Source organism: Triticum dicoccoides, chromosome 4B, assembly GCF_002162155.2.
Source record: "Triticum dicoccoides isolate Atlit2015 ecotype Zavitan chromosome 4B, WEW_v2.0, whole genome shotgun sequence".
NCBI classification, from domain to species: domain Eukaryota; kingdom Viridiplantae; phylum Streptophyta; class Magnoliopsida; order Poales; family Poaceae; genus Triticum; species Triticum dicoccoides.
In genome coordinates, this window is record NC_041387.1 from 385,293,266 (window position 1) to 385,365,354 (window position 72,089).

Here is a 72,089-nt window from a genome sequence, read left to right on the forward strand (position 1 = left end):
CCGTTAATAGGCCGATATAAATAACAAGCATAATTCTATCAATTGGCATAATATGTCTTTAATGGGTCGTATTTGAAGATGCTATGAAAACGGCCCAGTGGATTAACGGGCCACAAACGGGCCAACTGTAACCATGGGTTGAGTTTGGCCCACAAGCAGAACATGCTAGTAACGAACTGTACGTAATCAAATGCTATGAGCCCAAGAATAAATGGGAAATATCACCTGACCACAAAACACCCCAACTCTAGCAGACTCTAGCCCTACTACACTGGTCATTTCTGATGCCCCAACTCAGCAGACCCCAACTATAGCAAACAGTATGATGATGCCAGTTGACTAGCACCAGCTCTACGACGCAAAACCCCCATTCCAGCAAAGAGTAAACCAAATCCAGTTGCCAAATCCCTTTTCGAACCAGAGAGAGCCCCAATTGTAGCAAATAGGACCCCTGTTCCATTTCTTCCCTATTTAGAAGACGAAGCTTATATTGTTGTCAGGAACTTTGTGTGCATCTTTCCTTCATGGAAAGATTATACCGCAGACACAGAACAATTTCCAATCTTCCTATGCAACTTATGCGTAAGTAATGTACTAATGTTATTCATGGTCATTATTGTATATGTTTCTGCTGACAAAAGACACAAGATTTCATTCTTTTAAATAGGCGAGGACCAAACTGGATTGTGAAGACAAGCAAGGGTTGGTTGCGCTTTTCAAGCACTCTTTGATGAAGTATCGTTCCTACCTGAGGCAAGCGCACTTCGATGGCAAGCCTCTAAACGAAATTTCTGTAAAGTCTCTGGTGCTACATTTATCGGACGGTGACTGGAATAATCTTGTTACACATTGGTCTCGTCTGCAGTGTAAGGTATTGTCTATGATATCACATCATAATTTGAACTACATTTCTGCATTTGACTTAATGTCTCACTTGTACGAAAACTGTTAGCAGAAGAACATTCATTCTCAAGGGACCACAGAATCTTGCAACTATACCGCACACTGCATTGCTCTTGTGAGTACCTCTTGCCCTGTATGACCATACTTACTTTCATAGCCATTTGATTATGTAGCATCATTGCACATAGCCTCATTATCGTCCATTTGGTGGACATTATAAGATCCGTATGGACTCTTACATAAATTTAGAATCAACCCAATGCTTTTGAAGAGGTTTAGCTCTGCAGTCCCCTTGTAAGGACTGAACGTTGTCTATCACTGTACTTACATTAACAGCTACTCTCTTCGTACCATAATACAAGAACGTTTTGTACAGTACACCAGTGTTCAAAACACTCTTGTATTATGGGAAGAGGGATTGGTTTGTTGTGTAGCATTCTGCATCTTATCTCCCTCGCCCACCATTTACTAAAAAAGATCATATCTATATTTAATCTTACCAAAAAGTAGAATACACAGACAATGCCAGTGCAGAAGTGTAGCCCATTGCTCTTGTCAGTACATTTTGTCCTGTAACGCTTGTACTTCCAGGGATTGGTAGTTGATTATGTAGCATCAATCTGCATCTTATCTTCATTATCCTCTATCCCTTCCAGTATTATCATATCTATAATTACTCTCTACAAAATGTAGAGTACTTGCAATGCTTATGAAGAAGATTCTATGTTGAAATTCTTGAGTTATCCTTCCCTTTACATGGAGAAGTGCATTATAAAGCCGGTGTTAACTGTTAATGTAAGTCAGTCCTTCTAAAGCCTTTATCCTCAACTGTTATTTAATTTTCTCATACTCCCTATCGTTTACTGCTGTTCAGTTTGTTGTTTCTATCAAAATGCATGTTCGCAAGAACCGTAAGTTCTAAGTTTTACTTGTAAAACCAAATTCCTTATTCATACGATGCACATTACTCAATACTCCCTATATGTATGCTTGTTTTTGTGGATGTATAATCCAATGTGTGGTGAAGTAGCCCACGTTTGCACCTTGTCATCTCCTATTTTATCTTACCAATGTGGCTGATGATATGAACAACATGCCATGCACATTAACCAAAATAGATACAATGATTGTATTTGCCCTTCATCTATGCTTGTTATGTTGACATGGTAATCTAGTAGTGTGGTGAAGCTCCCCGCATTATGAACAATGCCAAATTATGCTATTGATATTTTGAACTTACTCTTTATTTTCTAATTTGAAATTGGATGGAATTGACAGCACAATTATCATCTTTGTTTATACGCGTGCAAAACATGTCATCTCTCTGCTTGTTTCAGGGTGATATGCCTCATGGCGTGCACAAGTCTGCTGAAGGCTATGAGATAAACCCAACATATATTGCAGCAAAGAAGGCAAAACATCTTGAAGATAGAGAGACAACCCCAAGTCTTGTCTTGATGCAGTGTTCAAGTTACTTGAGACTAGCAGTCAAACAAGCTCATAGAATTCGTTGTCTGAATTAGTTTGACTTCTTCAGTCCCAAGTTCTAGCAGAAAGGCATTCTGCAACTCAACTTCGACTTGAAGTCCTATCTCTAAGAAAGGTTGCGGAGAACACCAATGAGAACCTCATTGCTAAACAGCTACACCTGGAAGCTATGACGGACATGCTAGGCCAGTCTCACAGCCTTGCTCGGCAGCTTGCGCAGCAGTTCCCGCGCAAGGCTAACTTTTCTTGAACTGTCTTGGAAGTGGTCTCGGTTCAGTATTATTTTGTTGCGCTGCAATGGTGCTCAGTTTTTGTAATCCGCTTCTTCGTTGCGCTTTATGATCACCGGTGGCGAACTTCGATGCCTAGTGGATGTAATATACCATAAATCCTTTATTGTATAGTGTAGGTTTATTCTTAGTTACTATGCCGTAATTTCTATATCGTATAGAGTAGGTTTGTTCATAATTCCTACTAGTTACTTCCATCATTCGCTATCTGAAAAAAAATCTGATGTAGTCGACCGGGCCGAAACATTCGCCTCTAACGGGCCTGATTTTTAGCGGGCCACAATTGGGTCGGCCTGCATCTTTCTTGGGCCCGAATGATTGGGGCCTTCACACTTTGCGCCAGGCCCACAACTTACTTCGGCCTATATTTTAGTTGGGCCTTTTGTGGACCCAGTGCTTAGTTTGGCCCAGGTAGCGTTAGGCCATTAACACACTGAATATTCTACTGGCATGTTATGGCCTAGATGAAACCATGGGCCTTTAGCAGGCCGAAATGCATGTTGGGCCTCAATTTTCACTAGTCATCGACGAGCCTTCAGCGGGCTAAAATGTAGATCGGGCCTTTTTGGGCCTATGACGGGCCGTTAATAGGCCAAAACATATCTCGGCCCTTGGTTGGCCCATTGATATCATGGGCCTTTAAGAGGCCGAAAGCTTAGTACAGGCATCAACGGGCCGAATTATACGACAGGCCTTTAACATGCCCAAAGTCACGTTGGGCTGAACTGTTGCCACCTTTATCACGGGACGTTAGTGGGAGCGATGTCCCGTCGGACCATATATGGCCCATGGGCAGCACGGGCCATTCCTAGGCCGAAAGTCACAACGGGCTGAAATGGGCCCATGTCTACATCGGGCCGCTAACAGGCCAAAAGTCACTGGGCTGTAATTGGGCCCAAATATTCAACGAACAATTAACATGCCAGATCTGGCTTCGGGCCGTAAATGGGCCTTTATTAAACAGGCCGTTATTGGGCTGGCCCACTAGTACTTGAGTAAGTACTATGGCCCTTTGACTGGGCCAGCCTTTTTAACCTATATGGGCCTCTGTTGGGCCCCGCCACGTGTCGATATATCATAGGCATGTCTCCTCCAATGGACGGGCGACATCTGGCCCACTAACGAGCTGACACGTGTTTCCTTTGGCCAATCAGAATTTTACACATGGAAATTTCCCATTGGTCCAGGCTGTTAACGGGTTATCAGACCCAAAACCAGACCCAATAGCTTAACATCATTCCGTTACGGTGGATGCCACGTGTCGGTCACCCTTGACGAAAGCACTTCTGTGACGCGCGATTTATCATCATGGAAGTGGACACTTCCGTGATGATAATTATGGTAATGTCATGGAACACTTCTACGACAGCACAGGTATGACTATCTTGATTCTGTCATAAAATCGTCATGGATGTACATGCATGACAGAAAACGCGACCTACCGTGACAAACACGCATCATCACAGAAGTGTATTTTTTTCAGTGTCTGTCGATGGAACCGGTCTCATGAACGTGGTCATGTAAGGTTGGTCCGGGCCGCTTCATCCAACAATACCGCCAAATCAAAATAAGACGTTGGTGGTAAGCAGTATGACTATCACTGCCCACAACTCTTTGTGTTCTACTTGTGCATATCATCTACGCATAGACATGGCCTTGATACCACTGTTGGGAAACGTAGCATGCAATTTCAAAAAAAAATCCTACGCTCACGCAAGATCTATATAGGAGATGCAAATCAATGAGAGGGGAAGAGTGTGTCCACGTACCCTTGTAGACCAAAAGCAGAAGCATTTGCTCAACGCGGTTGATGTAGTCGAACATCTTCTCGTTCCGACCGATCGAGTACCGAACATACGGCACCTCCAAGTTCTGCACACGTTTAGCGCGATGACGTCCCTCGAGCTCTTGATCCAGTAGAGGGTCGAAGGAGTAGATGAATTCCGTCAGCACGTCAGCGTGGTGACGGTGATGGTGATGTGATCCGTGCAGGGCTTTGCCTAAGCACCGCGAGAATATGACCGGAGGCGTAAACTGTGGAGGGGGCGCCGCACACGACTTGGAACAATTGGTGTGTCTCATAGGGGCACCCTCCCGGTATATAAAGGAGGGAGGGAGAGGAGGCCGGCCTTGGCGCGCCCCAAGTGGGGGGAGTCCCACTGGGACTCCTAGTGGGATTCGCCCCCCCCCCCTTCCTTTTTCCGGAGGGGGGAAGGGGGAAGGAGTAGGAGAAGGAGAAGGAAAGGGTGGCGCCGCCCCCACCCCTTGTCCAATTCAGTTTGCCCCTGGTGGGGGGCATGCCAGCCCCTTGCGGGCTGGTGTGCCTCCCTCCTATGGCCCATATGTCTCATATCTTTCCCTCGGGGGGGGGGGGGTTCCGGTAACCCCTCCAGTACTCCGGTATGTACCCGATGCACTCCGGAACCCTTCCAGTGTCCGAATACTACCTTCCAATATATCAATCTTTACCTCTCGTCCATTTAGAGACTCCTTGTCATGTCCGTGATCTCATCCGGGACTCCGAACAACCTTCGGTCACCAAAACACATAACTCATATAATACATATTGTCATCAAACGTTGAGTGTGCGGACCCTACGAGTTCGAGAAATATGTAGACATGACCGAGACACCTCTCCGGTCAATAACCAATAGCGGAACCTGGATGCTCATATTGGTTCCTACATATTCTACGAAGATCTTTATCGGTCGAACCGTTATGGCAATATACGTTATTCCCTTTGTCATCGGTATGTTACTTGCCTGAGATTCGATCGTCGGTATCTTCATACCTAGTTCAATATCGTTACCGGCAAGTCTCTTTACTCGTTCCGTAATGCATCATCACACAATTAACTCATTAGTCACATTGCTTGCAAGGCTTCTTATGATGTGCATTACCGAGAGGACCCAGAGATACCTCTTCAATATTCGGAGTGACAAATCCTAATCTCGATCTATGCCAACCTAACAAACACCTTCAGAGATATCTATAGAGCATCTCTACAATCACCCAGTTATGTTGTGACGTTTGATATCATACAAGGCATTCCTCCGATATCCGGGAGTTGCATAATCTCATAGTCGAAGGAATATGTATTTGACATGAAGAAAGCAATAGCAATAAAACTGAACGATCAATATGCTAAGCTAACGGATGGGTCTTGTCCATCACATCATTCTCCTAATGATGTGATCCCGTTTATCAAATGACAACTCTTGTATATGGTTAGGAAACTTAACCATCTTTGATTAACGAGCTAGTCTAGTAGAGGCTTACTAGGGACACGCTGTTTTGTCTATGTATCCACACACATGTATCAAGTTTTCGGGTAATACAATTCTAGCATGAATAATAAACATTTATCTTGATATAAGGAAATATAAAATAACTATTTTATTATTGCCTCTAGGGCATATTTCCTTCAATATAAACATTAACTATGAACGTGGAAATAAAAAAAATAGTATTGCTAGGACATATTTTCAACAGCGCAGTGATCTGTGATTCACATGCTAATTTTGTTGCAACATGTACTTTCTTTCCCGATGCTTCTAATGCATCGTTGATGGGAGCATACGCTACGAGGGAGGGCCTTTCGTTGGTAGCGTCGAGGGGATATCATCATATTATTGTGGAGTATGATTCTACTAGAGTAGTAGGAGCGTGTATGGGATCGTCTACATGGTGGTGTGAAGATGCGACAACGTGTGTTGATTGTGTGGACTTGGTTTCGAGATAGGAGATGTCCAATTCGTGCACAGTTTTTTTTGAGCCGGAATACTCTCTATTCCATTAACCAAAACAACCAGCCAAATCGCTGGCAATCATCGCATGAACAAAGTCTGGCGCCCCATCAGGCCACAAGGCTGAGGATGCATGGGTCATACGCACACCATGAGCAGCTAAAGTGTCAGCTACTTTATTACAACCCCTTAGGGAAAAAACAATCTTAAAACGAGAAAAATTTAACCAAGGAAAGATTTTCACGTAATTGGCAGACAATTCTCTCTCTTTTATTTTCGAGCTTCTCATGAATGACGTTTGGTGTTAATCAATAAAAAGGTGTGGCTAGGTCTTAGCCGATTGAGACTTAATCAAGTCTCAGTCAAGTGACATGATATAAGTAAGAAAAAGAAAAAAAAGAAAAAAAATTGCATGGATCTCCACGCAAAGATCAAACGAATAGAGATCGACTGAGACATAACTAAGTCTCAGTCGACAGAGACTTAGCAAAACTGTCAATAAAATAAGCCATGATGGCATTCCTTAAAAAAAAGAGATAAAACGTGATGTAAGCAATTCAAAGTTTGAAACTATTCAAAAAGAGATAAGACGTGTGGTTCAGAGAAGAAACCGATCCATAAAAACAAGATTCTTTACACAACCTCTCTAACACGCTCCCTTTGGCTTGGCCCGCAAAAGAAAAAAAAAACTTTGGCTTGGCCTACACAGCACACGGCAGAGCTCTATCTCTCTATCCCTTTCGCAGGGGGGAAACCAAACCAAAAACTAGAAGCAACCTTGGCGCCAAACCAAGATAACCCCTCGCGTTTTGCGCGAGGAGAGAGCGGATTGACAACCACCAGAACTGCCCGCGTGCCTCTTCCTTTCCCCCCGTGACCATGACAGCGGGCCCCAGGTGGTCCAACTGGCGGCCCATCTCGGCGGCGCAGCATATTCGCCACAAGCCAACTCGCATCGCGAGCCCGCCTCGATCCCGTTAACGGAGTCCACCAATGCGAGCCCGCCACGCGTCCCCTTACGGTTACCGGAGCCCCGCACACCACGCCCCTATTCTATAATAGGAGCCCCCTCGCCGCCCCGCCGCAGGGGATCGCCGTGCACTCGCCGCCGCTTCCAGCCGTCCCCCTCACCCTCCGCAAAGGTTCGTAGCCGTGGTCTCTCCGGCCCTCCTCTCCTCCGTTTCCTTCTATTTTCTCCTCGCCGGGACGTTCGTCCGGCTCGAGCACGCCTCTTTTACGCGTCTTTTTCCGATTATTTCGGGTGCAGTTAAGGTTTTGCGATTGCTCGTCTGACCGGTTAGCGCTGCGGGTTTCGCGGCGCCCAATTGCGTTGGTGCCTGGGCGCAGATTCGTGGGTCTGTTAGATCTGCACAGGATTCCGTTCTTTGGATCTGTGGCGCTCATAGTGGGCAGGGGCTAGTCGTCGATTTGGGATTTAGCTGATGCCTTGACCTTCCATGGTAATTGTGTCCTTCTGAGTGTAATTCGGTGCGTGTATATTATGTTAAAAAAAGTACTCCTATGGTTTTGTACGGTTAATTTGGGTGTTAGCTGCGAGAGGTGTGGATACGCAGTAAATTTGTGAGCTCTCCAATAAGTTTCCTTCCCGTTCTTTTTTGTCTGGGTTTATTGACACGCGTCCCCATTCTTGGCAGATGGGAATGCCAATTTTAGTTGGGCTTCGTGTTTGGATAGGCACTAGATCGGGCATAGGATGGACGTTTCATCAATCGGGGTTATTTCGAGGTAGAGACGTATCCTGGTTGGGTGGGTCTCATGACTTTTGGGGCTAAATTTGGAATGCTGTTGTTCCTCTGATTGGAAAACCCTTTTTTCTAACTTCAGTAGCAAATTACTTTTAGAACACGCTTTAACTGTCTTTACGTTTAGTCTCTGCTTAAGATAACATGGTGCCCTACCGATTCAATTTGCAGATGAGCACATGGTTTTATACTTTGAATAATCCCAATGTTTTTCTTAGTACAAGCTTCCTTATTTGTGAAATTGTTGAATTAACTATAATATCCTTCTGCGTGCAGCCCATAGACAAGTTGATCTCATGTATTCAGGAAGAACAGTGGCATCCAGAGTTTCCTGTTCATCGGGAAACAACGGAAGCTTCCCGCCCTGCCTTCGCCCGGGATTCCTGGGATTTCCTGTTGTCTCCGTGAACTTCCACTTGTTCAAGGCCATTGTTCGCAGCCCTGCATCTTCCGTTGTCTTGGGTATTTGTGGAAGGAGCCTCCCTTAGACAGAGCTGCCTCATAAGGTGTTCATTCTATATTTCTGTGAATTGGTAGCGGGAAGCCGTGCAGCTACCGCTAGCTTTCATCAAGACTCTCAAAGTGTTGAATCCTGGTTCCTGAAGATGGTTTCCTCTGAGATACCTTCAGTTACAACAACCCATACACAGCGCCCCAAGCTCTTTACAGGGATGATACTTCTGCCAAAAGGGCCTCCAGATGTTGTCCTTCCTGAAAATGTTGAGTTTGATTTTAACGATGTTTTTGGTGCTACGGCGGTCCAGACCCCCACAGAAGTAAGCATTCTCACTCCAGGCAGCCCTGCACCTTTGGCCGAGTCGAATGAGGAGGTTTACAATGACCCTGTAGTCATTACCAAGCGATCTCATTCTCTTGTTGGCCCAACTTCACTTGTTAGCCAATCCTTGCCACTTAGTAAGCTTACTCTACATGAGTCTGAGAGCTCATTAGATCTGCTAGAGTGTCTTTCTAAAGAAAAGAAAAGTGGCCAGGGGAGTCTTAGTGATGAAGAGCTCAATGATACAACAAAGGAGAATGAGGCTGTTGGACTCGACGACTTTGAACTCTTGAAGCTTGTTGGCCAAGGGGCATTTGGCAAAGTCTATCAGGTGAGAAGGAAATGTACTTCAGATATATATGCAATGAAAGTCATGAGGAAAGACAAGATTTTGGAGAAGAACCATGCTGAGTACATGAAAGCAGAGAGAGATATACTGACAAAAGTTGATCATCCTTTTGTGGTGCAGCTGAGGTACTCCTTTCAGGTAGGCCGTTTACCATTTCTGTGTGTGCACTGTTTTTTTCAAGCATGAATACATTATCTGTAGTGTTTTGCATCTGCCAGTGCTAAAACCAAAACTTACTTTGCAGACTAAGTACCGACTTTATCTGGTCTTGGACTTTGTAAATGGGGGGCATCTCTTCTTTCAGCTTTACCAACAAGGCTTGTTTAGGTAATTTAATTCTGTAATCTCATCTGTACACCTATCCAGATGTGACAACCTTTTTATTAAGCTTCTACTTATGTGGTAGGGAGGAGCTTGCGCGCATCTATACTGCTGAAATTGTATCTGCTGTAGCCCACCTTCATGCCAATGGGATTATGCATAGAGATCTGAAGCCTGAGAACATCTTATTGGACGCTCATGGCCATGTAAGGCTCCTTTAATGTGTCTTCTTATGTTACTTTTTCACTCTTCGTGTTATGATCGCCAGAGGGGAAATTTCTTGACGTGCATCTTCCATTGTAGGCCATGCTAACTGATTTTGGCCTGGCAAAGGAGTTTGATGAGAACACTAGATCAAATTCAATGTGCGGCACTGTGGAGTATATGGCCCCGGAAATTGTTCAGGGCAGAGGTCATGATAAGGCTGCAGACTGGTGGAGTGTGGGGATCCTTCTTTTCGAAATGCTTACGGGCAAGGTGAGTTGTTTGAGGGGAAATCTTCTGATTAGGAATATCTGCATTTCAGATGAATTATCTGCCTGATATATTTTTCTTTGCACACTTTTTTTTTCTATATGTTGCAGCCCCCATTTTTTGGTGGAAACAGGGACAAGATTCAGCAGAAGATAGTGAAGGAGAAGATGAAGCTTCCAACGTATTTGTCTAGTGAGGTTCACTCTCTGCTGAAAGGGGTAAGTTTGCTACGTTCACCTTGACCTTGTGCACACGTGCATTGTGCAATCGACCCTTTGCTTGGTTTCAATGTCAACCCAGTTTGAGTTTGTGATCAAACTAAAAATATGGTTAAGATAAGTTGCCTCGGTCCTAGATAAATAAAATCAGACACCTTAATGCTTGTAGTGAAGCCTGATCCCTGGATGTCTCTTGTGGGAGACATGACTGATGCCTTGTTGGTTGGAAGTTAAATCTAGATGACTTGGTGCTAATTTGCCCTTACTATCTCAACACCTTTTTTTTTTCAGTTACTGCACAAAGAAGCTGGCAGGCGACTTGGAAGTGGACCGGGCGGCAGTGATGAAATAAAGAACCACAAGTGGTTCAAGGCAGTGAACTGGAAGAAACTAGAGGCTCGACAGATCAAGCCAAGCTTCTGCCCAAATGTTGCTGGGCAGACCTGCATTGCAAACTTTGACGAGTGCTGGACGAGTATGCCCGTGCTGGATTCCCCCGTGGCCAGCCCTGTCGCTGCAGATAGCAACTTCGTGGGGTTCAGTTACGTGCGGCCAGAGCCATTCCTTCAAAAGCCGAGTCCTCTAGGCTGAAGACTACTTTATAATTGTGGTATCTAAGAAATCTGGTATCTTACCTTTGCTCAAGACAGTAAGATGAACCTGCTGTTGTGCTTGTTTTAGACTTCACTAGTTGATTGCCCGTGCGTTGGCATGGAACACAAGAACACACGTAAAGCAAATTGATTGCTTTGTGAGCTCATTCGTCAAGCGCAACACATGTGCAATTCACATCCATATCATGGAAAGCATTGATGTCGATGTTGTCCTCCCTTGCCCTCCCCATTCTATATAATCACTTTGCACACTTTAGATGTCCTTGTAATGTTGCATATGGCCTACGGTTCTGTTGAGACAAACGTCACCTTGTGCTTCCTTCCTCCAGGCAATGATCACTGCACCCCCCTCATGCCTCTTTTCTTCCGGTCATGTAAACATAATGCATGAGAAAATTCATGTGTGCACAAAATATAGTCCGATTCTATTCCAAAACAATAAAAGAAATGACATTGCACAAAAGAGTAGGGGAAAACAAATACACCGCTATTTAACACCTCCTTCACCACCAACTTATCACCTCTCTCACCATTTAGGCGCTCACCACTATTACCCCCGAAATCCTACACACCTACAAGACGCCTCGCACCAAGGTGCCTTGCTCCACAAGCGGCGTTCTCCAGCTCAGTCCATCTCCATCCATGCCAGACACAATTTTCCGTACGAACCCTTAGCAACGGTCGCCGTCATCCTCCATCCCTACCTTGCGCATCTCGCACATGGTTCTTGGCCGCAATTAGAGAGTGTGAAATACTGGGAGACACGCATGGAGCTAGGCAACAATGGAGCTAAAAGCCGGAAGAGTAAAGCACTTCAGGTACTAAACATAACAAAATCTAGTCAGACACTTTCAATCAATCTCGCTCATTTGGTCTTCCCGGTCAAATGAGCAATCATGTCCCCTTATTCTAGTGGAGGAACAGACAAATCTCATAATATTTTGGGTGTCAGATTGTGATCCAAGCTTATGGAGCGTTGCAAGTACCCAGCTCAATTACCTTGTGTAACATGGGAAGAAGAGCAGCACGAACATTGTCGTATGAAAACACTCTGACAACGACATATTTTTCTGAGAGTAAAAATAATCAAACCACCAAAACTTTCATCAATCTTACACGTCATGTCCTCACCATGACAAAAGCGGCAACAAAATTTTTGTGATAGCAAGACGTAAATAAGGAAAAAATGAAGAATAAAAAATACGACAGCAAACAGAAAAAAGAGCACGAGAATATACACTCGGTTCATCAATAGGATGTGTTACATAAAAAACATAATTGCTTCTACAAATTCGCGTGCAACATGACAATCTGAATGTAATTGAAGGAATTTTACAGGTACCATTATTATATATTTGAACTCATCTGGACCGCAAGTACATCTCTAGTGCACAAGTTACTTTGTGATTTGCATATGCAGAGAAAGCTCGTTCTTAAAACATGAAATGCATGCTCGGAAATAAATTAACAACCACAAAAAACTCTTGCGACTATCATTCAACCGATGGATAAGTGTATGAATACACAACACTTCAGTATTTGATCTTGCGAATTGTCATCTGAAGATCAAAACCCACTGTATACACACAGTTCCAATATGCAAGGCATGTGGGTATATATCATAAGAATCAAACGTTGTATTACAATATGATTAAGATAGAGTGCAGAAAAAAGTCACAATGAGACATACTTTGCCATAAGTTGCAAAATCAATTCTCTTCCGGCAGGTTTATGACACAAAATAATCCTCATGCATTATGTTGGAACTTCAAAACAATTGTTTCTTCGTTGTTTTTTTTTAAATGTTCACCAGGGGAGAAAGGCTCCCCCCACCTGAATATAGTGGCCCCATTAGAATTTCGGTTTTATGTCTACGAGACCAAACAATCAAATCATCTAAGGTGGCTCTCAAGGAGTCAGAAGCAACAACATCGAGTCGTTGGAGAACTTTCTTGTTCCGTGCGTCCCAGATTTTCCGAAGAATCGTATGTTCGAGTCAATCAATTGTTGTGAGCTCCTGGATTAGAAACTGATGGTCGGATCTTCTTCTTACTAAAAAAAGTTCACTATCCATCTTCATCCTCATGCGAGCCCCCCTCCGCAGACCGCCTACTGCAGCACTCCATGGCCGGCGGCGCTACCGTGCACGCCTTTGCCGCCCCGCCCTCCCCTAGCCGTTGCCGACGGACTTGTTGCCGCCACCCCGGTTCTTCTCCGGCTCTGCCAGCACTCCTCCACGTACTCTAATAGTCAACTTCAGATTGTCCTTCACCTGGAACGTCGATGTTGCGTCGTCCGCGTCTCCAGCTTGCTCCCATCCAAGATTTTGCTGCTGTCCCCGGGGTTGCTGCGCTCGTCCGGACGTCGCCGTCTTCGCCCTCGGCGCTACACAAAAATTGACTGACACAAAAGCAATTTCAGGAGCGAGGATCAGCAAAACCGCTTAAGCTCGATTAAGAAATAATTGATGCAGTTCATCTACAAACGGCTTGTTACTGTTATTTAGAAATGTATCCACGAGACGAAAATGACACAAGTGTAACTCTAGAACAAAGTGTTACACTCGGGAGTTTGGTATATGCATGCGAAGCAAATCACAACAAAGTGTCACACGGGAGTTTGGGCTAATCATGGAATCAAAAGCTACTTCTTAGACCTGAGCTGCGGGGAAACCGCCCCGTGCTCTGCAATTAGACTGCGATGAGACGGTGCCATGTCATCCATCGAGCCCGCCACCATGCTGAGCACTAACCCAGCGGCGCGGCCGGACAAGTTGAGCCCGCCGCTGGTAACTCCTGCACCAGCTTCGGCGGCGTCTGCCCCTTCTCGAGGGGAGCCCGCAATGTGCAGCCATGAGAACCCACCATCGGCACGCCCCGCGTGGCCTACGTCTGCCCTCGCCTTCGTCTCCGTTTCGATGAGCGCACAGCCAATTCTCGACTTCTCGTGCAGTCGTACACATACCTGATTATCTGGGTAGTTACGGGAACCACCTGAGCTCCGTCCCTAAGGGCATCACCCGTGCGCCCGTGCAAGTCCTTCACGTCCGGATCCCGCCATCGCGCCTCGTCCTAGAGCAGCGCACCCAGCGCATCTGTGTCGGCCTCCCGCCATGGTGCCTAGTACTCCGCCGCTATCACCTCCTCCAGGATTCGGGCCGACTTGTGCCCATGCTTCCACTCGACGAGGTACTTTGTGGCCATGACGATGGGCCGTTCTCGGCCAACACGCCACCCTTACGCGGCTGGAGACGCGATGGGATTGACCTCCACGTCTTCTTTATCGCCTCTCTTACCTGCTGCCACATTGGGTTGATCGGAAGAGCGCGTCTATGGCGGGACATCGCTTGTACGCGCAAGGAAAATGAGGGATGGTGATGGAGGGAGATCTGAGACGGATGGGCATCGTGGAAGACGTGCGGGGCTTTTCCAACTTTTGCGGGAGGCAGAGGATTATAGCGCTAACCAAACGCGAGGTGGGAGGAGGAGGTTGCGAGAGGGATGGAGTGAAACTTTTTTTACTGCGTGCGATCGAGGGGTGGGAGAAAGGTTGAACCATCACGACTACCGATCCTCCTTTAATAGTAGAGATTTAATAGTAGAGATTTGTCTATCACCCAAGAGGGGGCTTGGGACTTGGCAATGACTTTGTGGCAATCCGTCTTGTTTCTTGTTACTCTTTAGTTGCATCTTCACCCTCCGTTCCAAAATAGATGACCCCATTTTGTATTAATTTTAGTATAAAGTTAGTACAAAGTGGGATCATCTATTTTGGAACGGAGGGAGTACTTCCCATCAATCTTGCTGAGAATGTGCATGAAAACTGTTTGTTGTTCAAGTTTTCTGCCTGGCAGAAGTTCATGGAAGAAGAGCCGTGGCTGTTGTGCAACCATGGCGCGATGTTGAAGCCTTTTTTTTTAAAGTAAAAAGTGGCGCGCAGCCGACCTTATATTTCAAAGAGGCAAAAGCCTGTAGAAATACAGTAACAAAACTTGTGAAGTGCACCCAAGTGCAGGGCCACAAGTAGCCCGATGTAGAAAGAAGGGGAAGTAGAGAGGAAAAAGAAAAGAAAGTAGAAGGAACAGGGCAGGGACACTAAACCCTAATTGCTGAGAATGGTGATCCACGACGCCAGATCATCCTTGTCTGACTGCTTGGTGGCCCTGTTGCTCCACAGACTAAGCAAATTAGCTGCATGAAACCTGATATACGTCTTCGGCCAGTAATTATATCATTGAAAACCCGATCGTTCCTGGCTTGCCATAGCGTGATAGCACATGCAGCAAAAGCAACATTCCACTTGGTCGTGAACTGAAGATGATCCTTGGCCTGACAAACAAACTGTTGAACGTTGGGTGACGCTCACGCCAGCGGTGCTAGCGATAGCCTGCTCCATAGTGCATCGGCGGGACGGCAGCGAAGGAGCAGATGGTCAGCTGTCTCCTCAGCCGGGCAAGCATCGCAGCTAGCAGTTGGAGCCACTGCCGACCAACCTTTGCGCAACATGTTAGCCTTGGTGTTCAGGCGCCCCCAAAAAGCCAACCACAAGAAAATTCTACTCTTGAGGGGAATAATATTGTCCCATATCCAGAACGCAGGAGCCCAAAGAACTCCCCAGAAGGTGAGCAACTTGTAGAAGTAGCTGGTGCATAAACTGTTACCTCCAAGCATTGGAACCCATGCATCCAAACTTGAAAAATCCAAGTTGACTTGATCCACAAGCTGGTGAAGCAGTTGCAAATCCTGAGTTGCAGTCTGTGAGAGGTTTGGATGCAGATGTACATGCCAGTTTCCTTCTATAAACTGAGATTGCACAGAACAGTCTGGATTGCGAGCAAAGGAGAAAAGGACCGGGAAAGCTTGCTTCAAACTGTCAGGCATCGGCCATCGATCATGCCAAAAGGAGACGTGCGCGCCGCTGCCAACAGAGCAGCGCGAGGAGGAGACAACCAGAGGGATGTAGCTCTTAAGACCCTTCCATATAGCAGTATCTTTGTGGTGACCCTTGAAAGGCAAAGAATCCTTGCAATATTGGGAGGCAAACCACTTGAAGCAGGGTATATCGGAGGAGTGGAGAATTTTAGCTACAAACTTACATAGCATAGCTTGATTGTGGGCCTCCAAGTTCCTTACCCCAAGCCACCGTTTACCCGAGGCAGTGTAACCATATCCCAGGCCGTCAGGTAGTGTCCTCCTTTAACTGTATTCTTGCCCTTCCAGAAGAAAGCCCTAAGCAGGGCGTCCAACTTATGCAAAGACTCTTTTGGCCATTGAAAACAAGCCATGAAGTAGCTCGGTATGCCAGCCAGAACGGAGTTAATGAGAGTGAGTCTGCCACCCCAAGAGAGAAACGTGGCCAGCCAACCAGAGGGGCAACGATCAACTTTGTGGATAACCGGAAGCAGCATACCATGCTTGATCTTGTGCAAGGAGAGGGGCATCCCCAGGTAAGTACAGGGAAAGGAGGAGATCGGGCAACCCAGAATGCTGGCAATCTCCACATCCACTTCCTGTTGCACACAAACAGGCACCAAGGTGCTTTTGTGGAAGTTGATAGTCAGCCCTGAGAACGCAGAGAAGGCAGTGAGGATATTCTTAATGACTCTGGCTTGCTCCACTCGCCCCGAAAAATGATCAGCGCATCGTCTGCATATTGCAAAACCGGGAAGAAACCGTGGGAACCAAGCGGGTGCATCAAAGTACCATTCTGGAAATGCCAACAACACAGGCGTTGCAAGACGTCGGCTACAAGAATGAAGAGGTAAGGCGATAAGGAGTCTTCCTGCCGAAAGCCGCGCTTTGCCAAGATGGGATCCCCTGGTTCTCCATTAATCAGCACCCTTGATCGTCCAGTGGAGAGGAGAGCATGGATCCACTGTATCCACAAGGGGGGAAAGCCCCTGGCTTCCAGAACCTGAGTGAGGCAGTCCCAACTGACCGAATCGAAAGCTTTGCGAAAGTCCAATTTCAAAGCAATCACTGGTGCCCTCCTTTTATGCGCTGCTTGGATCATTTCAGCTGCCAAAGCAAAATTTTCCACAATGGATCTTCCTCTCAAGAACCCAGACTGCAACGAATGCACCAAATCTGGAATGCAACGCTGCAGCCTGCAGGTCGAAACCTTGGACACCAGTTTAGGGGCACTATGCACCAGAGAGATAGGCCTAAAGTCCCGCAACTCCATCGGCGTGTCTACTTTAGGCAACAAGGTTATATAAGCCGTGTTGATACCATCCAGAGCAACTTGATTTGCATGGAAATTCCCGAAGAACTTGAGCAGATCATCCTTAAGCAGGTGCTTGAAAGCCTTATAGAACTCATTTGTGAACCCATCCGGCCCGGGGCTTCCGTTATTTGGTGACATGTCAATGGCACGAACCAACTCAGCCCAAGAAAAAACATTAACCAGCTCAGACAGATCCACGGGGCTATACAAATCAGACAGCTGAACTGTTGGTAGAGAGGGAGCAGGCTGCCACAAAATGTTGGCGAAATACGCAGTTGCCAGCTGAATCTTTTGACAGTTCTGGTAGTAGTGCGCCCCGTCATCAACAAGAACCCTGACTTTGTTACGACGTGCCTGGCTATTAGCTGCCACATGAATTTTTTTGCAATTCTCATCCCCAGACACACACCATCTAAGCTTGGCCCTTCGCTTCCACATAGCAGCCTGCCACAAAATCAACTGCTCAGCCTTGGCAGACGCGAACTCCCAGAGGACCACTTCCATCAGCGACAGAGATCTTCTCTCCTCAACAGCACAGATGAAGCTCACTACATGTTTATTGTTCTCAATGAGTAATTTAAGACTAGGCCGGCGTCTACTCCATTGCCATATAGCAGCCTGTACTCTTCTCATTTTAAAGTATATGAGAGACGCTGAGGAAAGGATGGTTCTGCAGCCCCTGGACCAACAATCCTGTATAATGTGCCTAGTCTCCTCCATGTGCAGCCAGTGGTTCTCCATTCTGAATAAGCTACTCTTGATCGCCTCGGTTTGAAACTGAAGAACGATGGGGGTGTGGTCTGAGGTGGTAGCAGGCACAACAGAAGCAGAGGTCTGCGCGAAACACAAACCCCAAGCTGCATTCACCAGCACCCGGTCCAGCTTAACCAGCGTGGGGGAAGATCTCTTGTTGGACCAAGTGAACAACCTGTTGTCGACCTGAACATCTTCCAGCCCAAGCTCTCGGATCCAAGCATTGAACATCTCCATGAGATTCCAGTTAATGTGGCCACGTGACTTTTCATGCGCGAAACGATACATGTTGAAGTCACCCAGGACGATCCAAGGGGTGTCGGCCTCAACAGCAACACTAGCAACAGCCTCAAAGAACTGGCCCCTTTCAGTGTTCACACATGGTGCATAAACGACAGTAAGTAAGAGAGAGCTAGCTGACGTTGTAGAAGTGAGCTTAACAGTCACGTGGTACTGATGTGTTGCAACAACTTGCCCGGCGAAGCAGCGAGTGTCCCAGGCTACCAAAATGCCCCCAACAGTTCCTTCGGATGGTGTAAAAGCATGATCGTTGTAAAAAGCAGGCAGAAAAGATCCCAACTTGAAAGAGGAGAGTGTTGCAAGCTTCGTTTCCTGCAGGCAAACAACACTGGGGCAGGAAGAGGTTATAGAATCACGAACCAAAGAACACTTTCCAGTTCAGGATCTTCATGGGGGAAAGGAGAGAACACAACCCAAGCAAGAAGAACAGAGGCACCCATGCATGATCATCAGAAAGCATAGTAAAATAGGCATCGAAAGTGCTTGTGAGGCCTTGTGACAAGCACAATACAGACTCCAACAACACGGTACAAACTCGAAGACACTAAAGCTGACAGACCCCAAAGCAACAAAGCAGATTAGCTGCGGAACATAAGTTGGCTGACTAGCACCGCCGCCTAACAACAACATATTGAAGATGGATAGACACCTAACCATGCAGACCCTAGGATAAAACACGACATCAACAAAAAGGCTACGCATATGGGCAGTCGAGGACACGCACTGAAGAAGCAGAGGAGCTGGAAGTAGCAGAGGAGGCCGCCGCTTCAGAAGATGCAGCACGGGCCTGAACCTGATCGAAGATGCCAGATGCATTGAGGTCGCATTGCTCAGCGATCAGCTTGAGCTTTCCCCTGGTCAACGGCGACGGGGTCACCGCCAGCGACAGCTCAAGGAGCCCCGCCACCACCTTCGCCTTCTTGCGACGAGCAGTCGAAGAGCTGGATCGGCGAGTGGAGCCACCACCCGAGCCAGAGCCAGAATCGGACGTCGCCGCCTTCCTCTGGAAGCTCGCTCGACGGAGCCCATCCGGACGCCGTCGTACGCCCGCCTGATGCGCGGGCTGCGTCGAGGGGTTCAACCAGCCTCCTGCTACTGGATGGCAGCAGGGCCGGATGCACCTGCCCGCACCCCGCCAGATCCGAGCCCTCAGGCTCCTCCCCCAACGCCGGCGGGGCGACAGGCTCCAGATTAAGACCGAAAGCCTCCCTGGCCTAGGTGCAGGGGTGGGGGATAGCAACCCGGGGAGCGGCCAGCAGCGGCAGGGTGGGCGGCGAGGCGCGGAGGTCGCCAGTAGCAGGCGCCTGGGGTGGATCACGACAACCGCAGAAGACCGTGGCGACATGCGGAGGAAGAGCGGCGCAGGCGCCATGCTTGAGGTCGGTCACAGCCACCGGAGAGAGTTCACCATATGGAAGGATACCAGGCTCTGGTCGTGGGGTACAGCTAGCAGGCCGAGAGCAAATTGGCCGTGTGGTAAGGATTTGGTGGGCTTGCAGATGGGCTTGAGCTGGGAAGTAGGCCACAGCTGGGAGAAAGGTGTCGTCCTTTTGGTGAAGCCTTATGATGGGATGGCTGGCCTGAGGCCTAGAATACTGAAAAGGCCGGAGCCTGGAGACGTGTTAGCCCGACTAGTTTGAGCTTTGGAAAAGTCGAGAAGGTAATTGTGGATAGATTTGTATCCTTAACATAGTGAAACAATGACACTCATGTTCAATCAGTTCTTGCCAATAACCCCACAGCCGCTTATCTGCAAAGAAGAAAAACACCCGTTGAATAAAAAATATTAAACTGAAGGCCCAGAGCAATCTTCTATGGTGTATGACTAATCTTCTAAGGCCTTTGATAATTCTCAGATATCTTACATTTTTAAAAGTAGTGTTGACTTTGGGAAATTTTAAATTTGTAGATTATATATCAAGTGGCTTGGTTTTTTGGAGATGAGGGTGATTGGATGTTTTCCGAAGACTTGGAAATGTGATTCTTATTTAAGGAAAGTCTAGCAGCTAGCACTAGACTAGTAGACTTTTCTTAAATTAGATTATCATTGTGAATCCACTAGCACTGGCTTCTTAAATTAGATTGTCATTGTGAATCCACTAGCACTGGAGCGAGCCGAAGGCGTGTTGCTGTCATCACCCCTCCATTACCGAAGCCAGCAAATCTTGTTGTAGTAGACAGTCGGAAAGTCGTCGTGCTAGGGCCTCGGAGGACCAATGCACTAGAACAGTAACCGCCGTCAATGAAGAAAAGCGTAGATCGAAACGATCTAACCCGTAGACACACGAACGTAGATGAACGAAGATTGGATCCAAGCGGATCCACCGAAGACAAAGGTCGATCAAATCCCGCGAGATCCACACACCCTCCGACGACATTAGTAGCATCACCGGAACGGGGCCTAGGCAGTGAGAAGCTATTACATCTTCGGGAAGCCGTCGCCGTCTCATTTTCTAAGCAGGACAAAAACCCTACCTAAATTCAAAACAACATCTAAAAACAAAAAAATGAAGCCCTCCTACTGGTAAGGACCGAAATCCACCGCGACTCCATGACCCTAAGTCCATAGGCAGCCCCGCGGGAGGCAATGAAAACCCTTGAGACCACTAGCACTAGCCATCCAGAAAGCAAAGCCGTTCTGTTTAGCACCTGGACTGTGCTGGGCACCGTTGAGGCAAGGAGGAACAAGGAAGACGCTGATACACAAAATCAAGGATGCTCCAAACAATATTCTCACCATGTAGATCATCAGCCGATTCAGACAAGTGGTACAAACAATTGATGTAAACTCGAGACTCAAAATCCGAGCGCTTGTGACCCACGGGACAAGCAACGCGACGTTCTCACCCTATCCTGTTTGACATTTTGCTGCTAGTGTGGATGTGGATGTGGATGTGGATGGAAGTCTTCAGCGGCCGCGCTTGAGCGACTTCTCGACGGCGTCCATCTCCTCGAGGATGCGGATGCGGCGCTTGTTGGGGATGGGCGCGGTGGGGCCGAAGCTGATGTAGTGGCCGGACACGGCGTTGAGCGCCGAGTACATGTCCCGGAACGACTGCCGCCCCAGCAGCGCCTTCTCGCGCCGGTACTTGGCCACCCACGAGTTGGACATCTCCCGGAGCTCCGTCACCGCGTCCGCCACCTTGGGGTCCGTCTTGTCCATGCTGATCGTCGACCGCACCTTCCCGATCACCTCCGTCGTCTCCGTCAGGTACTCGTCGTCCGACGCCGCACGCGCGCGCTGCGGCGACAGGGCCAGCAGCAGCGCGGCTCCCACGCCCGTCATGACGTCCCGCCTGCTGCTGGCCGTCGCGTGGAGCGCCGCCGTCGTGTTGGAGCGAGCCACGGGGAGCGCCTTGGCGACGGCCGCCGCTGCTGATGGGGCGGTGAGCATGGCGGGGACGGGAGACCTCATCTCTTTCTTTCTGCTCAGTGCGCTTGCGCGGGGAGGGGAGGTTGTGGAAAGGGAGGCAACGAGCTTAGGTCGAATCGTTTGGTAGCTTGGGTCAGGGAGAAAGGGAAGAGGCGATACGTCGGCTTATCCTCTTATCATGACTTGTTTTCTTGTAAGGCTGTGTTTCAGTTGCCAGGATTTCCCTTTTCTCGCCCGTCGACGGACGGGGCTGCGTGGTTGGCTTTCGGAACAACCACACCTCTCTTCAGTCAGTCAGACAGGTAGAGTCTTCTCATGCAGATGACTAAAACTAGTAAAAAAAGGCAAACTTGGATCCTCTGAGATAAATAGAAATTCACACCAGCAGCATTCATAGTACAGGAAGTAACAAAATCCACAAAGCGGTCTAGGCACAGTGAAAACAGGACAATAAAGATTGTTGTAAATCGGCAAATTGCTGGATTACGTTGATAGAGCATCCGCGCACTACCCAACTTTTAAGTTCCAGCCTTCCGACGCCCAACTTGCGCCACGAATCCAGCCTTGATAGGAGCAACTGACCTTGACGAACCACACTGATCAAGGTAAATCAATCAATCGGTTAGCGTATGGTTAAAACATGTGGGGTACAAGAAAATCCTAAATTGCATTTTTTTCAACGTGTGCAGCTCATCATAGGTAGAAAAGCCACAAGCCAAGTAACTGAATGTAAATAATAAAAATATATAGAAAAAATATTGGATTTTTCGTGCATTTTTTCATCCTCAGTCCTTGCAGAAGCTTCTCATAAGATTGATCAAACAATGTAGGCAATAAAGTTTGCAACTCATCATAGGAAGGCACTAGGCAGCCAAGGACACCATGTTTAGCTAATAAAAAAAGCAAATAACACCATGTTTAGCTAAAAAGAATAAACACAAACGGAAGAACTATCGTACTGAAAACTCTCAGATGTTGCAATTATTATCACAAAATATTTGTCAAACAATGCAAGGCTAAATGACTCTGCAACTAATCATCAGCAAAAATCAAGAGGTGCAAAAACTGCATACAGATTTTCAATTATAGAGAATAAAAGATTAGATTGAAGCTGGGTCAAATAAAAGGCAGCGTTCCATCCTCAGAGGATGCATAGGAAAAAAATTATATGAGACCAGGTCTCATATAAATCAGGTGAGACCCGCCCTGATGAATGACATGTGGCATTCACAAATCACAAAGCATCTAATCTCTCCCCCCCTGATTTCAGGTGGGGGGTGGAGTGGATGCTTTGTGATTTGTGGATGCCACGTGTCATCCATCAGGATGGGTCTCACCTGCTAATCCGTGAGACCTGGTCTCATAGAATTTTTTTCCGGATGCATAAGTTCTCATAAGATTGATCAAACAATGTAGGTAGAAACAAGAAATCCAGGAACCACTAGTAACTAATAATGTAAACGCGAATAGAACGATAAGTGGGGGGTGTAACAGTCTTACTTGTTCACAACGAAGGAAGAACAACCGATTCTCCTTGGAAAGGATGGTATCTGGGCTCTTGCATCCATTACATATGACATATTCATCTGAAACAAGTGAACATGGGGGCAGCAAAAGTTAGTCCATTGAGCTTACAGGAAATCAAAGGCAGCTGAGAGATAAGAAAATACTCCCTCCGTCCCAAAATAAGTGTCTCAATTTTGTACTAGCTCTAGTACAAATTTGTACTAAGCTCAAGACACTTATTTTGGGACGGAGGGAGTAGAAAATTGGTGTCAGCTCTCCCCATCATCTCACGGGAAAATAAGGAGCTACTCTTCCACGTCAAGAAGCTCGGGGTTATGATTGGACCATCATGCCACAAGAAAAATATAAAGCCCATTCACAACAAGTGACCATCATACTTCATACGCCATAGTTATGTCTTTCTTACTGGGGCCATGAGAGAAACTTGGAAGGATTATTTGGCATCATGGTGCCTTTTATTTTCAGATAAAACTGCCAACCTATATATTCAAAGCAGAACACTGATTTTCACTACAGTTGGAATAATTCCCTTGATTCCACAGGGTAAAATGGGCACGCACAACAATAACTAAACCTTACAAGTCAAAAACAGAAACAACCTAATGATTTTTTAGCAACACAGCTGCAGGCTGAAATATTTAGTTCAATATTATGCTTGCACATAAAAAGCCAGGACTCATAAACTTAAGCCAAAAAGGAGCAGAAACGAGGTCATGGAATAATAAGGAAACTTACTGATATATCTCCTGAGTATAGCTTCAAAGTTCTTCGGGGCAAATCTTCCTTTGATAACCAACCTTTGTTGCCCATCAAGGGATCCACTTGTTCCCATCTCAGCAAGTAAAAACATCATCACATGTTCAGGTTGCCTATGCATTCTGAAAGTAGAAATATCACTTAGCTCATGATAGCCTTACAATTTTCAAATAAAATTTAAAAATATTGAAATAAAACAAAGTAATAGAAAACAAGATCAATTAGAGCAAAAACAAAGAAGAATTACGTTTTGCACAAGTCCATGAAGTTCACAAAAACTGTCTTCTTTGTGCCTTCCCTAAGAACTTGAGGAGGCCGCATAACTGTTCTTCGTCTATCACCAGCAAGATCTGGATTATTCTCACGCAGGATATTGAAGACTCTGCCAAGCAGCTGTAACCAAACAGCCTGACGATTAGGTTTCACCAAAAAGAATGCAATCAAAATAGGAGGAACAACTGAGCACTATCCAATATGCTAGCCATGCAACGATAGCATATTAGTAATAAAAAATAAACAGCCTGATGATTAGGTTTCACCAAAAAGAATGCAATCAAAAATAAACAACGAAGAACTAAATCAAGAAGCACGCAGAAAAAACTTAAAAACGCTTCTCAATATGCACTGTAAAGCAACTGAAATGAAAGGGTCAAATGAATGATCTTTAGTATTAGTTGTCAACGTTCAATAAATAGGATAGTGAAATGTTAATTGAACAGACATGGAAGAACAATTACCTCATCATATTTGTAATCTCTATCAGTTCCTTCCCATGGGTATTGGGTTGCTCCACCCAGCACAATCCCTTCTCCTTGTTCATCCTCTCCAACTTGATCATCTGGAGATTACATACATGCTCAGACACAGCAGCAAATGTAATGAAGATAAATAAAATACTAACAAGCAATATATTTACCAAGAGTGTCTTCACCATCTCCAGCCTCAACAAGTGATGGATCAAGTTCCACCTGAAATTTGAACACCGGTGAGTTAGAGCAAATAGCAAGACGGAACTGATAGTCTAAACAGTACTTTCAACCGAGTGAGGAAAGCCTGAGGCTTGGGCATTGTAGTGGCTTATTCCATTGGCATCTTATTATGTTTGGCATGCACGAGGAGAAATATGACAACATAATTTGATGTCATATACAAAATAGAATAGTAGACATCCCACAACTTTCTCAAACAGCATTAAAAATAAGCAAAACACGGCACAGAGCCACAAACTGAGCCTAATGAACTCACAAGTTTCTTCTTTTTCTTTTTCAATCCCACGAAGCTTGCCTCACCAGACTCAGTGACTGAAAACAATGCAGAAAACTTTCAGCAACAACGGACAGCAGATAATGAGATCTTTTTTTTTTGCATCAATACACGGACCTGACAAGCCCTCCGTCTTCTCTGCCAGCTTATCAACCTCATCAGCAGGATCTTGGATGACGACCTTCTTCTTCTTCTTTTTCTTGGTTGGATCAAAAGGTGCAATCTGCAAAACATCATAAACATTATCAACAAGTATGCACAAGACAAGGGAAATACAAGCATGGCATGACAAATATATAAAACATTAACTAGGGAATACAACTATTTGGAACCAAACTAAACATAATAATAAACAGTGAAGTGCGTCTTCTTCCCACCTCTTCTATTATATGAAGGGGATTCCTCTACTGTTTGCCCGTCAAAAAAAATAGTGAAGCAATGCAGTAATTTCAGTACAAGGCAACATTATGGTGATATATAATTTAAAATGTTAGCATTACACTTTTGTTGCCTATGATAATCGTTGGCAGGGATTCATAACAAGTTAACAACACCACTATCTCCAACATGAATTGTTTAGCTGGTCTGATACAAAACTCTAGCGCATCTGATACAAAAATCTACTTACAGGCATACGCAAATATTAAGAGTTCAATTGTCCTATAAAATCACGGACTGCTGTTCAATGCGACACGAGCTTCAAATCCTATGCTTAATTGTTAAGTCTCGTACGTTAAGCAAATCAGAATACACGGGAGTTAATTCCTGCCCGAAGAGCGAACCAGGGCAGTCCCGCATCTGACTGCACATCACACAACAACCATTGGCTTAGCAGCTTAAATCGCCCTTGCAGATTAGACATCTTCAACCAAATCATACAAATCAAACAGATCGCCCCCATCGTCTCGGATTCACAAACAAAACAAACAACAAGCACGAAATTATATCCGTCTCCTTGCTTTGGCAGCCTATTCACCGTCCAAACCAAAGACGAATCCGCCGAAGCAGACGTGCAGAGCGAAAAGGAGAAGAGAGAGTTTCACCTCGGTTGCCTCCTCCTTCCGCTCCATCTGCTCCTCGTCCGCCATGGTGACGCTGGCCTTCTTCACCCCCTCTTCTGCTGGCGGCGCGACGGCTCTAAACCTAGAAAAGAGAACGCAGGAGCCGGATCAGATCGGGTTGGTTGGGAGAGAGACGGATTTTCGGGTGGAAGGGTTTCCAGCTCTTACAGCGAGAGGGAGAGGCAACGGCGGCGGGGCTCCGGGTAGGGTTTCAGTCGTCGACAGCTCTTAACTTTCTTTCTCTCTCTCACTTGTTTGCCAGGCGTTTTATCTCTCAGACGGGAAACGATGGGCCGTATTTGTACACTCTCGCCTGACTTGGGGGCAACGAAAAAACTAGATGCGGCCTTGGCCTTTTTTACAGGCCTTTTTCTTTTTCAAGAGAACAATATGCTTCAAAGAAAAAGAGTTAATCGGATATATACCGCTGTAATTTTAGTGATTCCCAAAAATATCACTACATTTTTTTAACCTAAGTACTTTTTTTGACAGAAAATGAATCTTTATTCATTAGAAATAACCATTACATCATTTATGAGGATTGGTAGCATATCACTATTTGGCTCCTCGAACCATTCAGAAATGAAAGAAAATCTAGCTAGTTTGGCAAGTTCATGAGCGACTTTATTTGCTTCTCTATTACAATGCTCAAATCTAAAAATGGAAAAATCACAAGCTAAATGAAAACAATCATAAAAAATTGCTGCTGCTGCACCCGACGATCATCCTCCTTCCTTCATGGTGTCGATCGCCTCCGTATTATTCGAGTTAATAATAATGCGGTTGCATCATGTCCTTTACGCCAGCGATAGGCCGACTTTTAAGGCCACGGCTTCAACCATCGGTACATCCGCACCAATCAATCTTAGCATTTTTTCCAACGATGAACCTACCTTTATGTCTCTTCGGACCGCCCCCATCGTACCCCTAAGTAAGTCATGGTCAAAAGAAGCATCGACGTTGAGTTTCACAAACCCCGCCAGGGGACAAGACCATTCCCCTCTCTTCATGGAAATCTTCGGCGAGGAGGTAGTAACAAAATTGGTGTAAGAACACGTATCCCCATGAAAAATTGTTCTGCGTTTTGAGTTGTCCCGTTATGAACCAATTTATACCTTTCCTACTACAAATATCAGGCTGATATGGCAATTATTTCACGCACATTTTGATTGCCCATAATACATAACTCTTGATTTGGCATTGAAAGTAAAATATTGTTGGGAAACGTAGTAGAAAACAAAAAAATCGCCCTACGATCACCGAGGAACAATATGAAGATGCATAACGGGTTGTGATTAACGACCGTTACGGACTCTCGGAGTGCAACGGAAGTAGACGAGTCGGTGTAGATCATACTTGGAGCCCCTCAAATGTCGATGACGATCCGGCGAACCACCCTCAAACGATCCCTCGAACAAAAGACCGAAAGTACGACCTCTCTACTTGGTTGCAAGCGTACGGTCTTCACGATCCGGCGGCGCTTCGCCGTCCAGAGCTAATCGTCGCCGGAGAATTGGAGGGAGGAGATTAGAACCACACGGGGCTTCTAATTATAAGGATTGGAGGTGGCTAGGACAAGCTCTAATTAGTCAACTAGGGCCAACTAGAACCAGAACTAGATCAACTAGAGGAGGTTCCAAAACTTGTGTCTACATAGGGTGGAAATTCTCTAGTATATATATATTAGAGGGGAGGGAGAGGGCAGCCACCAAGGGGGAGAGTCCCCCTTGGAGCGCCGGCCTAGGGAGAGGGAGCAGGACTCCCTCCCCTAGACCAATTCGCCACCCCCCAGACACACACAAGGAAAGGGGGCGCCTTCCTACTTGGGCCCTTTGTGGCCCAAGTTGCCTTCCACCTCTTGGACTGTTAAGGTCCATTGATATTTAAATTAAATATGAATGTTCTAAATATTATTAGAGCATTATATATAGTTTAAGATCCCCGAAAACAATTTCCACCTATATATAATTAATCGGTATTACTCGATATTCATCGAAACCCTTCCGGTGACCCCGAAACGCTTCTGGGACCTCTCGAAACTATTCCGAATATTAATGAAACAATTCCACGAATATATTCTTCATCACTCCCGTCCCACTAACACTCAAAAGATTGTGATTACCTTAAGCTTGTGACCACGTAGGTTCGGTAAACCATAGACATAAACAAAACACCATAAACAAAACACCTTCGTTCAGTGATCGATAGCGGAACCGTGGACATCCATATCAGTCCCTATGATTACAGGAATGATATTTGAGTGAACCTTTGGTTATGATGTGATGTTCCCTTTGCTTCGCGATACTTTACAAAAACACAGTGTGCATCGGTATCCTCCTGAGTCATCACCATGCTCACCATACCATTGCTCCCATTACCAATTTTGTTCTTCTTTCTTGTTGACGTGTTTCGGCATCCCCGTGACGTAGCCACCTGTGTCTGGCCAGACGATGATGGATGTCATCACACCGAGAGGACCCTAAGAATATCTCTCCATCATTGGAGGAGAAAATCCCACTCTCGAGCTGTCTGGTCACTTGTCAAACTTTCTGGTGTGCCTGAAAGTTGTCGCTATGATCACCTTGTTACAGATGACGTCTGAGCAACCCCAAAGCCCACTGTTTGGTAGGAATTAACCTGAGACACTCTCATGGTCTGAGGAACTAAAACACATACTAACACTCCATGTTGTAACAGATGATTTCAGACGATTTAATCACATAGTATAACAGACAAGTATTGGGTCGATTCAATATGATCGTTCTTCTAACGTCACACCCTCAATGTTGTTTTATGACTATCTTTACACTTAACGATATCCTAAGATCCGGAAAATGTGATCACCAACAACACTTGAGCCGGTCTTAGGCGAGACCAGGAACCTATTGCTTAACATTTATCATTTCACATGTGCATATGAGTTTTCCACTGAATCGCATATTCCAGAATCATAGCAGTTATAGCATGAAATATAAACTATTAATTATGAATAATGGAAATATAACAATACAATATTATTTCCTCTAGGAAATGTTTCTAACAGTCCCCCACTTGCACTAGAGTCAATAATCTAGTTAGCACTTTTAACACCAATGGCAATCCGGTGCCAGTCCATGCTTCACTTGTGTTATAGACTTCATCCTATCAAATCTGACAAGTTCAGATCCGCGTGTATCATTTGCATATCTATGCATCTATCATGCTGTCACAAGAATTCATAATTTGTGTGAAACCGGCTTTGTATATATATTGAATCGCTGGTAGAACCTTTTGATTCCTTAGACTGAGTTATGAAACCACTATTAAGAATAGTATTCAATGATACAATCATCTAGAAACCATACCAAGTTCGCAAATGAACTTTCGATTCATCATCCTTCATTTTTGCTTCTAGAGCAATAATATACTTAGCCTTATGTTATAGAATTCACCACGGTAACTTTCTTGCGGGGTGTGCTTGTGGTGTGATATAGCCTTCACGAAAGCAATATGTTTGTATGAGATGCAAATTGATTGTAGTATTTTTGTCATGCCCCACATGTCGTGAGTATGGCATGATGGCTATAACCATATGATTGACATTTAATTTAATTGACCTACGTGTCAAAATCATGCAATGTGCTTATTTTACTAGCTATAGAGATATCAATAGGTATAGTTGTGAGGTACATGATGGTGACAATCTATGTGGCGATGGACTTCGATGCAAAGCCTTACATGAAGGTGCTCACTTGCGAAGGAAGTTGAACAAATAGGCTACCGGCGGAAAAGGTTCTACCGCGGCAGCAAAAAGGTGCTTCCATGGCAGCGTTTTCTGTTGAAAAAACGGTTGATATGGCAGAGATTTCGAAACTGCTGCCCGGTAGCGTTTTCTGCTAGAAAAGGCTGCCATATAACGGTTGTCGCGGTAGAATTTTTGCAAAAACCGCGTGACGACAATGCAAACTTCTCCAACGAAAGGGGCTACACAATATCACTATGTTGTGAAAATGGATATGATGTTAATCCTTTTTTGCACCTTGTTTGATGCGAGGTAAACATGTTTAATAGGGCGATCCTCGTAGAAAATATCAAGTAGGTAGTACTCATCCAAGTGTAGCATGGACTGGAAAACATGTCACGTTGAGGTGCACCATGTCACATGGCTACAATAGGCTTGGCGTGTATGAGGTGGGCACGAACTGTTCATGCAACAACAACACTTGGTTGTCTTGACAAACTTAGCAAGAATGTCTTGAGTTTGGAACACGTCCATCAAAATATGAACAATAATCATATGGATATATGATTGACAAGTTTCCTACCAGTCTCATTATTTCATCATCGGTGATTGCTCTTAGAGTGATCCTGGAGTAGCCATCTCTTGGGAGCCTCGCCACACGAGAGTGCCCTCTGCGTCGTTTGTTGCACCTGGACTGACGAGATCATCCCCCACGGGTTGGCCCTGAAGGAAATATGCCCTAGAGGCAATAATAAAATTGTTATTTTATATTTCCTTATTCATGATAAATGCTTATTATTCATGTTAGAATTGTATTAACCGGAAACTTGATACATGTGTGAATGCATAGACAAAACACCGTCTCCCTAGTATGCCTCTACTTGACTAGCTCATTGATCAAAGATGGTTAAGTTTCCTAGCAATGGACATGTGTTGTCATCTGATGAACGTGATCACATCATTAGGAGAATGATCTGATGGACAAGAATGAAAGAAATATGCCCTAGTGGCGATAATAAAGTTGTTATTCTATATTTCCTTATATCATGATAAATGTCTATTATTCATGCTAGAATTGTATTAACCGAAAACTTGATACATGTGTGGATAGATAGACAAAACACTGTGTCCCTAGTATGCCTCTACTTGACTAGCTCGTTGATCAAAGATGGTTATGTTTCCTAGCCATGGACATGTGTTGTCATTTGATGAACGGGATCACATCATTTAGGAGAATGATGTGATGTACAAGACCCATCCGTTAGCTTAGCATAATGATCGTTCAGTTTTATTGCTACTGCTTTCTTCATGTCAAATATATATTCCTCCGACTATGAGATTATGCAACTCCCGGACACCGGAGGAATGCCTTGTGTGCTATCAAATGTCACAACGTAACTGAGTGATTATAAAGATGCTCTACTGGTATTTCTGAAGGTGTTTGTTGCATTGGCATAGATCAAGATTAGGATTTGTCACTCCGAGTATCGGAGAGGTATCTCTGGGCCCTCTCGGTAATGCACATCATATGAAGCCTTGCAAGCAATGTGACTAATGAGTTAGTTGCGGGATGATGCATTACGGAATGAGTAAAGAGACTTGCCAGTAACGAGATTGAACTAGGTATGAAGATACCGACGATCGAATCTCGGGCAAGTAACATACCGATGACAAAATGAATAATGTATGTTGACATAGCGGTTCGACCGATAAAGATCTTCGTCGAATATGTGGGAACCAATATGAGCATCCAGGTTCCGCTATTGGTTATTGACCGGAGAGGTGTCTCAGTCATGTCTACATAGTTCTCGAACCCGTAGGGTCCGCACGCTTAACGTTCAACGACGATTTTTATTATATGAGTTATGTGTTTTGGTGACTAAAGATTGTTCGGAGTCCCGGATGAGATCACAGACATGACGAGGAGTCTCGAAATGGTCGAGAGGTAAAGATTCATATATATAGTACGATAGTATTCGGATACCGGAAGTGTTCCGGGGGTACCGGGTACGTATCGGGTCACCGGAAGGGGTTCCGGGCAACCCCCTGCAAACTACATGGGCCTAATGGGCCAAGAGGGGAATGTTGGGGAACGTGGTAATTTCAAAAAAAAATCCTACGATCACGCAAGATCTATCTAGGAGATGCATAGCAACGAAAGGGGAGAGTGTGTCCACGTACCCTCGTAGACCGAAAGTGGAAGCGTTAAGTAACGCGGTTGATGTAGTCGAACGGCTTCACGATTCAACCGATCAAGTACCAAACGCACGACACCTCCGCGATCTGCACACGTTCAGCTCGGTGATGTCCCCCGAACTCTAGATCCAGTAGAGGCCGAGGGAGAGTTCCATCAGCACGGCGACATGGTGACGGTGATGATGAAGTTACCGGTGCAGGGCTTCGCCTAAGCACTACGATGATATGACCGAGGTGGAAAACTGTGGAGGGGGCACCGCACATGGCTAAAGATCAACTTGTGTGTCTATGGGGTTCCCCCTCCCCCGTATATAAAGGAGGAGAGGGGAGGCCGGCCGGCCCTCCTTGGCGCGCCCCCAAGAGGGGAATCGTACTAGGACTCCAAGTCCTAGTAGGTTTCCACCAAAAGGAAGAGAGGGGGGAGGAAGGAGAGGGAAGGGAGAAGGAAACGGGGGCGCCACCCCCCCTTCCTAGTCCAATCCAGACTCAAGGGGGAGGGGCGCGGGGCCTGCCCTAACCGCCCCTCTCTCTCTCCACTAAGGCCCATTGAGGCCCATTAGTTCCCCCGGGGGTTCCGATAACCCTCCGACACTCCAGTTTTATTCGAAACTTCTCTGGAACACTTCCGGTGTCCGAACATAGTCGTCCAATATATCAGTCTTTATGTCTCGACCATTTCGAGACTCCTCGTCATGTACATGATCTCATCCAGGACACCAAACAACCTTCGGTACATCAAATCACATAACTTATAATACCAATCGTCATCGAATGTTAAGCGTGCGGACCCTACGGGTTCGAGAAATATGTAGACATGACCGAGACACGTCTCCGGTTAATAACCAATAGCGGAACCTGGATGCTCATGTTGGTTCCTACATATTTTACGAAGATCTTTATCGGTCAAAACGCATAACAACATACGTTGTTCCCTTTGTCATCGGTATGTTACTTGCCCGAGATTCGATTGTCGGTATCATCATACCTTGTTCAATCTCATTACTGGCAAGTCTCTTTACTTGTTATGTAATACTTCATCCCGCAACTAACTCATTAGTCACAATGCTTGCAAGGCCTATAGTGATGAGTATTACCGAGAGGTCCCAGGGATACCTCTCCGAAACACGGAGTGACAAATCCTAATCTCAATCTATGCCAACCCAAAAAACACCTTCGGAGACACCTGTAGAGCACCTTTATAATCACCCAATTACGTTGTGACATTTGGTAGCACACAAAGTGTTCCTTCGGTATTCGGGAGTTGCATAATCTCATAGTCCGAGGAACTTGTATAAGTCATGAAGAAAGCAGTAGCAATGAAACTGTAACAATCATAATGCTAAGCTATGGATGGGTCATGTCCATCACATCATTCTCCTAATGATGTGATCCCGTTCATTAAATGACAACACATGTCTATGGTTAGGAAACATAACCATCTTTGATTAACGAGCTAGTCTAGTAGAGGCATACTAGGGACAATATGTTTTGTCTATGTATTCACACATGTACTAAGTTTCCGGTTAATACAATTATAGCATGAATAATAAACATTTGTCATGAAATAAGGAAATAAATAATAACTTTATTATTGACTATAGGGCATATTTCCTTCAGTCTCCCACTTGCACTAGAGTCAATAATCTAGATTACATAGTAATGATTTTAACACCCATGGAGCTTTGGTGTTGATCATGTTTTGCTCGTGGAAGAGGCTTAGTCAACGGGTCTGCAACATTCAGATCCGTATGTATCTTGCAAATCTCTATGTCCCCTCCGACACTTGATGACGGATGGAATCGAAGCGTCTCTTGATGTGCTTGGTTCTCTTGTGAAATCTGGATTCCTTTGTGATGCGGAGCATCCCTCGACCATCACCATGCACGTCGCTCTACCACCGCAAGCACGGAGAGAACCTATTACGAGAGCTCGTGCACGCACCATCGAGAATGAGGTGAACTCCTTCCTCTTCGAGCTCCATTCAAATTCATTCGAGAGTCAGACTCTACCTCAAATGGACATGTTATGCATTCTCAGGTACTTCGGAGATCATGGCAAGGAAGCAAGGATGGAGATCCAAGCACCCGTGAAGGAAGGGAAGGAAGAAGGACGCGAGAAGCGCGAAGCCACGGAGGCTCTAGGACCCCCGGGTGCCCAACCCTCCATGCCCCCGGGTGCCCGGGCCTTCGGCCACCGCCCAGGGCCTGCCCGCTGTGCACCCGGGGTGCCCGTCCCTTGGAGCCCCGGGTGCCCGGCCATGGCCTGGGTGGCGCCCCTGAGCAGCCCGGGTGCCTGGCCAACTAGCCCCGGGTGCCCGGCCCCCCCGGCTGGGAGATGCACCACCGCTCCGGGTGCCCGGCCCCTCCCCTCCAGCCGGCTCCCACCGCCCCGGGTGCCCGGGCCATCAACCCCTGGGTGCCTGATTGAAAGATCGAGGATGTCGCCTAGAGGGGGGGGGGTGAATAGGCACTTTAAAATAATTACGGTTTAGGCTTGAACAAATGCGGAATAAACCTAACGGTTAATTTGTCAAGCACAAAACCTAAAACAACTAGGCTCACCTATGTGCACCAACAACTTATGCTAAGCAAGATAAGCAACTATGTGATAGCAAGATATATGATAAAGAACAATATGGCTATCACAAAGTAAAGTGCATAAGTCAAGGGCTCGGGTAAGAGATAACCGAGGCACGCGAAGACGACGATGTATCCCGAAGTTCACACCCTTGCGGATGCTAATCTCCATTTGGAGCGGTGTGGAGGCACAATGCTCCCCAAGAAGCCACTAGGGCCACCGTAATCTCCTCACGCCCTCGCACAATGCAAGATGCCGTGATTCCACTAAGGGACCCTTGAGGGCGGTCAACGAACCTGTACAAATGGCGACCCTTGGGGGCGGTCACCGAACCCGTACACTTTGGCAACCCTTGGGGGTGGTCACCGGTACCCGTCAAATTGCTCGGGGCGATCTCCACAACCTAATTGGAGACCCCGACGCTTGCCCGAAGCTTTACATCACAATGATTGAGCTCCGAACACCACCAACCGTCTAGGGCGCCAAGGCACCCAAGAGGAACAAGCACTAGGGTGCCCGAACACCCAAGAGTAATAAGCTTCTCAAACTTCACTTCCACGTATCACCGTGGAGAACTCAAACCGATGCACCAAATGCAATGGCAAGGGCACATGAAGTGCCCAAGTCCTTCTCTCTCAAATCCCACCAAAGCAACTAATGCTAGGGAGGAAGATGAGAGGAAGAACAAGAAGGAGAACACCAAGAACTCCAAGATCTAGATCCAAGGGGTTCCCCTCACATAGAGGAGAAAGTGATTGGTGGAAATGTGGATCTAGATCTCCTCTCTCTTTTTCCTCAAAAACTAGCAAGAATCCATGGAGGGATTGAGAGTTAGCAAGCTCGAAGAAGGTCAACAATGGGGAAAGAACACGAGCTCAAAGGATAAGGTTCATTGGGGAAGAAGACCCCCTTTTATAGGTGGGAAAAAATCCAACCGTTATGCTCAGAGCCCGCACAAAGCGGTACTACCGCTCCAAGGAGCGGTACTACCGCTAGGGCGGTAGTAGCCCTTTGAAACACAACAACGAGGAGGCAAAACGGCCAGAAGAACCGTCGGAGCGGTAGTACCGCTTGACCTCACGGTACTACCGCTAGGGGTAGCGGTACTACTGCTAAGGGTAGCGGTACTACTGCTTGCAAGCGGTACTAAAAAATTACATCCGGGCCTACCACTGCAGGACTTGGGACGAGTTTTTGGTCCGGAGCGGTACTACCGCTGTAGGAGCCGCGGTAGTACTACTCTGGAGCGGTAGTAAAAAATTACATCCGCTCCAATTCGCGATAGTACCGCTGCAGCCTTTTCAGAACACCAAAACTGCCACAACTTTTGCAAACGGACTCCGAATTCGATGAAACCAAGTTTGTTGGAAAGCTAGCGACAAGGGCTAACACAATCTTTAAAGAAATATCAATAAGAAGTAAATTAGAAAAGGCCCATAAGAAAATGGTGAGAACCCTTCCTCCGATAAGACCGGTAAAACCTCCAATACCGAAAACATCATAGAAGACGCATGCGAACTCCGTTTTTGATGAACTCAAGCTTGTCATCAAGATGACCATAAGCTCTAAGACTCACAAAGAGAACCAAACAAGAACCAAGAAACATGATGCAAGGATGCAATGGTTTGAGCTCTCTACTAACGATATGATCAAGCTACCAACTTGAGAGCCCCCTTTGATAGTATGGCAAACGATCCTATAACCCGGTCTCCCAACTACCACCACGAGACCGGTAAAATAGAAAACCTATCAAGGGCAAACCTTTGCCTTGCACATGGTCCACTTGAGCTAGATGATGACGATCTTGACTCCCTCAAGTTGGACCACCTTTCTTGATTGTGTTGGCTCGATGAAGACTAGATGATTGCTCCCCCATATTTCACTATGGGTGAGCCACTCTTCGGCACACCTTCACAAGTCCATTGACACCACAATGAATGACAAGATTCAAGCACTTGATCTCTTCATGATGCTCCACTTGAACTTGCACACGGCAATCTTGATGACGATCACCACTTGATGTCATCCTTTCCATGGGTTGTATGATATCTTCCTCTTGACGCAAGCCCATGGATACGTACCTAACCCCACATAGAACTCTCACATAGACCATGGGTTAGTATACAAAGTGCAATGGACAATGCTTACCATACCATGGGATCACTTGATCCCTCTCGGTACATCTTCTACGCTTTGTGAGTTGATCAACTTGATTCACTCTTGACTTAGTCTTGATCAACCTTGAATCTTTGCAACTCTCTTCATTTGGATGATGTCTTGAAGGTAAACATGAATGATCACACAACCGTCTTCTTCAAGACATGCTTGAAATAAGCTCAGCCATCACATGACCAATCTTTGGATAATTCCTTAATAGCACCTTGGTCAACTCATAAACTCCTTGAAACCAACACATGGACTTCAAGAAAAGCCTATGGACAAATCCTTCAAATATAACTCAAGACAACCATTAGTCCATAGAGATTGTCATCAATTGCCAAAACCAACATGGGGGCACCGCATGTTCTTTCAATCTCCCCCATTTTGGTAATTGATGAAAATCACTTTCAAGAGAGTTTATACAAGGAATTATGCATCACCATGCAATGCAACAACCAATGATGCATGACAATGTGATGCAAAAGCTTAGGAACCAAAACCAAAGCAAGGAGAAAACTCAGAAGACTTCTCCACAAAACTCTCTGAAACTCCTCCCCCATTGGCATCGATTGCCAAAATGGGTGAAAAGCTTAGAAGGCCAAAATAAACAGTGTTCCTCCATAAATTGTGTATCTCTAAAAAAGAGAGTGGAATGCAATACTCATATTCAATGGTAAATACTTGGAGGAAGACAAACTATATTGAGGCCCAAAGATTGCAAAAGAAAGATATGCCACAAAGACATAACAAAGAGAGACACAAGCAATCCGAAGGTACCAATTGAAGCAAGCAATCAACGGATATCAATTGAACCAACTAGACCAATGATCCTACATGCCACAAGAATAAAGATATTATGATAAGCGCAAAGGAGTGTTCTAAAGAAACTAGAGAAGCTCCCCATGATTTGTGCACACATAAGAAATTTTGTATTTGGATACAAAGTGCACAAAATAGGATCATAGCTCCCCCCAAATCAATAGAAACTCACATCCAGTGCAAGTGAGCATATAGGAAACAAAGCCTAGCGCTTGCAACAAGCACATGGTTGAGCAACATGTGAAAGAGGCAACTTAAGAATAGGCTCAACCAAAATAATGTGTGTGAGTCATGGCGAAGCACTTGAGAAGACTAAAATTAGGATGAGCATTAAGCATCAACATGGTCTTGAAAGAATGAGGCACACAGTGCAGGGCCTATCATTCCCACACACAACTGGCAAATGGGTTCACAAGCTTACTAATAAGCAGAAGAGAACCTATGCTTGTGACAACCCGTAGTGAAGATAGACGAAGAGAGGCTCATCAAGACGAGGGATACCAATTAAGATGGCAAAAGCCTCGTAAAGATAAGCAAGAGGAAAATAATCTTCACCACACAAGAGTGCAACAAGATGCAATGATAGAGGACACACACTCAAGGCAAAAGCTTTCACGGAGCCACCAACGAAATAACATAAGGAAGACAAGGTGGACGTGAAAGAAAGGATATCAACTAGATATGCAATTTCTCTCAAGTGTATAAGGTTCTATGTAGACGAAATCATGATGATATATATATCTACAAAGAAGGATGTACACCCGAAATAGTTACAACACGAAGGAACAAGATATCCACAAGGAAGTCATAAATATACCAATAAGATATTTGCTTGAAAGCATAGCACTTGGCTGGATATGGTCTTATTGAATATAAATGAAGTCCAAACACACACCCATCAAAGGCATCACAACTAGCAACAAGAGATCATCGTTGGGATGCTTTGAGAAAGAAAACAAGTATCACAAGATATGAAATGAATATCATGCCAAGATACAACCTACACAAGGTTGAATGCAAGAGGGGAAAGCATGAATAGATACTTGTTACCGAGATATCATTGGAAGGATGTAGTAGATACCAATTGAAGGTAGATAGTAGCTCATTGATCATCCTAGCTTGACTCCAGTATGCACATGGTGACAACACCTTCCTTGTGAGTGAGCCGAGCATCCAATGCATCTCCAAATGTTCCTAGAAGAACAACACAAACTAAACGGCACCCAAACTCATTGGGACCAAATGGTTAGAAACACCAATACATAGGACAAACTCCACATAAATATGTGCATATAGATATGAAAATGAATTTCATGCACATCTCATCCAAATTGAGACTAGGTGGAGTTTCCCCTATGTATCGAGTTAAAGAAAGAAAGCAAGCCAAATAAAATACATGAAGTAAACATGCATGCTCAAGACTTTCAAAACCCGAAACCAAAAGACAAAGAAATGCCAAGTGAAAAGGATACCAAATGGATAAATCATCACTTGGAAGATATCATTAAAGATACATCAAGGAATGAGATATCCATTGATACACACTAAATTAAAGATGTCAAACTCCCAAAGAGAGGATGGTTCCAAACAAACCAAGCTCTCAACAAAGTTTCATGATGGCACAAGGTACCAAAAGAAAAACGGCTTGCCTTCCACCAACACACACTTGATAAGGATCACAAGAAGAGTGTTCTAAAGAAAATAGGATAGCTCCCCCACGAGTTGTGCACTATAGAGAATTTGCTTTTGAATACAAAATGCATAAGGTGGGATCACCACTTTCACTATATCTAGAAAACACTAGACAAGAACAAGAAATTAACAAGATCCACAAGTGGTATGGAAGACAACAGGAGTTGACACAAACCTTGGCAAGAGAAAAGGCAAATAAAAACAAAAGCCAATGTAAAGATGATCAAAAAATTCTACCACACATAAGTGACTACCACTTGTCAAAAGACAAGAAGTATTTGGAAATAATTCCCGGTGGTAGATAACAAGGATATCCAACATCATCTTCACAACAAACACAAGCAAATTGCCACTTGTAGAGCTAACATGTCACCTAGGAACAATATAATTTACAATATCAATTCTAGGAGACAATATTTCAAATGTACACATTTTCTAGGCTTGTAATATGCACATAGCATATTACTCCCCCATAATGTGATACCAACAAGAACTTAACAAGAGGCAATAAGAGGATCCAACACGAGATAATCAATGGAATTTTTAGAATTTGAATTTCTCATGAGAGAGATACCACCTAGCGACTAGATAATCTTGTAATATCAATACTAAGTGGTATTCCCCATGTACCCACCTTTATAGGATTGTGAAGTGCACAAAGCACATCACTTCCCCATAATGGGATATTCCATTAAACTCTCACACGATCCAACTAAGATACAACCAAGATGCACTAAGGCTCAATGAACGACACACAAGTACATGATGTGCAAACCAACATACACAAACGCAATTTGGAGACACATCATATACAAACACTTGCAAGGAACAAAACCAAATCATGCAAGGGGGCAAGTAACTTTTAATGTAAGCAATTTTAAGTACAAGTTACCGCAAGGAGGCACATTGGATATAAGATATAAACTTGACGATTCAGTTGACTTGGCTTGAGACAATAAGAGTGATGAAGTCCCCTTAATTCTTCATAATGTAGCCAAGTCTCCAATGCCCTCCAACAACACCTATTGATCAAGTTTGAGCTAGTTGGTCCCCAACCAAGTTGGGTCCTAAGAGGTTAGTCACAATAGGCTTGGCTACCCAAATGGTTCTTTGCTTCAAACCACTTTGAGTACCAATAAACTTGGCAAAAACATTGCCGACCTTATCCTTCCCAAGAGAGTAGATATCATCAATAGTAATTGGGTTGGATAAGTTACCACTAGTGCATGAAGAAGCGGCGTGGCCTTTCTCACGACATAAGTAGCAATGTCTACTCTTCACTTTCTTCTCACTTGATTTCTCAACAAAAGAGGCATTAACTTGAGTCTTCTTGGGAAGAGGCCTTTCTTCAACTTGAGGTTGAGCATGAGATTGAACTTGTGCCCTCTTCCCTTGTTGCTTGACACTAATGGCCTTCTTCTTAAATGGGCAAGATCTAACATGATGCCCTTCTACTCTGCACTTGAAGCAAACAATCTTGGCTGAATTATTAACTTGTTCTTGGCCCTTCCTTTTGTTCATCTTGGACTTCTTCTTCTTATTGGAGTTTAATCCAAGTCCACCTTTGTCATTGGGGGATTTTTGCACACTCAAGATATTGTTGAGTGTGGATTTACCTTGATGACTCTTTTCCAAGTCTTTCTTCAAAGAAGTGACTTGGGCCTTGAGCTCTTTGATTTCCTCTAAATGGTTAGTCTCAACACAAGTACTAGAGGAAGTATAAGCTTTATTATTAGAGCAACAAGGCAAGTAAAGCAATTCATCACAAGATGTACTAACATTGTGAGTAGATGAATTACAAGGACTAGCACATGGCAATATACTATTTTGACTAGAAGTAGTGCTAGTATCCACATGAGGCTCACTAGATGTTACCTTAGCAATCATGGCCTCATGAGCTATCTTTAGCACACTATGGGATACTAGAAGATCATCATGAGAGCTTGTGAGCTTTTCATGGATTTCTTTCAATTTCCCATAATTGCTAGATAGCACCTCAAGTTGAGCCCGTAGCTCAACATTCTCCTTCAAAATGGATGCTTCACAAGTAATAGAGTTAGTAGCACAAGCATCATCATTTACAACAATAGGAGAGGACAACTTTGCAAGCTCTTTTAAATAAGAAGCTTCAAGTTGGGCATGAGATTCGGTGAGTTTGATGAGCTCACCCTTGATGACCCTTGAGCCATTTTCGAGGTGCTCAAAATCCTCAAGGAGTCTAGCATGAGAAACTTCAAGCTTAGCATTTTTAGTTTCAAAATCATTGGCCACCTCAAGAGCTCTATCACGAGATTCCCTTACTCTAGATAATTCTAGAGCAAAAGTCTCCTCAAGAGATTCCTTGGTGGTTTGTTCAACTTCAAGAGCTTGAGAGAGGTCCGCAATCTCATTAGCGTAATCACGCTCATGACCTTCCATTTTATCAATGGTGACCTCATGCTCCTCAAGACGAGATTCCAACTCATCAATATATTTCTTGCCCTCAATGGCAATGGCCATAATTTCCATGAAGTTGGAACGAGCAATTTTATTCTTAAGAAGAGCTTTAAAAATCATTTCCCCCTTAATTTTTAAGGAGGCAACATCATCATTCTCTTCATCATAATCAAAATCATCATCACTCTTGCCATCATCAATATCATCACAAGATATGTTGGGCTTCAAAGTGGGAGATACCTTTGAAGCCTTGGCCATAAGGCAAAATGCAATAGATGATGATTTAGGATCCCTTGAAGCACCATCCAAGACCACATCTTGTTCCATGGAGTGTTGGGTTTCCTCTACATTGTTAGCACAACAACTCGAGGAAATACATGCATTTTCATCATGGCAACAAGATATAGCAAGCATATCATAATGAGATTTAGTCAAGCAATTTCTACATGATATGCAAGGACTATCAACACAAGCATGTGAAACATTTGGAGTGCTCGAAGTGTTAAAGCCCAAAGAAGGAGCATTGCAATAATATAGTGATGAAGGATCATCCACAATAAGCATACTATCATCATTGCAATGACCAACACTACTCACCATATCATTACCTTGTGGCAAACCACACGTAGGTGTAGTAGAAGAAGTTGAGAAGACTATACGACCGGAGGTGGAGGGAGAACAATCATCCCTAGAAATCTTGGACACACCATATTTATCTTGAAGCTTCGTCCACAACTCATGAGCATCCCGGAACGGCATGAGTTGAAATATAACTACATTGCTCAAAGCATCGAAAAGCACATTAGAAGCTTGAGCATTGAGATAAGAGTTTTTCTCATCCTCTAAAGATAATCTTTGGGGATCCTTTGGAGGAGAAAAACCCATATCTACAATTCGCTCTAAATTTGGGTCCATGACCCTAAAGAGATTAAGCATGCGAATAACCCAAACATCATAATTTGTGCCATCGAAACTAAGAGTGTCAGAGAATCCTAATCCCCTAGTCGACATCTTTACTCTCTTGGCGGTTAAGCCCTAAAAAGAGAGACGAAGCTCTAATACCAATTGAAAGATCGAGGATGTCGCCTAGAGGGGGGGGGGTGAATAGGCGCTTTAAATAATTACGGTTTAGGCTTGAACAAATGCCGAATAAACCTAATGGTTAATTTGTCAAGCACAAAACCTAAAACAACTAGGCTCACCTATGTGCACCAACAACTTATGCTAAGCAAGATAAGCAACTATGTGATAGCAAGATATATGACAAAGAACAATATGGCTATCACAAAGTAAAGTGCATAAGTCAAGGGCTCGGGTAAGAGATAACCGAGGCACGCGAAGACGACGATGTATCCCGAAGTTCACACCCTTGCGGATGCTAATCTCCATTTGGAGCGGTGTGGAGGCACAATGCTCCCCAAGAAGCCACTAGGGCCACCGTAATCTCCTCATGCCCTCGCACAATGCAAGATGCCGTGATTCCACTAAGGGACCCTTGAGGGCGGTCACCGAACCCGTACAAATGGCGACCCTTGGGGGCGATCACCGAATCCGTACACTTCGGCAACCCTTGGGGGCGGTCATTGGTACCCGTCAAATTGTTCGGGGCGATCTCCACAACCTAATTGGAGACCCCGACGCTTGCCCGGAGCTTTACACCACAATGATTGAGCTCCGAACACCACCAACCGTCTAGGGCGCCAAGGCACCCAAGAGGAACAAGCTCTAGGGTGTCCGAACACCCAAGAGTAATAAGCTTCTAAAACTTCACTTCCACATATCACCGTGGAGAACTCAAACCAATGCACCAAATGCAATGGCAAGGGCACACGAAGTGACCAAGTCCTTCTCTCTCAAATCCCACCGAAGCAACTAATGCTAGGGAGGAAGATGAGAGGAAGAACAAGAAGGAGAACACCAAGAACTCCAAGATCTAGATCCAAGGGGTTCCCCTCACATAGAGGAGAAAGTGATTGGTGGAAATGTGGATCTAGATCTCCTCTCTCTTTTCCCTCAAAAACTAGCACCAATCCATGGAGGGATTGAGAGTTAGCAAGCTCGAAGAAGGTCAACAATGAGGAAAGAACACGAGCTCAAAGGATAAGGTTCATTGGGGAAGAAGAACCCCTTTTATAGGTGAAAAAAAAAATCCAACCGTTATGCTCAGAGCCCGCACAAAGTGGTACTACCGCTCCAAGGAGCGGTACTACCGCTAGGGCGGTAGTAGCCCTTTGAAACACAACAGCGAGGAGGCAAAAAGGCCAGAAGAACCGTCGGAGCGGTAGTACCGCTTGACCTCATGGTACTACCGCTAGGGGTAGCGGTACTACTGCTAAGGGTAGCGGTACTACTGCTTGCGAGCGGTACTAAAAAATTACATCCGGGCCTACCACCACAGGACTTGGGACGAGTTTTTGGTCCGGAGCGGTACTACCGCTGTAGGAGCCGTGGTAGTACCGCTTTGGATCGGTAGTAAAAAATTATATCTGCTCCAATTCGCGGTAGTACAGCTGCAGCCTTTTCAGAATACCAAAAGTGCCACAACTTTTGCAAACGGGCTCCGAATTCGATGAAACCAAGTTTGTTGGAAAGCTAGCGACAAGGGCTAACACAATCTTTAAAGAAATATCAATAAGAAGCAAATTAGAAAAGGCCCATAAGAAAATGGTGAGAACCCTTCCTCGGATAAGACCGGTAAAACCTCCAACACAGAAAACATCATAGAAGACGCATGCGAACTCCGTTTTTGATGAACTCAAGCTTGTCATCAAGATGACCATAAACTATAAGACTCACAAAGAGAACCAAACAAGAACCAAGAAACATGATGCAAGTATGCAATGGTTTGAGCTCTCTACTAACGATATGATCAGGCTACCAACTTGAGAGCCCCCCTTGATAGTATGGCAAACGATCCTATAACCCGGTCTTCGAACTACCACCACGAGACCGGTAAAATAGAAAACCTATCAAGGGCAAACCTTTGCCTTGCACATGGTCCACTTGAGCTAGATGATGATGATCTTGACTCCCTCAAGTTGGACCACCTTTCTTGATTGCGTTGGCTCGATGAAGACTAGATGATTGCTCCCCCATAGTTCACTATGGGTGAGCCACTCTTCGGCACATCTTCACAAGTCCATTGACACCACAATGGATGGCAAGATTCAAGCACTTGATCTCTTCATGATGCTCCACTTGAACTTGCACACGGAAATCTTGATGACGATCACCACTTGATGTCATCCTTTCCATAGGTTGTATGATATCTTCCTCTTGAGGCAAGCCCATGGATACGTACCTAACCCCACATAGAACTCTCACATAGACCATGGGTTAGTATACAAAGTGCAATGGAGAATGCTTACCATACCATGGGATCACTTGATCCCTCTCGATACATCTTCTACGCTTTGTGAGTTGATCAACTTGATTCACTCTTGACTTAGTCTTGATCAACCTTGAATCTTTGCAACTCTCTTCATTTGGATGATGTCTTGAAGGTAAACATGAATGATCACACAACCTTCTTCTTCAAGACATGCTTGCAATAAGCTCAACACTCACATGACCAATCTTTGGATAATTCCTTAATAGCACCTTGGTCAACTCATAAACTCCTTGAAACCAACACATGGACTTCAAGAAAAGCCTATGGACAAATCCTTCAAATATAACTCAAGACAACCATTAGTCCATAGAGATTGTCATCAATTGCCAAAACCAAACATGGGGGCACCGCATGTTCTTTCACCGGTCCCTTCAGCCACTTGACCGCGGCCTCCCTGACCGGACCGGGTGCCCGGTCCTCCGCATCTGAGGTGCCCGGACCCATTCGAGTGTGTGTGCGTTGTGAGGGTCAATTTGGACCTTTGTATCCCCCTCTCCCTCTATTTCGTCCCTAGACTATAAGTACCTCCCACCTAGCTCATTTAGAGGATAGCTAAGAATAGACACAAATCATAGAGCTTAGCTCATGTATCTCCCCTTGTGGGTTTCCTCCTAAGGGAGAAGGATCCCTAGGATCATCAAGCCCTCCTAAGGGGGAAGGATCCATAGGATCATCAAGCCCTCCTAAGGGAGAAGGATTCTCCAAGTGAATCATCAAGCCCTCATCTCCTTCATAGGATTTGTGATGAACTCTACCATGTATCTTGCTTCCCTTTGATTGTTCATGTACCTTGTGGATCTTGTGTGTTTGTTAGTCTAGTGGATGTGTGATTGGACTTGTTCTTGAGTGTTCCTCTTGTTTTCTCTCTTGTGTTCATCTTGTTCTTGGGGATTCCCCCTCCAATTCGTGAACGATCTTCACTTAGGGTTCCACCCTACAACATCTTGGTATCATGAGCCAGGTTGATCACGAAATTGGAGCCTCCCCTTCTTGTTATCTAGCCTAATTTTGTTGTGTTCTTCCCCAAATTTGAAAATTCCCCACCAAAAATAGCCCCAAGTTTTTTTGTGATTTGTTGGTTTGATGAGATTTTGTTGGATTTGATCCATGGATTTGCTTGGTTTCAAGTGGATCTAGCATTCCCCCATCCATCTCCACCTCCCCCCACGAAATCCACCAATTTCTCCCATTTTCCCATGAATTTCTGCCCAAATCCAACACCCCCGGGCACCCGGACCTCAAACCCCGGGCACCCGGAAGGCCGGACCCCCCCGCCCACCCCCGCTAACCACCCCGGGTGCCCACACCCAAACCGCGGGCACCCGCACCCCCGGGCTGTTTGCCTCTGACCACCCCGGGTGCCCGCACCTTCCACCCCTGGGCACCAGCACCTCCCCGAATCAGCTCACCGACCAAAACCGTTTCGGCCATAACTTTTTCTCCCGAAGTCCGTTTTTACGTTCTTTAGCTCGTTGAGTAGCTATTGACATCCCCCATCCATGTAGATAGGTTTCAACACCACTTGACTCCATAAAAAATTTGGCATTTTGGCATCTTTGACTAGGCCATCCACCATATCATCCGCAAAACCACCATAACTTTCCGCAACCTAACCCATTTTTGCTCCATATAGCATTTGTGGTTGCTTGTGGGTGACTTGAGTCTCCTAAGGTGTTTCGGCTACTTAGGGACGGTCGCTTAGTCATCAACCACCACCTCTTCTGCATTGCTAACTCTGGAACCAGCACCACATCCCGCTACCAGCATTTGACATTTTCCTTGAGATTTGAGTTCGCAGTTTTTTACCGTTTCCTAAGGTGTTTCGACTACTTAGGGATGGGTCTACATCATCTTGGTATCTACATCAAGAACACCGCCACTCATCATCACCACGAGGTCGTCATCGACATCGACCACTCACCATTTTGACAACCTAACCGTAAGCAAGAACGGTAACCTCCGTATCACCTTGGTATCGTGGTATCCCTTCATTGTACATTCTGCCCATTACATTGTTAACCCTTAGCCCATTTTGCGTCACTTGCCTATCGAGACTAGACATTGAGTATTGCCGGCAACGTTACTTGTGCACATTAGTGATCCATACCTTCCATTGCATACATACCATATCATATTGGTATCATCATATCATCCCTTGTGTCACAAGATCGTTCCCACATATACACAATTGCTATCTTGGTTTGTGCATTTCACATAAGTGGCCATATATATAAAAAGAAGAGAATAAGCTTTTAAGAAAAAAGAGAGCAAAGAGCTCGTGAGCAAGAGCCATAGCATCATACCACATTGCATATAAGATTGTCATATCTGATCATCTTGGATCATCTTGAGAAGAACACCGGGAACATCATACACATAGCATTCTTGGGATCGAAAGCTCATACATTTCGCATCTTCTAGGTTGTGCACAAGTGTCGTATCCGCCTATTGAGCAATCGTGCTAGCATCTCTCTTGAGTTGTGCAACACGAGCGTTTTCCGTGGGTTCCACATTTTGTGCTCATTCCTTGGTTGCACGACCCCATTTATCTATCCGTGTGTGTGTTTCCGTGTGCCACATATTGCTATTGGTCTACTTGTTTCACTTGCGACTTTGTGAATCTTTTTCAACATTATTGACTCTTGCTAACATTTTGCATCAAATTTTTGTGCCACTATCCTCACCGAGCTCCACCATAAGCTTTACTTCATAGGTGTGAGTGAACAAGTCCGGTACCAATTCCACTATTCTTTCATCTCACATTGAGTGAAACGGGATACATCCTCAACTTTGGGAAAATGTAATTTGGTATTGTTTATCTCATTTCCTACTCACCTCTACTCGAGTCTTGTGATGGATAGGCAAGGCATTTCATCTCCGGTCTTCCATGACAACGACAATGCGAACAACTACATCACCAAAACGTCCATCTTCGAACTACAACGAGCAATGCAAGGCATTGAGCGACTCACCATCGACATTCGCCAAAACGAAGCAAGGATAAGGGACTACCTCGACACCAAGTTGGCCGGACAAAGGGATCAAGTACGAGACATGGTGGCCAACTACAAGTCTTCTTCCCCTTCGTCATCTTCAAGGCGGCGACGCTCAAGTGGCCAATCTTCGGAACATCATCGAGCTCAAGCACTACAACACCATCAAGATGAAGCTGCTCGCGATGCGTACACCTACAAGTCCCAAAAAGCTCTACATCAAGCTACGACCAGAAATCATGAGCACAAGTGAAGACCGTGAGACAAGCACCACCAAGACGGAGCTACGACTACTACGACCACTTCGGCATCTTCGCCAAGTGTCATCAAGGCATCTTCGCCTTTGGACGTATGGCATCTTCGCCTACCTCCGACGAGTACGCCTACATTGGCCTTCCTCCACGGCGACGGTGACGAGATGATCGAGCATGGGATTTTCCCTTCGGTCATGGAGGAGAGCGATGATGTGCCATCTTTGGCCTTCATCCACGATGACTACAACGAGATGGTTGAGCATGGGATTTTCCCTTCAACCACGGCGACGTATGATGACTTGAGTGACTTTTGCCACCATATTAAGAGTGAGAGTGACTTCACCACTAGCCCCATATATGATGAGTTGCCCCAATTCCCATGTGAGGATAGCCACCACCACCACCACTTGAGTGATTTGAGTGACTCCACCATATGTGAAATTGAGTGCACCTACCTTGAGGGAGTGAGTGAGCCACCACCACATAGAGAGTGTGAGGTAGTTGATAGGGCATGTGATGCCATTTCGATTTCTAACAACTTAACCTCTACCTCTATTGTGTATTCTCATTTGGTGCTAGGTCCCATTTATGATGATGCACCGATCCTCGACGACTTTGTCCTTCCTTTGGACAAGACGATGGCCATGGTGGAATATGATGCACCCCCCACATGGTTCCATCAAGATGAAGATGATGACCACCATTTGGTCTTTTCCACCTCACCTACACCACTTGAGTGGAATGAACAAGGTAATATATGTGAAGGTGATGCTCTAGTCCCACTAGTGGACATTCTTGACATTGATTGCTTGCATGATGTTGATCCACCTATTTCCATGCTTCATTCTAGTGCGATTACCCCATGCGATGATTTGCCCATTTATGATGAGTATGATTATTCTCATGTGGAGTCTATTAGTTGTGATGCCATGTTACATAGGATTTCTTGTGACAATTCTCTAGGTCACATCATGTTTGCCAATCCGCTTGACTTGTCATATGCTATGCATGAGATCAACAATATGTCATATTTGCAATCTCATCGTAGTGACTATGCATATGCCATTAAAATTAACCCAATTTGCACATATGGCATAGATGACAAGCCCATGGTTATTGGCATTTGTTTTTCTTGTGATGATATTGATATGCTCCCTTTGCATCATTTATCTCATATGCCATGCCATGACCACCTAGCTTCGGATATGCATTGTTTTGGATGTTCTCCATTTTCTCCATATGATGTTTCCACTATTGCTCATGAGGAGACCCCCATAGTTTCCTCATACATTTTAGGAGATTTTGATTCATCCTATCCATTGCATGATCCCACTACTTGTGTGCACCATATTTTCCCCATGAATAAACATGCTAGTGATGTGCCATATACTTGCATTTTCAATTTGTGCCCCCATCGTGTCATACATAACAACTATTCTTTCATGATGGATGACATGTTCTTATACCATGCATCCAATTTCTTTGAGCGATGCTATTCTTGTGCTAACTCACATGTGCACATACACATCATGATGGATGATGTGTACATTTACCACGCGCACAATTTCTTTGGTTTGTGTTTCTTTTGTGCAGGTACCCATGAATACTTGTCAACCTCACAATCCCATGAGTTGACAAAACAAGCTCTAGAGAGAAATGATGACTTGGGATCACATGGATTGCCTTTCCCACCGCTCTCTTCACGCAAAGACTTCGTGCATTTCTTCTACATGGCTCTCACATGGTTATGGGTTATCGTCCATTACATCTTATATGCCCATCTTTCCATGTTCACTTTGCATGATATGCTCATTCATATGCCTTTGCCATGCATTTGTGACCCATTATTTGCATTACACATGATGATTGATTCTACTACTTGTATGTGTATTTGCAAGCTTGATGGAGATATTGCTTGTTATTGCCATGTTTGCTATGTGCCCCATGCCTACAATGATACTATGATCTTGCTTTGTGTTCGTGCTTGCGATATGTCATGTGCATTGCCTATGCCTACTACTTGCACACATGACATGATTGCCATGATTTCCTCTAGTGTGTTGCATCTTCGCTCCACTAGTTCACATGACTTGATTCCTATGCTTTATCATGTTGCATCCAATTCTTGGATTACTTGGTCCTATAACATGCTTGGTTGCAACAATGTCATTACTTCACTTATGCCATGTCCCATTGCTTATCACATGATTGATTTGATTGCCTCACACATGATGAACAATTGCTCTTGCTATCGTGTTGAGTGCCACTCGATTTTCACTACACCCTATGCACATTATGCTTGGATTGTCTTGCACTTGCATGAGTTTAGTCATATCATCTTCTTGGGTGTTGTGAATGTCTCTTATGCCTACCATAGACCGTTCATTGAGATTCTTATGCATGCTTGCTATGACATTGAGGTAGATGCTTGTTCACTTGTTCCACATATTAGCACCTTTACCTCACCCTTGCATGATTGTTTCCATGATGCTTCTCCATGTGCTCAATTTATGTGCTTACATGACATGTCACAATCCCTTGTCACACCACATGCTATACTTGATGACGATGCTTGTTTGGTGAATCACCTCTTGAATGCTAGGTTTAGCACTTACGCTAACCACATTTGTTTTTCCAAGTGTTTGTTATACTTGCTACTTTTGAAGGAATCACGAGACGATGCGACATTAGAGAGTGCCCATTTCGAGCTTCAACTTGATAAGTGCTTGGTGGTTGTCCACTTCCACACGGCGACGCCCACTCTTTACCATGGTGATGAAGATCACGATCCGTGGACGGATCTCTCCCAAGGGGGGAGATGATGCGGAGCATCCCTCGACCATCACCATGCACGTCGCTCTACCACCGCAAGCATGGAGAGAACCTATTACGAGAGCTCGTGCACGCGCCACCGAGAACAAGGTGAACTCCTTCCTCTTTGAGCTCCACTCAAATTCATTCGAGAGTCGGACTCTACCTCAAATGGACATGTTATGCATTCTCAGGTACTTCAGAGATCATGGCAAGGAAGCAAGGATGGAGACCCAAGCACCCGCGAAGGAAGGGAAGGAAGAAGGACACAAGAAGCGTGAAGCCACGGAGGCTCTAGGACCCCCGGGTGCCCCGGCCTTCGGCCACCGCCCAGGTCCTGCCCGCTGTGCACCCCAGGTGCCCGGCCCTTGGAGCCCCAGGTGCCTGGCCATGGCCTGGGTGGCGCCCCTGAGCAGCCCGGGTGCCCGGCCAAATGGCCCCGGTGCCCCCCCAGCTAGGAGATGCACCACCGCCTCGGGTGCCCGGGCCATCAACCCCAGGTGCCCGGCCCCTCCCCTCCAGCCGGCTCCCACCGCCCCGGGTGCCCGGGCCATCAACCCCCGGGTGCCCGGTCCCTTCAGCCACTTGACCGCGGCCTCCCTGACCGGACCTGGTGCCTGGTCCTCCGCACCCCGGGTGCCCGGACCCATCCGAGTGTGTGTGCGTTTTGAGGGTCATTTTGGACCTTTGTATCCCCCTCTCCCTCTATTTCGTCCCTAGACTATAAGTACCTCCCACCTAGCTCATTTAGAGGATAGCTAAGAATAGACTCAAATCATAGATCTTAGCTCATGTATCTCCCCTTGTGGGTTTCCTCCTAAGGGAGAAGGATCCCTAGGATCATCAAGCCCTCCTAAGGGAGAAGGATACATAGGATCATCAAGCCCTCCTAAGGGAGAAGGATTCCCCAAGTGAATCATCAAGCCCTCATCTCCTTCATAGGATTTGGGATGAACTCTACCATGTATCTTGCTTCCCTTTTGATTGTTCATGTACCTTGTGGATCTTGTGTGTTTGTTGGTCTAGTGGATGTGCGATTGAACTTGTTCTTGAGTGTTCCTCTTGTTTTCTCTCTTGTGTTCATCTTGTTCTTGGGGATTCCCCCTCCAATTTGTGAAAGATCTTCACTTAGGGTTCCACCCTACAACACTTTGCAAAGGCAATTGCACCAGTATTGTCACAAAAGATTTTCATTGGACCCGATGCACTAGGTATGACACCTAGATCGGATATGAACTCATTCATCCAAACTCCTTCATTTGCTGCTTCCGAAGCAACAATGTACTCCGCTTCACACGTAGATCCCGCCACGATGCTCTGCTTGGAACTGCACCAACTGACAGCTCCTCCATTCAATAAAAATACGTATCCGATTTGCGACTTAGAGTCATATGGATCAGTGTCAAAGCTTGCATCGACGTAACCGTTTACGATGAGCTCTTTTTCACCTCCATAAACGAGAAACATATCCTTAGTCCTTTTCAGGTATTTCAGGATGTTCTTGACCGCTGTCCAGTGCTCCACTCCGGGATTACTTTGGTACCTACCTGCTATGCTTATAGCAAGGCACACATCAAGTCTGGTACACAACATTGCATACATGATAGAACCTATGGCTCAAGCATAGGGAATGACTTTCATTTTCTCTCTATCTTCTAAAGTGGTCAGGCATCGAGTCTGACTCAACTTCACACCTTGTAATACAGGCAAGAACCCTTTCTTTGACTGATCCATTTTGAACTTCTTCAAAACTTTATCAAGGTATGTGCTTTGTGAAAGTCCAATTAAGCGTCTTGATCTATCTCTATAGATCTTGAGGCCCAATTTGTAAGCAGCTTCTCCGAGGTCTTTCATAGAAAAACTCTTAATCAGTTATCCCTTTATGCTATCCATAAATCCTATATCATTTCCAATCAACAATATGTCATCCACATATAATATCAGAAATGCTACAGAGCTCCCACTCACTTTCTTGTAAATACAGGCTTCTCCAAAAGTCTGTATAAAACCATATGCTTTGATCACACTATCAAAGCGTTTATTCCAACTCCGAGAGGCTTACACCAGTCCATAAATGGATCGCTGGAGCTTTCACACTTTGTTAACACCTTTTGGATCGTCAAAACCTTTTGGTTGCATCATATACAACTCTTCTTCCAGAAATCCATTCAAGAATGCAGTTTTGACATCCATTTGCCAAATTTCATAATCATAAAATGTGGCAATCGCTAACATGATTCAGACAGACTTAAGCATCGCTACGGGCGAGAAAGTCTCATCGTAGTCAACTCCTTGAACTTGTCGAAAACCCTCCGCAACAAGTCGAGCTTTGTAAATAGTAACATTATTGTCTGCGTCAGTCTTCTTGTTAAAGATCCATTTATTTTCTATGGCTTGCCGATCATCGGTCAAGTCCACCAAAGTCCACACTTTGTTCTCATACATGGATCCCATCTCAGATTTCATGGCCTCAAGCCATTTCGCGGAATCTGGGCTCATCATCGCTTGCTCATAGTTTGTAGGTTCATCATGGTCTAGTAACATGACTTCCAGAACAGGATTAACGTACCACTCTCGTGCGGATCTTACTTTGGAAGACCTACGAGGTTCGGTAGTTACTTGATCTAAAGTTTCATGTCCATCATCATTAACTTCCTCATTAATTGGTGTAGGAATCACTAGAACTGATTTCTGTGATGAACTACTTTCCAATAAGGGAGAAGGTACAATTACCTCATCAAGTTCTACTTTCCTCCCACTCACTTCTTTCGAGAGAAACTCCTTCTCTAGAAAGGATCCATTCTTAGCAACAAATTTTTTGCCTTCGGATCTGTGATAGAAGGTGTACCCAACAGTTCCTTTGGGTATCCTATGAAGACACACTTCTCCGATTTGGGTTCGAGCTTATCAGGTTGAAGCTTTTTCACATAAGCATCGCAGACCCAAACTTTAAGAAACGACAACTTTGGTTTCTTGCCAAACCATAGTTCATAAGGTGTCATCTCAACGGATTTTTATGGTGCCCTATTTAAAGTGAATGCAACCATCTCTAAAGCATAACCCCAAAACAATAGCGGTAATTCAGTAAGAGACATCATAGATCGCACCATATCCAATAAAGTACGGTTACGATGTTCGAACACACCATTTCGCTGTGGTGTTCCAGGTGGCCTTAGTTGTGAAACTATCCCATGTTGTTTCAAATGAAAACCAAACTCGTAACTCAAATATTCTCCTCCACGATCAGATCGTAGAAACTTTATTTTCTTGTTATGATGATTTTCCACTTCAATCTGAGATTTTTGAACTTTTCAAATGTTTCAAACTTATGTTTCATCAAGTAGATATAACCATATCTGCTCAAATCATCTATGAAGGTAGGAAAATAACGATACCTGCCACGAGCTTCAATACTCATTGGACCGCATACATCGGTATGTATTATTTCCAATAAGTCAGTAGCTCGTTCCATTGTTGAAGGAAATATGCCCTAGAGACAATAATAATTAATTCATGATAAATGTTTATTATTCATGCTAGAATTGTATTAACCGGAAACTTAGTACATGTGTGAATACATAGATAAAACATATAGTCCCTAGTATGCCTCTACTTGACTAGCTCGTTAATCAAAGATGGTTATGTTTCCTAACCATAGACATGTGTTGTCATTTGATGAATGGGATCACATCATTAGGAGAATGATGTGATGGACATGACCCATCCGTTAGCTTAGCATTATGATCGTGTTAGTTTCATTGATACTGCTTTCTTCATGACTTATACAAGTTCCTCGGACTATGAGATTATGCAACTCCCGAATACCGAAGGAACACTTTGTGTGCTACCAAATGTCAACATAATTGGGTGATTACAAAGGTGCTCTACAAGTGTCTCCGAAGGTGTTTGTTGGGTTGGCATAGATCAAGATTAGGATTTGTCACTCCGTGTTTTGGAGAGGTATCTCTGGGCCCTCTCGGTAATACTCATCACTGTAAGCCTTGCAAGCATTGTGACTAATGAGTTAGTTGCGGGATGAATTATTACAAAACGAGTAAAGAGACTTGCCAGTAACGAGATTGAACCAGGTATGATGATACCGACGATCGAATCCGGGCAAGTAACATACCGATGACAAAGGAAACAACATATGTTGTTAGCGATTTGACCGATAAAGATCTTCGTAGAATATGTAGGAACCAATATGAGCATCCAGGTTCCGCTATTGGTTATTGATCGGAGATGTGTCTCGGTGATGTCTAAATAGTTCTCGAACCTGTAGGGTCCGCATGCTTAACGTTCGATGACGATTGGTATTATGAGTTTATGTGTTTTGATGTACCGAAGATTGTTCGGAGTCCTGGATGTGAGTCTCGAAATGGTCGATACATAAAGATTGATATATTGGACGACTATATTCGGACACCAGAAGTGTTCCGGAGAAGTTTTGGATATAACCAGAGTACCGGGGGTTACCGGACCCCCCTGGGAAGCTATTGGGCCTCATGGGCCTTAGTGGAGAATAGAGAGGGTAGCCAGAAGGTGACGCGCGGCCCCCTTGCTCCAGTCCGAATTGGACAAGGGGAAGGGGCGACGGCCTGATAACCCACTAGTATAGGGGATCAATTGTAGCCTCTTTCGATAAGTAAGAGTGTTGAACCCAACGAGGAGCTAAAGGTAGAACAAATATTCCCACAAGTTCTATCGACCATCGATACAACTCTACGCACGCTTAATGTTCGCTTTACCTAGAACAAGTATGAAACTAGAAGTACTTTGTAGGTGTTGTTGGATAGTTTTGCAAGATAATAAAGAGCACGTAAATAAAATCTAGGGGTTGTTTAGATAAAGAAGCAATAAAGTTAGTATAGCGAGTGTGGAAAAGTGGTGGTAGGAGTTGCGGAATTGTCCCTAAGCAATTGACTACTTTACTAGACCAATAGCAAGTTTTATGTGCGAGAGGCATAAGCTAACATACTTTCTCTTCTTGGATCATATGCACTTATGATTGGAACTCTAGCAAGCATCCGCAACTACTAAAGATCATTAAGGTAAACCCAACCATAGCAATAAAGTACCAAGTCCTCTTTATTCCCATATGCCATGACCCACTTATCCGTGTTTGTGTTTCAGTCACACACGCAATGCAGACAATAAGCAATCCATGAACATATTGCAAAACCTACAGCGGGGATCCCTCACGCTTGCGCGACACAAAGAGCAAAATAGGACAGCAACATAACCACAAGCAAATTAAACCAATCATAGCAATTCACAAATTACCGAAAGGACAACGAAAATCTACTCAGACATCATAGGATGGCAACACATCATTGGATAATAATATGAAGCATAAAGCACCATGTTCAAGTAGAGGGTATAGCGGGTTGGGGAGAGTGGACCGCTGAGTATAGATGGGAGGAAGGTGATGGAGATGTTGGTGAAGATGGCGGAGGTGTAGATCGCGATGATGATGATGGCCCCGGCGGCGTTCAGGCGCCACCGAAAGCGAGGGGAAGAGAGCCCCCCTTCTTCTTCTTCTTCCTTGACCTTCTCCCTAGATGGGAGAAGGGTTTCCCCTCTGGTCCATGGTATCCATGGCGTGGGAGGGGCGAGAGCCCCTCCGAGATTGGATCTGTCTCTCTGTCTCTCTCTGTTTTTGCGTTCCCAAATTCTGCCCTTTCACTGTTTCTTATATATCCGGAGATCCGTAACTCCAATTGGATTGAAACCTTCACCACGATTTTTTTCTTCCGGAAATTAGCTTTCTTGCGGCAAAATAAGAGCAGCAACCGCCTTACGGGATGCCCACGAGGGTCAGGGGCGCCCCCCTGCCTCATGGCCCCCTCGGGCACCATCTTGCGCTGATTCTTCTTCCCAAATATCATAAATATTCCAAAAATATTCTCCGTCCGTTTTTATCCCGTTTGGACTCCGTTTGATATGGGTTTTCTGCGAAACATAAAACATGCAACAAACAGGAACTGACACTGGGCACTGGATCAATATGTTAGTCCCAAAAATAGTATAAAAAATTGCCAAAAGTATATGAAAGTTGAATAATATTGGCATGGAACAATAAAAAATTATAGATAGGACGGAGACGTATCAGCGTCCCCAAGCTTAATTCCTGCTCGTCCTCGAGTAGGTAAATGATAAAAAAGATAATTTTTGATGTGGAATGCTACCTAGCATAATCTTGATCATATATCTAATCATGGCATGAATATTAAGACACGAATGATTCAAAGCATCAGTCTATCATTTGACATAAAAACAATAATACTTCGGGCATCCCAACAAGCAATCATGTCTTTCAAAATATCAATGCTAAAGAACACTATCCCTACAAAATCATATAGCCTTGTATGCTCCCTTTTCTTAACACAAGGTACCCCTCATGCTCATCCCGGTGTCAGCCAAGCAATTGGTTCATACTTTTTAACGCGCTTCAGCCTTTTCAACCCTCACGCAATACATGAGCGCAAGCCATGGATATAGCACTATAGGTGGAATAGAGTATGATGGTGGAGGTTGTGTGGAGAAGACAAAAAGGGAGAAAGTCTCACATCGACGTGGCTAATCAACGGGCCATGGAGATGCCCATCAATTGATGTCAATGCGAGGAGTAGGGATTGCCATGCAACGGATGCACTAAGAGCTATAAGTGTATGAAAGCTCAAACTGAAACTAAGTGGGTGTGCATCCAACTTACTTGCTCATGAAGACCTCGGGCATTTGAGGAAGCCCATCATCGGAATATACAAGCCAAGTTCTATAATGACAATTCCCACTAGTATATGAAAGTGAAAGCATAGGGGACTCTCTCTATGAAGAACATGGTGCTACTTTGAAGCACAAGTGTGGTAAAAGGATAGTAACATTGCCCCTTCTCTCTTCTTCTCTCATTTTTATTTTTTTTATTTTTTTGGTGGGCTTCTTTGGCCTCTTTTTTTTATTTTTGCTTCTTTGGCCTCTTTTATTTTTCATAAAGTCCGGAGACTCATCCCGACTTGTGGGGGAATCATAGTCTCCATCATCCTTTCCTCACCGGGGCAATGCTCTAATAATGATGATCATAACACTTTTATTTATTTAAAACTCAATATTACAACTCGATATCTAGAACAAATATATGACTCTATATGAATGCGTCCGGTGGCGTGCCGGGATGTGCAATGATCTTGCATAGCAAAGATATCAAAACATCATGCTAGCTGTCTTACGATCATGCAAAGCAATATGATAATGAATGCTCAAGTCAAGGATATGATGATGATGGAAGTTGCATGGCAGTATATCTCGAAATGGCTATGGAAATGCCATGATAGGTAGGTATGGTGGCTGTTTTGAGGAAGATATAAGGAGGCTTATGTGTGATAGAGCATATCATATCACGGGGTTTGGATGCACCGGCGAAGTTTGCACCAACTCTCGAGGTGAGAAAGGGGAATGCACGGTACTGAAGATGCTAGCAATGATGGAAGGGTGAGAGTGCGTATAATCCATGGACTCACATTAATCATAAAGAACTCATATACTTATTGCAAAAGTTTATTAGCCCTCGAAGCAAAGTACTACTATGCATGCTCCTAGGGGGGAGGTCGGTAGGAGTTAACCATCACGCGCCCCCGACCTTCACGCAAAGAAAAACAATAAAAATACAGTGCGCGCCAATTTGGTTACATAGTTAGGAGACCATACATGCATGCTTCGGGAATCACAGACCTTAACACCAATATCCTTACTAAACACAACCATTTACTAGAACCTCCCATATATTATCATCTCTATATCGCGAAACTATTGCAAGGAATCAAACATATCATATTCAGTGATCTACAAGTTTTATGTAGGATTTTATGACTAACCATGTGAATGACCAATTCCTGTCATCTCTCTAAATAGATATAAGTGAAGCAAGAGAGTTTAATTCTTTCTACAAAAGATACGCCCACGCTCTAACAAATATAAGTGAAGCAAAAGAGCATTCTTCAAATGGCGGTTTTCTATGTGAAGAGAAACAGGCAATCCAAACTTCAAGTGATATAAGTGAAGCACATGAGGCATTCTATAAAGCCATACTCAAAATATTTAAGTGAAGTGCAATGAGCATTCTATAAATCAACCATGGACTATCTCATACCAGCATGGTGCATAAAATAAAAGTGAAAACTAAATGCAAAAGACGCTCCAAGATTTGCACATATCACATGAACGAAACGAATCCGAAAACATACCGATACTTGTTGAGGAAAGATGGGATGCCTTCTGAGGCATCCCAAAGCTTACATGCTTGAGTCTCCTTGAATATTTACTTGGGGTGCCTTGGGCATACCCAAGCTTGAGCTCTTGCCTCTCCTCCTTTTCCTCATATGGAGACCTCCTCGATCTTCGAACACTTCATCCACACAAAACTTCAACAACAAACTCGGTAAGATCCATTAGTATAATAAAGCAAATCACTACTCTAAGTACTATTGCAAACCAATTCATATTTTGTTTTTGCATTGTAGCTACTGTAATATAACTTTTCCATGGCTTAATCCACTGATAGAAATTGATAGTTTCATCAAAACAAGCAAACTATGCATCAAAAACAGAATCTCTCTTAAACAGGACAGTCTGTAGTAATATGAACATTCACCATACTTCTGGTACCCCAAAAATTCTGCAAAAATTATGAAAAATAAACAATTTGTATATAAAGACAGTGTAAAAAGTTTCAGAACCGTTTGATGTTCCAGTGAAAAAATGTAAAATCATGCACTACAGCCAAAGTTTTTGTCCAGCACCGCACAAACCAACAAGCATTGTAAACATCCTAAAGGCAAACCTTGGCACATTATTTTTATAATACAATGGAATTGTACAAGGGGATAATTATTTTTGATGAAAAAGTTTTTGTAATTAAGATTCACAAAGTTTCCGTGAGCATGAACAAAGTTCAAGGAGCTCCCCCACTTCAACAATGCTTGTCTTTTTCACTTTCACTTTCCTTTTTGAGAAGTTTTGGGTTCCCCTCTTTATTTTTTTTGTTTTTAAACTTTATAAAAGCACTCAACAAAAATAAATGACTCTCTAAAACTTCCGGGTTGTCTCCCTGGCAGCACTTTCTTTAAAGCCATTAAGCTAGGCATATAGTGCTCAAGTAATGGATCCACCCGGATCCCAAGGTATATCAAAGCCAATTTTAATTAACAATGATTTGTGATTTAGTAGTGAGCACAAAGTAACATATATCATGCAAAAACAAAGTATAACTCTCTTCCTATGCATCGGCATGTCATAAAACAACAATTCATGCACACCAAGTAAAGGCCAATGCATAGTATAAGCAGTTTCTTGCAATTCTATCATATTGGAAACATAGAGAGGTGGAGATATAGTTCCTCTCTCATAATAATTGCAAGTAGGAGCAACAAGCACATGCATATTATATTCATAAAAATTATCATGTGCAATGGTAAAAGGCAACCCATCAATGTAATCCTTAATAAGCACAAACTTCTCCGATATAGTGTAGTCGGGAGAATTCAAAAAGATAATAGGACTATCATGCGTGGGTGCAATAGGAACAATTTCATGTTTAACATAAGGAACTATAGCAAGTTCATCTCCATAAGCATAATTCATATTGGCATCATGGCCACAAGCATAGCAAGCATCATCAAAAAGGGGTATTTCAAGAGAGTCAATATGATCATAACAATCATCATAGCAATCATCCTTCGGTAAGCACGAAGGTAAATTAAATAATGTATGAGTTGATACTCTCATTAGAAGGTGGGCACGGGTAGCTAATCCGCTCTTCCTACTTTTGTTCTTCGCTCTCCTCATCATCTTTTTCATCCAATGAGCTCACAGTTTCATCAATTTCTTCTTCCATAGACTCCTGCAAAATGTTAGTCTCTTCTTGGACAGCGGAGGAGTCCTCAATTTATGGTTTAAGATAGGCATTAGAAGCATAATTATCATAACAATATTTAAGTATGGCAAAATTTTTAGATTTCTAAAGAGTAGCATCATGCGTTTCAATCAAAGAAGCAATTTCATAAGCACCCTTAAAAGCAACAAATTCTTCAATTTGTTGAACATCATAGTAATTATAAACACCGTTAGCATACGAAGATACGATTCCATTATCACTAAACTCACATTGGTAGGGAAGGTGTTTCTTAGGGTTTTCAGAACAATAAGTAACATCATATATTTCACATAAATTCCAAGCATAGCATTGCAAACGATGAATTTGATCCAGTAAAAGTTTCCCTTTTTGAGATAAGTGGTGTCACACATAACAAGCATGCTCATCTAAATATTTTGCCCTCAACTAAGCTAGTTGGGATTTCAGCACGAGCACAAAGGGATCAAAGATGATCCAAGTAAAAAGCTTCAGGAGTGTGATAGATTTTGAGTGGTTCTTCAACCATTGGTGTAGTAGGTACAACTATTTTTTTTGGTATTTTGCGTTTCCTACCCATAACTAAAGATAGAAAACAACTAAGAATAGCAAATAAAAATTACTTAGTGATAAAGCAAACAAGCACACACGAGAATATTTACCCCACGCTATGACTCCCCGACAACGGCGCCAGAAAAAGGTCTTGATAACCCACAAGTATAGGGGATCAATTGTAGCCTCTTTCGATAAGTAATAGTGTCGAACCCAACAAGGAGCTAAAGGTAGAACAAATATTCCCTCAAGTTCTATCGATCACCGATACAACTCTACACACGCTTAACGTTCGCTTTACCTAGAACAAGTATGAAACTAGAAGTACTTTGTAGGTGTTGTTGGATAGTTTTGCAAGATAATAAAGAGCATGTAAATAAAAGCTAGGGGCTGTTTAGATAAAGAAGCAATAAAGTTAGTATAGCGAGTGCGGAAAAGTGGTGGTAGGAGTTGCGGAATTGTCCCTAAGCAATTGACTAGTTTACTAGACCGATAGCAAGTTTTATGTGGGAGAGGCATAAGCTAACATACTTTCTCTTCTTGGATCATATGCACTTATGATTGGAACTCTAGCAAGCATCCGCAACTACTAAAGGTCATTAAGGTAAACCCAACCATAGCATTAAAGTATCAAGTCCTCTTTATTCCCATACGCCATGACCCACTTATCCGTGTTTGTGTTTCAGTCACGCCCGCAACGCAGACAATAAGCAAACCATGAACATAGTGCAAACCCTACAGCAGGGATCCCTTACGCTTGCGCGACACGGAGAGCACCATAGGACAGCAACATAACCACAAGAAAATTAAACCAATCATAGCAATTCACCAATTACCGAAAGGACAACGAAAATCTACTCAGACATCATAGGATGGCAACACATCATTGGATAATAATATGAAGCATAAAGCACCATGTTCAAGTAGAGGGTACATCGGGTTGCGGGAGAGTGGACTGCTGAATATAGATGGGAGGAAGGTGATGATGATGTTGGTGAAGATGGCGGAGGTGTAGATCGCGGTGATGATGATGGCCCCGGCGGCGTTCAGGCGCCACCGGAAGCAAGGGGGAGAGAGCCCCCCTTCTTCGTCTTCTTCCTTGACCTTCTCCCCAGATGTGAGAAGGGTTTCCCCTCTGGTCCATGGTCTCCATGGCGTCGGAGGGGCGAGAGCCCCTTCGAGATTGGATCTGTCTCTTTGTCTCTCTCTGTTTCTACGTTCCCAAATTCTGCCCTTTCACCGTTTCTTATATATCCGGTGATCCGTAACTCCGATTGGATTGAAACCTTCGCCACTATTTTTTCCGGAAATTAGCTTTCTTGTGGAAAAATAAGAGCAGCAACAGCCTTACGCAATGCCCACGAGGGTCAAGGGCGCGCCTGCTTATACGTCTATTTCAGTGTTTCGAAGAAATGGAATATCAAACGGAGTCCAAACGGAATGAAACCTTCGGGGGAGTTATTTTTGGAACAGAAGCAATCCAGGAGACTTGGAGTGCACGTAAGGGAAGCAACGAGGAAGCCACGAGGCAGGGAGGTGCGCCCTACCCCCTGGGCACGCCCCCACCCTCGTGGGCTCCTCGTGGCTCCCCTGACTGACTTCTTTTGCCTATATATGTCCATATACCCTAAAAACATCGAGGAGCACAATAGATCGGGAGTTCCACCGCTGCAAGCCTCTGTAGCCACCAAAAACCTCTGGGGAGCCCATTCCGGCACCCTGCCGGAGGGGGAACCCATCACCAGTGGCCATCTTCATCATCCCGGCGCTCTCCATGACGAGGAGGGAGTAGTTCACCCTCGGGGCTGAGGGTATGTACCAGTAGCTATGTGTTTGATCTCTCTCTCTCTCTCTCATGTTCTTGAGGTGATACGATCTTGATGTATCGCGAGCTTTGCTATTATAGTTGGATCTTATGATGTTTTTCCCCCTCTACTCTCTTGTGATGAATTGAGTTTTCCCCTTGAAGTTGTCTTGTCGGATTGAGTCTTTAAGGATTTGAGAACACTTGATGTATGTCTTGCCGTGCTTATCTGTGGTGACAATGGGATATTCACGTGATCTACTTGATGTATGTTTTGGTGATCAACTTGCGGGTTCAATGAACTTATGCATAGGGGTTGGCACACATTTTCGTCTTGACTCTCCGGTAGAAACCTTGGGGCACTCTTTGAAGTACTTTGTGTTGGTTGAATAGATGAATCTGAGATTGTGTGATGCACATTGTATAATCGTGCCCATGGATACTTGAGGTGACATTGGAGTATCTAGGTGACATTAGGGTTTTGGTTGATTTGTGTCTGAAGGTGTTATTCTAGTACGAACTCTATGATAGATCAAACGGAAAGAATAGCTTCATGTTATTTTACTACGGACTCTTGAATAGATCGATCAGAAAGGATAACTTTGAGGTGGTTTAGTACCCTACCATAATCTCTTCATTTGTTCTCCGCTATTAGTGACTTTGGAGTGACTCTTTGTTGCATGTTGAGGGATAGTTATATGATCCAGTTATGTTATTATTGTTGAGAGAACTTGCACTAGTGAAAGTATGAACCTAGGTCTTGTTTCGAAGCATTGCAATACCGTTTATGCTCACTTTTATCATCAATTACCTTGCTATTTTTATATTTTCAGATTACAATAACCTATATCTACCATCCATATTGCACTTGTATCACCATATCTTGGCCGAACTAGTGCACCTATACAATTTGCCATTGTATTGGGTGTGTTGGGGACACAATAGACTCTTTGTTATTTGGTTGCAGGGTTGCTTGAGAGAGACCATCTTCATCCTACGCCTCCCACGGATTGATAAACCTTAGGTCATCCACTTGAGGGAAATTTCCTACAAACCTCTGCACTTGGAGGCCCAACAACGTCTACAAGAAGAAGGTTGTAGTAGACATCAAGCTCTTTTCTGGCGTCGTTGCCGGGGAGGTGAGTGCTTGAAGGTATATCTTTAGATCTTTCAATCGAATCTTTTTGTTTCTTGTTTTATCACTAGTTTAGTCTATAACAAAACTACAAAAAAATGGAATTGAGTTTGCCTCATACTCTTCATCTTTTTAATATCTTTCGTAAGTATGATGAAAAGGAAAATTGTGCTCAAGTGCTAGAAGAAGAAGTCTATAAAATGTTTGGCACTAAATATTTGAATGATTAGCATGATTGCAATGTTGTTAGTATGAACTCTTTGAATATCCATAGTACTAATGATGATTGCACTACTCATGATGAAAACGTCTCTTATAAGCATGTCAAATTTTGTGGAGTGCATTGGGTGTGCAAGTACACACCTAATAGAGAAGATAGATTTTGCAAGAGGCATAAGTATTTAGAAACTAAATGATTGCAAGAAATGCTAGATGTGAGTGCTGAAAATTTAAAATATCTTTACCGTACTTGTGAACTTTGTAATGAACATGGTCAATTCAATCTCCGATGCAAATTGTTTCATGATCGAATCGTGTCCAAAAATTGTGATGACTTGATTTCCCTTGCACATCATAATGAACTTAGTTTGCTTTTGGGTTATGAAGAATTGAAACGTGCAACTAAGCATATTCCAGAATTTAACCTTAAGGAATTTCTTGATATTGATCTAGAGGAAATTTATGTATTGTGCGGTGAATTGCATTGAAAATCCTTATATTGCCAATTACATAAAGAAAAGAAAGCAAATAGAAGATGAATATAATACTAATGAAAGGGAAGAAACTTCCCAATATCCTCCTATTATTTCTTATGATGAATCAGGTAACGAGGAGGAGCTTTCTACTCAACCAATCTCATTAATAAGGAGCTCAAGAAGAGGGTTGAACCCATACATGATGTGAAGAAGAAAAAGCAAAGATGGATAAGCAAAGGTATAAAGGTATCCCTCCCAAATGATGTTGCTCCTGCTACTCATTGTGATGATGATAATTGCTATATTATTGGTGCTATCCATACTATTAATGATGAGAGTGATTATGCTTATGATATGAAAAGGCCCAAGCTTGGGGAAGCTATGTTTTATGAGAATGACATATTTGAGAATATATTGCTGGAATTGATGTTTGTCCCAAGCTTGGGGATGCTACGTTTAATCAAGATGATATTTTTAGCCTCACAAGTTTTGATATTCAAAGTTGTTATGATGATAGCATGCCTCCTACCTATGATGATTATATTGATGAAAGTGGGTTTGGAAGAGTGTCAACTTTAGGAAGTAATGATCCCACTATTTTGGAGGGTGTTGAATCTTATAATATTTATGAAAGTGGATTTGGAGAGGTCATGACTTTATTTAGTGATGAATCCACTATTTTGGAAGAGGTTTCAATTGATTATGATGAGAACAAAGTTGCTACTTATGATGATTATTGTGACGAAACTTATGCTATAAAAAGTAGTGATGATTATATTTATAAAACTTGTCATGATTATGATTACCCTTTTTCTGAACATTACTCTTTTAATGTGGAAACAATTTATAGTATTCGAGTCTCTTATGATACTCCCACTATTCCGAAATGAGAAGATTTTTGCTTATGTGGAGAGTAGTAATTTTTCTATGCAAGTAGATCATGAAAAGAATGATTTAGGTGCTGGTTATATTGTTGAATTCATTCATGATGCTACTTAAAATTATTATGAGGGAGGAACATATGCTTGTAGGAATTGCAATAATATCAAGTTCCCTCTCTATGTGCTTAAAATTTTGAAGTTGTGCTTGTTTTGCCTTCCTATGCTAGTTGATTATTGTTCCCATAAGTTGTTTGCTCACAAAATCCCTATGCACAGGAAGTGGGTTAGACTTAAATGCATATGCTTCATGATGCTCCCATTATGTTTCAATTCTTATCTTTTATGTGAGCATCATTGAAATCATCATGCCTAGCTAGAAAGGCATTAAAGAAAAGCTTGTTGGGAGACAACCCAATATTTATCTTTACTATTTTTGTGTGTCCACATGATTATTCTACTGTAGTAATCATGTTTTATAGCTTTTGTTTCAATAAAGTGCCAAGTAAGACCTTTAGGATAGCTTACGATGATAGTTGTGTTGATCCTGCTGAAAATCAGAAACTTCTGCACCCAGTAAATTAGTTTTGATAATTCACAGAAACGTGCTTCTGATCTGATTATTTTTGCTCTAGATTTATACACAAATTTCTCAATTTTTTCCTAATTTGGTAAGATTTTTTGAGTTACAAAAGTATTCGAATGATACAGATTACTACAGACTATTCTGTTTTTGACAGATTCTGTTTTCATTGTGTTGTTTGCTTATTTTGATGAATCTATGAGTAGTATCGGAGGGTATGAACCATAGAGAAGTTGGAATACAGTAGATATTACACCAGTATTAATTTATAATGAGTTCACAACAGTACCTAAGTGGTGGTTTTATTTTCTTATACTAACGGAGCTTACGAGTTTTCTGTTGAGTTTTGTGTTGTGAAGTTTTACAGTTTTGGGTAAAGATTCGATGGATTATGGAATAAGGAGTGGCAAGAGCCTAAGCTTGGGGATGCCCAAGGCACCCCAAGGTAATATTCAAGGACAACCAAGAGCCTAAGCTTGGGGATGCCCCGGAAGGCATCCCCTCTTTCGTCTTCGTCCATCGGTAACTTTACTTGGAGCTATATTTTTATTCACCACATGGTATGTGTTTTGCTTGGAGCATCATTTTGTTTTATTTTGTTTTGCTTGATGTTTGAAGAAAATACCAAGATCTGAAATTCTTAAATGTTAGAGAGTCTTCACATAGCTACATAACTATTTAACTACTCATTTATCTTCACTTCTATCTTTTTGGAGTAGTTTGTCATTTACTTGTGTGCTTCACTTATATCCTATGAGTAAATGGTTGAATGAGTTGAATGTCATAAATCTGAATTTATATATGTTTAATATGCTTACACCATTGGGAGTAATGACTTCACATCTAAGAAGTAGAGGTGGTAAATTTATTGAAGGTTAGCAAACATTGTATTGGTCGCTTGAACAATTCATGAAAGAATATTGAAGTAAGAGAGATTTCACATATAAATATACTATCTTAGACATATTCTATGATTGTGAGCCCCATTAATTATTTTCAAACCTGATCAAATTAGTTGAAATTGGACAAGGAAGACAACGTAATGAGTTATGCGTGGGTATATTTGTATAGAAGTTATATTGTTACAGATCCTCCAACTTGTGGTGCTTGCTTTTTAGAATCCTTTGCTAGCCAAAATATCTGTACTAAGAGGGAATACTGCTTGTGCATACAAATCCCTTGAATCAAGTTTCTTCCATGAGCGTCCACCATACCTACCTATATGCGGTATTTACCTGCCGTTCCAAGTAAATTTGCATGTGCCAAACTCTAAACCTTTGAATAATAATCTGTTCTGTATGCCCGAATTGCTCATGTAGCGACTAGGGGCTGTCAGTATCTTCCATGCTAGGTGTATTATTCTCACGATGAGTGGACTCCGCTCATCATTCACGAGAAAAATGGCCGGTAACTAGGATGCCCAGTCCCATGATCAAAATATCAAAATCAAATCAAAATAATTGCAAACAAAACTCCCCCGGGATTGCTGTTAGTTGGAGGCACCCGTTGTTTCGGGCAAGCCATGGATTGATGATTGTTAGTGGAGGGGGAGTAAAAACTTTACCATTCTGTTTGGGAACCGCCTATAATGTATCCAGTATGGAAGAAACTGGGAACCCTTGGTTGTTATGTTGACAATGAAAGCATACCTCTCAAAATTATTTATTTCTATTTGAAAAACGAGCTCTGGCACCTCTGCAAATCCCTGCTTCCCTCTGCGAAGGGCCTATCTTTTACTTTTATGCAAGAGTCAGTAGTATTCCTTCTCATTCCAACCTACTCTTTAGTTGGCAAGCATCATGTGATGGGGAAAGATCTAAGCATATATGGCCATTCAAGTATATTTGATCATGAATTATTATTGTTGACAATTATCTACATGATAAGTAAGTTGGGAGGCAAAACATTAAGCCCCTATCTTTCTCTGTGTTCAGTCGATGATATTTGTTCTAAAAATATGCTTTGAGTGGTAGCAATCATGGAAGACTATATGATAGTTGAGTATGTGGGATTTGCTAAATCAAAGCTCTTACATAGACCCTTCCCAAAAATAAGATGAATTGCAATTGTTTGATGACTAAGAACATAGTTTGCTAGTTTTCAAGAAAGTTTATGGTCTATGCTTTAACATTTGAATAGCTTGTCACTTGATCATGAGAAGTTTTATGAGATGAGCTACTGTTATGATGCTAGAAAAGGTGATTCAAATTTTTATTGATCAAACTTATACACCTGCTAGCATTCACACTTCATAAATTATTTCTTTTATCATTTACCTACTCTAGGACGAGCAGGAATTAAGCTTGGGGATGTTGATACGTCTCCAACGTATCTATAATTTATGAAGCATTCATGCTATATTATTATCTGCTTTGGATGTTTATGGGCTTTATTATACACTTTTATATTATTTTTGGGACTAACCTATTAACCGGAGGCCGAGCCCAAATTGTTGTTTTCTTGCCTATTTCAGTGTTTCGAAGAAAAGGAATATCAAACGGAGTCCAAACGGAATGAAACCTTAAGGAGAGTTATTTTTGGAACAGAAGCTATCCAGGAGACTTGGAGTGCACGTAAGGGAAGCAACGAGGAAGCCACGAGGCAGGGAGGCGTGCCCTACCCCCCTGGGCGCGCCCCCACCCTTGTGGGCCCCTCGTGGCTCCCCTCACCGACTTCTTTCACCTATATATGTCCATATACCCTAAAAACATTGAGGAGCACAATAGATCGGGAGTTCCACCGCCGCAAGCCTCTGTAGCCACCAAAAACCTCTGGGGAGCCCGTTCCGGCACCCTGCCGGAGGGGGAACCCATCACCGGTGGCCATCTTCATCATCCCGGTGCTCTCCATGACGAGGAGAGAGTAGTTCACCCTCGGGGCTGAGGGTATGTACCAGTAGCTATGTGTTTGATCTCTCTCTCTCTCTCTCGTTTTCTTGAGGTGATACGATCTTGATGTATCGCGAGCTTTGCTATTATAGTTGGATCTTATGATGTTTCTCCCCCTCTACTCTCTTGTGATGAATTGAGTTTTCCCCTTGAAGTTGTCTTGTCGGATTGAGTTCTTAAGGATATGAGAACACTTGATGTATGTCTTGCCGTGCTTATCTGTGGTGACAATGGGATATTCACATGATCTACTTGATGTATGTTTTGGTGAACAACTTCCGGGTTCAATGAACTTATGCATAGGGGTTGGTACACGTTTTCGTCTTGACTCTCCGGTAGAAACTTTGGGACACTCTTTGAAGTACTTTGTGTTGGTTGAATAGAGGAATCTGAGATTGTGTGATGCATATCGTATAATCATGCCCACAGATACTTGATTTGACATTGGAGTATCTAGGTGACATTAGGGTTTTGGTTGATTTGAGTCTTAAGGTGTTATTCTAGTATGAACTATATGATAGATCGAATGGAAAGAATAGCTTCATGTTATTTTACTACGGACTCTTGAATAGATCGATCAGAAAGGATAACTTTGAGGTGGTTTCATACCCTACCATAATCTCTTAGTATGTTCTCCGCTATTAGTGACTTTGGAGTGACTCTTTGTTGCATGCTGAGGGATAGTTATATGATCCAGTTATGTTATTATTGTTGAGAGAACTTGCACTAGTGAAAGTATGAACCCTAGGCCTTGTTTCGAAGCATTGCAATACCGTTTGTGCTCACTTTTATCATTAGTTACCTTGCTGTTTTTATATTTTCAAATTACAAAAACCTATATCTACCATCCGTATTGCACTTGTATCACCATCTCTTTGCCGAACTAGTGCACCTATACAATTTGCCATTGTATTGGGTGTGTTGGGGACACAAGAGACTCTTTGTTATTTGGTTGCGGGGTTGCTTGAGAGAGACCATCTTCATCCTACGCCTCCCACGGATTGATAAACCTTAGGTCATCCACTTGAGGGAAATTTGCTACTATCCTACAAACCTCTGCACTTGGAGGCCCAACAACGTCTACAAGAAGAAGGTTGTGTAGTAGACATCACCTGCCCCCCTGGAGTGTGCCCCCTGCCTCGTGGCCCCCTCGGGCACCGTCTTGCATTGCTTCTTCTTCCCAAATACCATAAATATTCCAAAAATATTCTCCGTCCGTTTTTATCCCGTTTGGACTCTGTTTGATATGGGTTTTCTGCGAAACATAAAACATGCAACAAACAGGAACTGGAACTGGGCACTGGATCAATATGTTAGTCCCAAAAGTAGTATAAAAAGTTGCCAAAAGTATATTAAAGTTGAATAATATTGACATGGAACAATCAAAAATTATAGATACGATGGAGACATATCACGCCCCCTCTCCTTCCTTCTCTCCACCTCCTCCTTCCCCCTCTTCTCCTTCTTGGACTAGGAAAGGTGGGAGACCTACTCCTACTAGGAGTAGGAGTCCTCTCCCTTGGCGCGCCCCTTGTTGGCGCCGGCCTCCTCCTCCCCTCCTTTATATATGGGGGAAGGGGGCACCCCAAAGACACACAAGTTGACAATTATTTTAGACGTGTGTGGTGCCCCCCTCCATAGTTACACACCTCGATCATATCATCATAGTGCTTAGGCGAAGCCCTGCGCCGGTAACTTCATCATCACCATCACCACGCCGTCGTGTTGACGAAACTCTCCCTCGGCCTCAACTGGATCAAGAGTACGAGGGGCGTCTCCGAGCTGAGCATGTGCTAAACACGGAGGTGCCGTACGTTCGGTGCTTGGATCAGTTGGATCACGAAGACGGTCGACTACATCAACCGCGTTAACTAAAAGCTTCTACTTTCGGTCTATGAGGGTACGTGGACACACTCTCCCCTCTCGTTGCTATGCATCACCTAGATAGATCTTGCGTGATCGTAGGATTTTTTTTGAAATTACTGCGTTCCCCTTAAGTGGCATCCGAGCCAGGTCTATGCGTAGATGTTACATGCACGAGTAGAACACAAAGAGTTGTGGGCGATAACAATCATACTGCTTACCAGCATGTCATACTTTGATTCAGCGGTATTGTTGGATGAAGCGGCTCAGACCGACATTACGCGTACGCTTATGCGAGACTGGTTCTACCGACGTGCTTTGCACATAGGTGGCTGGTGAGTGTCTGTTTATCCAACTTTAGTTGAATCGAGTGTGGCTACGCCTGGTCCTTGTTGAAGGTTAAAACAACACACTTGACGATAAATCGTTGTGGTTTTGATGCGTAGGTAAGAATGGTTCTTGCTAGAAGCCCATAGCAGCCACGTAAAACTTGCAATAACAAAGTAGAAGATGTCTAACTTGTTTTTGCAGGGCT

General features: G+C 43.9%; 3 protein-coding genes and 1 non-coding gene across 4 annotated transcripts; 1 reads left to right on the forward strand and 3 right to left on the reverse strand.

The window, feature by feature from the left end:
- Positions 1 to 7,417: 7,417 nt before the first annotated feature.
- LOC119296237 (serine/threonine-protein kinase AtPK2/AtPK19-like) lies at positions 7,418 to 11,159 on the forward strand. Its single transcript, XM_037574633.1, has 7 exons — positions 7,418 to 7,569; positions 8,467 to 9,455; positions 9,562 to 9,644; positions 9,724 to 9,844; positions 9,942 to 10,115; positions 10,223 to 10,330; positions 10,622 to 11,159. The coding sequence occupies exons 2-7, from the start codon at positions 8,796 to 8,798 to the stop codon at positions 10,919 to 10,921; spliced, it is 1,446 nt and encodes a 481-aa protein (XP_037430530.1). The 5' UTR covers positions 7,418 to 7,569; positions 8,467 to 8,795; the 3' UTR covers positions 10,922 to 11,159.
- Positions 11,160 to 20,922: 9,763 nt separating this feature from the next.
- LOC119296239 (photosystem II repair protein PSB27-H1, chloroplastic-like) lies at positions 20,923 to 21,739 on the reverse strand. Its single transcript, XM_037574635.1, has one exon. The coding sequence runs from the start codon at positions 21,635 to 21,637 to the stop codon at positions 21,131 to 21,133; it is 507 nt and encodes a 168-aa protein (XP_037430532.1). The 5' UTR covers positions 21,638 to 21,739; the 3' UTR covers positions 20,923 to 21,130.
- A 191-nt stretch (positions 21,740 to 21,930) lies between these two features.
- LOC119296238 (eukaryotic translation initiation factor 2 subunit beta) lies at positions 21,931 to 26,464 on the reverse strand. Its single transcript, XM_037574634.1, has 10 exons — positions 26,371 to 26,464; positions 26,185 to 26,284; positions 25,259 to 25,364; positions 25,124 to 25,179; positions 24,795 to 24,846; positions 24,616 to 24,716; positions 24,126 to 24,271; positions 23,858 to 24,000; positions 23,096 to 23,181; positions 21,931 to 22,191 (listed from the first exon to the last, which is right to left on the reverse strand). Exons 2-10 carry the CDS (start codon positions 26,227 to 26,229, stop codon positions 22,114 to 22,116), a joined length of 813 nt encoding a protein of 270 aa, XP_037430531.1. The 5' UTR covers positions 26,230 to 26,284; positions 26,371 to 26,464; the 3' UTR covers positions 21,931 to 22,113.
- Positions 22,375 to 22,456, reverse strand: LOC119296476. Its single transcript, XR_005145241.1, has one exon. It is a non-coding gene; the product is annotated as a small nucleolar RNA SNORD34 (small nucleolar RNA).
- Positions 26,465 to 72,089: the final 45,625 nt, after the last annotated feature.

Coding starts and splice junctions, on each gene's coding strand:
- LOC119296237 (XM_037574633.1), top strand. CDS start 8,796: ATGGTTTCCTCTGAGATACCTTCAGTTACAACAACCCATACACAGCGC. Junction 9,456..9,561: donor AGCTGAGGTACTCCTTTCAG/GTAGGCCGTTTA, acceptor CTTACTTTGCAG/ACTAAGTACCGACTTTATCT. Junction 9,645..9,723: donor TACCAACAAGGCTTGTTTAG/GTAATTTAATTC, acceptor CTTATGTGGTAG/GGAGGAGCTTGCGCGCATCT.
- LOC119296239 (XM_037574635.1), bottom strand. CDS start 21,637: ATGAGGTCTCCCGTCCCCGCCATGCTCACCGCCCCATCAGCAGCGGCG.
- LOC119296238 (XM_037574634.1), bottom strand. CDS start 26,229: ATGGCGGACGAGGAGCAGATGGAGCGGAAGGAGGAGGCAACCGAG. Junction 25,365..26,184: donor GGAAGGAGGAGGCAACCGAG/GTGAAACTCTCT, acceptor GATGTTTTGCAG/ATTGCACCTTTTGATCCAAC. Junction 24,717..24,794: donor AGATGGTGAAGACACTCTTG/GTAAATATATTG, acceptor TGTAATCTCCAG/ATGATCAAGTTGGAGAGGAT.